Source organism: Acomys russatus, chromosome 1 (genome assembly GCF_903995435.1).
Source record: "Acomys russatus chromosome 1, mAcoRus1.1, whole genome shotgun sequence".
Taxonomy (NCBI): Eukaryota; Metazoa; Chordata; class Mammalia; order Rodentia; family Muridae; genus Acomys; species Acomys russatus.
Window position 1 is genome coordinate 6,653,505 of NC_067137.1, and position 68,198 is coordinate 6,721,702.

At 45.2% G+C, this 68,198-nt stretch overlaps 1 protein-coding gene across 2 annotated transcripts; it reads right to left on the minus strand.

Moving 5' to 3' along the window:
• Positions 1-21,004: 21,004 nt before the first annotated feature.
• Positions 21,005-53,387, minus strand: Socs5 (suppressor of cytokine signaling 5). Of its 2 annotated transcripts, none has more exons than XM_051159166.1 (2): positions 53,257-53,387; positions 21,005-23,181 (listed from the first exon to the last, which is right to left on the minus strand). In XM_051159166.1, exon 2 carries the CDS (start codon positions 23,167-23,169, stop codon positions 21,559-21,561), a length of 1,611 nt encoding a protein of 536 aa, XP_051015123.1. In that variant the 5' UTR covers positions 23,170-23,181; positions 53,257-53,387; the 3' UTR covers positions 21,005-21,558. The 2 variants fall into 2 exon arrangements, with proteins under 2 accessions (XP_051015123.1, XP_051015041.1); XM_051159084.1 differs by lacking the exon at positions 53,257-53,387 and adding an exon at positions 52,670-52,841.
• Positions 53,388-68,198: the final 14,811 nt, after the last annotated feature.

Below are 68,198 nucleotides of genomic sequence, written 5' to 3' on the forward strand. Positions count from 1 at the left end.
TCTTTTTGTTCCCACTGATTGGCCGGAACTTCCTGTTTTAACTCATTGCAAGCACATGTTAACATTTTCAATGAGGACACACTTCCCTTGGAGTCCATTTTCTTGGTTGTATCTGTGTCGTATCCTAGACAACACGGACATTAAATTTTAGTAATTTTACATTCTGATGGATTATATCATTTCCTCCTGAAAGGTGTTGTATTCTTTCTCCCTCCCTCTTTAGTTCTTTTCCTCTCAGGACTGGGGGTTTAACCCAAGGCTTTACACATGTCAAGTAGGGATTCTACAACTGAGCTAGATTACAAGTTCCTCTTCTCTTTCATAAAAAACAAACAAACAAACAAACAAACAACAACGACACCTCCACCTCCCCTTTCCTGCCTTTAGAGCAGGCAAATATTTTTGTTGAATTCAAGCTACAAGCTTTTTAAAAATTATTTTTATTAATTTATTCATATTACATCTAAATTGTTATCCCATCCCTTGTATCCTTCCATTCCTCCCTCCCTCCCATTTTCCCCTTACTCCCCTCCCCTATGACTGTGATTGAGGGGAGCTCCTCCCCCTGTAAATGCTCATAGGGTGTCAAGTCTCTTCTTGGTCAGGCTACAAGCTTTTGTCCAGCACTTATAATCTCAATTCAGATCACTTGTTCTAGCTGGGCTACTTTGAGTCCAATTTAGGAGTCAAGAGCGAGGGGAAGGTAGAATTTGAGCATCTCCTTCTAGCGAGTGGTTACAAATCTAACTGTAGTCCTGTGAACAGCCTCTGACAGGCGCCACCCCCCCACCCCCCTGGACGATGGTCAAGCCTTCCGCACAAGGCAACTGCATAGGTGAAGGAAACTCTCACAGCCTCGTACGCTTCCTGACACTAGGGACTGGCTGACCTTCCCAGCACAGAGCTGATTCCCAGAAATGAGCTAAAGTGACCCCATTTTATCTTCAGGAATGGGACTTAACCAAGGCAGGCTCTGAGCAGATGGTTGCCACGCGCCATGACAGGAAGGCTGGATCTGTTTCTTCCTCCGTTATGACTTTTCCCAGTCACCCAAAATTGACTGGAGTGGTTAGAAAACCAGGGCTTAGCACCGCCTGGCCAAGGGCTCTGCTCATTAACACAACCACTTCAGCGTTTCCTTATTAGATCCTGGGAAATGTGGTTGGCAGATGGGATTACCCATTGTTGGGATTGATGTGACCAGCAGAAAAGACAGGAAGAAGAAGAAGAAGAAGAAGAAGAAGAAGAAGAAGAAGAAGAAGAGGAGGAGGAGGAGGAGGAGGAGGAGGAGGAGGGGGGGGGGGAGAGGGAGGGGGGAGGAGGAGCAAGAAAGGCTGGGGAGGGGCCAGGGAAGCCCATTACTCAATGTTCTACGTTCAACACCTATTGAAGCTGCTATGTGCTAGGCACACAGTGAGGACACTGATGACTCCAAGGTATATAAGACACGGCTCCTGCTTTTTAGGTATTCACAGTGAAGGGTCTAGTATGAACATGTTACCCGGTTATAAGGCAAAAAGGAAAAGTTACAGGTATAAAAGTTGGAGGCGCGTATAGAATACTGAGAAACTCAAAGCAGGTGGCGAGTTGGCAGAGAAAGCAACAGGAAGTGGAAACAAACAACAAACAAAAGACCCCAAAACAGCCCAGAGGGCACAGACGTGGTGATTGTATAGCAGGCTGAGCGGCCCTAGGAGGAGGGTGGCAGCGGGTACACAGGCAGGAGCTGAGGCAACGGGCACGTGGGGCAGGCATGGAGAGACTGTGGCACCTCAGAGTTCGTGGAGAGCATGGCCTGAGGTGTCGGGGCTGTGCAGGAGTCTGTGGAACTGGGACTGACAGAGGAGGTGGGCTGAATGGAATGCAGGCCTAGCTAGCCTGGGCAGCAGGGCAGAGGAAAGGGACGTGTGGAAAAAAACTGAAGGTAGCCTCCAAGTGGAGACTTCGAGCCAGGCCAGGGGCTGGCTAACCATCTGGCACATAAAAGGAACACTTTCTTCTCCTGATGAGTGAGTTGTAGAGGCCGTCCTGTTTAAATTAACCATTAATCGGTTGTTCAAAACCCTAAACACACTATGTGCTGCACACAGAGGGGCCTGGGGAGCTGAAGAGGAAGGGTCCTTCTCATCCGGCTCCTTATTGGTGGGGCGCCTTTCAGAATGGCCTTGAAGCCCAGAGGAAGCTGGCAGGGTACTCAGCGCATGCGCACAAGAGAGGCTGGGCGGTCACGAGATGGTGCCTGAGCAGAGAAGGTTAAACCAGGAATTATTAAGAAAGTAGAAAGCAGTACTTTTAGAAACCCTAGCTTTCGAGTTACAAGTGGGCCATTCCTCATCAATGAGGGCAAAACAAAAATCCCGGGAGCAGGTATCTGAAGCTGAGTTTCCCCGACAGCAATCATCCGAGAGCCTGCTACTGAAGTTTAGCACCTACAGTGATCCGTAGCTTGGAGTCCACGTGCTTATGTCTTGCCATGCATCTCACAGTGAGCAAAAGTTACGTTGGGATTAGTTGAAAAATAGTTTTGGCACCATAAAACTCCTTTAGAAACAAAGATTTTCACTAGAAGAAAAGCGCGGGGTTTAGAATAAGCAAGCCAATAGATTGAAAACACAATTTCCAAATAACCAACCAAAAGTGCACTACTGAATGGAAGGGAACAATTCAGAGATATCACACCACACACACACACACACACACACACACACACACACACACGTGAAAAATACATGAACTTTATCAGCTCTGGAGAACTACGGATAAGAGAATATCATATTATAGTTAGTGCCTTAATCACTCTTCTGCTGCTGTGAAGAGACACCATGACCACGGCAACTCTTGTAAAGGAAAACGCTTCATTGGGGCTGGCTGACAGTTCAGAGGTTTAGTCCGTTATCGTCATGGCGGGAAGCATGGCGGCGTGCAGGCAGACATGGCGCTGGGGAAGGAGCTGAGAGCTCTTCATCCGATCTGCAGGCAGCAGGAAGAGAGAGACCTTGCTTAGGCATTTGAAACCTCAAAGTCAACCCCGCCCCACTTCCTCCATCAAGGCCACACCCACTCCAACAAGGCCACGCCTCCTAATCCCTGTCAAGTGGCATCATTCCCTAATAACCAAGCATCCAAAACTATGAGTCTATTGGGCGGGGGTGGGGGGCGTGGGGGTGGGGGACACACGACACGGGGGAGGGGGACGGGATGGGGCAGGGGATGGTGAATGTCATTCCTATTCAAGCCACCACAGGGGGATTCTCTGGCTACTTACACAGAATTTGGGATGCGAAATATTAGGGCTTGACACTAGTGAAAGGAAGAGAAAGAGAGTAGGCAGGAGAGGAGATGAATTGCAACCAAACTACAGGCTGCTCTGGCCCTGCAGAAGCCTGTGAAAACCGTGGGCATCCCGCCTCTTGCCTCTGCTACAGGATGCAAGCTACCCTGGCACAAACAACATGGCCTTGAGCAAGGCAGCCCTCTGAAGCCAAGGGGGAAAGCTGTATTGGAGGTATGTACAGAATACCGAAAGAACCCACAGCAAGTGGGGAGGGAGTAACGGCTGCGGAGGCAGATAGCTGGGCATATACAGCGAGGAAGCACTTTGCAGCCAGACCAGCCCTCGAAGGGGCTGACAGCTGAAAGGGCTGACAGCTGGATGTGCTGGCTGCTGACTGGGCTTTCTGCAGGCCAGGTGAGAAGCAAGAAGGCTTTGGGAAGGGGACCTAGATGGCACACCCCACATTTACTCAGTGTACCTCACCATCTTAATTTGACCCCCTCTTTCAGGCAAGCATAATTAATTCCGGAGTTTCTCACCTCTACGTTCTACTTCTGTTTCTCTTGGCTCGGGTTTTTTTTTTTTTTTTTTTTTTTTTTTTTTCCCGTTCTTCTTGCACTTAGCAAAGGGCTAGAGCCTTCCACGATCCGGCCTCAGCAGCCTCGAGTCCTTCAGCCCTGTCCAAACCACTGTCCCCTGTGGGAGCCCTGCACACCCCGGCTCATTCTTCAAGTGTTGATAAAGTTTCATCACGACAAAGTGAAAATCAGAAAAACAGCCCCGCCCCCAGTCCCCTTATGTTCTCCCACGGCTCACACACAAGCACTGATTTCATCTGAGGCTGTGCTCTAAACGTCTACAGACTCTTGTCTCGTGCAGTAAGCCTTTGGCTGAAGGGCAGAGAGATGCTTTTGCTATACTCTCTGAGGCGTCCGGGCACATGACATGCACTCATGGATTTTGGTACCGAATCAAACACAGTTTCTTTTAGAAGGAATGTTCCAAATGCAATTAAATTACAACCATATATAAATGAACACTCCTCGCTCCTGTGGTTTCCTCTTTGAAGGAAAACAAGCGACCATGAAGCGATCTGGGGGAGCCACATATGGAAATTCGACTTCATTCATCTGCGAAACAGGAAGAATGGCTTATTTCTAGCTTCCAGAGTCCCACTGCAAAGGTGGTACAGGACTTAAAGGGCCCGAGAGAGAATCCATGGCTTGCGAACTGTTAACCCTCAGAGTCACCAAGTCTCTGACGCCACTCAAAGGCTCAGTGAGCTCGGCAATCTAATTTTAGGTTTGACAAGATGCATCAAATAAAGAAAATATGATATCCTCCCCCCCCTTGGCATAATTCATGTAATTGAAACTCATTTGAAACGGATGGTTCCTTAGACATGTGATTCATCAAGGGGAGCCCGGGGCTCCTCGGGGGGTCTGGGAGGTTAAAGCTATTTTATAATAACACAGAGACTCTTTTCACCTTCGTTCTCTCATGAGCACAGAATGGAGTTTTCCAGAGGCTATGTGGACCATGATGACATCATCACAGTGACAGATAATGGAATATGGGCTTTGTGGTTCCTTGGGTTTCCTGCAATATTTTTTAAAAAATGATTTATTGCTCTTTTTAAAATTACATATAGATGTGTGTGTTTGTGTGGGGGTATGGCCTTGTGTTTAGGTGCCTGTGAGGTTAGAAGAGGGCATTGCATGCTCTGGAGCTGGAGTGGGAGGCTGGTGTGAGCCATCCCACATGGGTGCTGAGAACTGAACTCCAGAAGAGCATACAAACTCAATTAGTGAACCGTGTCTCCAGCCCCAATCCTACATTTTTTTCAAGGTGGTGCAGTTTTAGAGGTAACAGTCTGTTTCTGGTATTTTGAATATATTCTTAGTGCCTTTAAGTTTTACGTACTATAATTTCAGTACTCTGTGATTGTTCCGAATTTGTTTGGAATTTATTTGCAAGCTCAGCAACAATAGTAAACACATACTTTGTTATTACTTTTTAAGATGTTTTGAAGTTAAAAAATTAAACAACTATAAAATTATCTAAACTTACCTCTTTAAGAGTTTATTTTTTTATCAAGTAACAAGGAAAAATAGCCAGGTGGGTGGGGAGCACGCCTTTAATTCTAGCACATGGGAAACAGAGGCAGGTGGGTTTCTGAGTTCAAGGCCAGCCTGGTCCACAGACTGAGTTCCACAACAGCCAGGGCCACACAGAGACACCCTGTCTCAAACAAAACAAAACAAAACAAACAAATAAAAAAAAACCAACCAACCAACAACAACAGCAAAAAGAAAAGAAAAAGAAAAAAAAGAAAGACAGAAAACAACAACAAAAAGTATTGCATGTTTGTATTTGGAAGGATGGCTCATTGGCCATAGCCACAAGACATGGCTCATTTTCTCAAGTCACACTATAGCATCTCTGCTTAAGGCGATGAAGACAAAGAAACTGCAATAACAAAACCCCTGACTTGTGGGAGAGGGGTTCCTGTCAGGGAGAAAACAATCTTCTGCTCATCCTTAAGACCCCTAAGAATTCACCACAGCATGTCCTATAAAAAAAAAAAGAAAGAAACAAAACAAAAACGGTATCAATGCAATTCTGAAACTGATCAGAGTTTGAAGAAATACCCCTAATGTAGAGATGATGAGCTCTTTAAAAACTGACGATGGCTTCAGGTTTTCAAACTGGACATGGAAAAGAGCTTACATGGTGTTATCATATGTACCGGTCTGGCCGAGCTGGCGTTGGCGTGTGCTGGCTGCATGAAAACTAGGAAGAAAGAGCCCTGCCAACCCCCTAAGGGGTGATAACTTCTACACAGTTTCAGATTTCAGATAAACATAGAGACTAAGTTCGTATGTCATTTGCAGATTTGTTCCTGTATCTTAAAAAAATAGGGTAATGGGGGCTGGAGAGATGGCTCAGCAGTTGAGTAGCCGTTAGGAACAGTGTGGTCTTCCAGAGGACCACGTTCGATCCCAGCACCCATGCCAGGATTCAACGCCAACACACACACACACACACACACACACACACACACACACACACACACACTTTTTTTTAAAAGGAAATATATTTTTTTAATCATAAATTGGCTGGACGTGGTAGCACAAACCTTTAATTCTAGCATTTGAAAGGCAGAGGCCAGCCTGGCTTACATAGTGCATTCCAGGACAACTAAGACTACAGAAAGAAACCCTGTCCAAACAAACAAACAAACAAAACAAAAACAAAAAACAATAAAAAGATCAATCTATGGATTTGCTGTTTTGTTCGTATTTGTCCTTACTGGTCTCAATCACCGAAGATATTTTTGTACACAAAATAGCCTAAGCAGTGAATAATGATTTCAAATGTTGTGGTTTATTATGACACAACTGTGCTGAACCTGACGCTGATAGTGCTAAAGCAACAATGGGCACACTTGTGTGCTGCTGCTTCTCAGAAGAAGAGACGCTCCCAGGCCCCCCTCAGATTGCCCTGTGTAGGGATGGGTCAGCATGTCACACTGCATGCTATTCTTGCCAGAGACCCATGATTGGTTCCCAGCACCCAAGTCAGGTGCTCACAAACACCTGTAACTTCAGCTTCTAGGGATCTGCTGCCCTCTTCTGGCCTCTGAGGGTGCTTTCACACACATGTGAACACATACACACACACACGCGCGCGCGCGCGCGCGATAAAAATAAGTTTTTTTAAAAAAAGAAAGTGCTACCTGGGTGTGGTGGTGCACGCCTTTAATCCCAGCACTCAGGAGGCAGAGGCAGGTGGATTGCTGTGAGTTCAAGGCCAGCCTGGTCTATAAAGAAAGTCCAGGACAGCCAAGGCTAACACAGAGAGAGACCCTGTCTGGAAAAAAAAGTGCTTGATAATACAATAAAACTTTATGTCATTAAATTTAACTCTTTGTTTTGTTTTGCTTTTTGCTTTTTAGATAAAGGGCTTCTCTGTGTAGCCTTGGCTGTCCTGGGCTCACTCTGTATGCCAGTCTGGCCTAAAACTCACCTGCCTCTGCTTCCCGAGTGCTGGGATTACAGGCCTGCGTCACCATGTCTGGCTAAATTTAACTCTTAAACACATATCATTTTATTATTTTAGGACAATGTAAGCACTTATATGTTTATCATATTTTCATACTTGAGTGTCTTTGGTTTTTTGTTTTGTTTTTGTTTTAGTATTTATTTATTCGAGCAAGCATCTTACTATGTAGTCCTAACTACCCTGGAACTCTGTGCAGACAGGCTGTCCTCCAACTCATAGAAACCCACCTGCCTCCTGAGTACTGGGATTAAGTACATGACACTATACTCAACCTCATCTTAACGTGTGGGGACTTCACACAAAACATCCATTGACCCTGACTTACAATGGTAACTCCAAGAAACACTTGTGAGGTTGTGCAAGTTGCAAGCTGAACTGACTGAATAGAGCAGCATTTTTACCTGCAGGAATTAGCGTAGAGCTATGGCTATTTACTGAGTATCTGGAATGTTTTTTTCTTAATAATGACAATGGTAGCATTGGTTGCTAATGCTAAAATTTTGTTTAAAAAAAATTTTTTTTTGAAAACCTTCCTCCAAAATAATGAGTGTCCCGATATTTAAGATCAGTGGTGCTGCTGTCAAATGTAGCTTTTTATATCGTCTGCCAAAAATGAGTGCAAATTAGGAATTATTAACTCAGTGAACCAGTGGCTTCAAAGTGATAGATGTATGATTATAGAAAAAATGTATTCAAAGTGCACGACAGACCCCAAGGCACATCACTGGCTTCTGTTGTCACGTGTTCTAATAGGTCCTTAAGAGTCTTCAGACCTGACTTCGCACCAACCCTTCAGAAACAACTGTTTGTCAACTCTATTCTAGTACCAACAGAGCCTATCCATAACTATTTGGAAAAGTCTATTAAAATACTCCTCTCCTTTTCCAACTACATATCTATGTGGAGCCAAGTTTTCTTCATATTTTTTAAGCAAGGCAAAATACTGGAGCAGATTGAACACAGAGACAGATAAGAATTTCCAGCTGTCTTCTATTAAGGCAGATGCCAGGGAGCTGGGCAGAGAGGAAACAGCATTGCTCTTCTCACTGCCTTTAGAGGTTTTTCCCTCCCCCAAACATTACCCGTGTTATGTTTATTCTTTTGAGAAGAATTAGTAAGTATATTTTCTGTTTCACATTTTAATTTCTAATATAGTAAAAGTTGGTAGATAAAGCTTCAAATCTGGGGAGTAAACCATCATATTGTAGACTATCATGGGGTTGTTAGACTAATGTATTTAAGACATGCTGTTCTGGATCGCTGAGAGCCCGTGGGTGTTGGGAAATGGGCTCAGGAGCCCTGAATATGAGCATCACCTAAAGGAGGAAGGAATTCTACTGAATTTCAGGAAGATACAAGAGGAAACAGACGCAGGAGAAAAGGTCACATAGCCGTAACCTTTGACTCCTCCAGGGGCAACAGGAGAGGACCAAGAAGAGGACTGGCCGAGCCTAGACCGTGTCCTTCCTTAGAGAAATTGCTTAATTGGACCCAGCAATTGTCTGGTAAGAATGGAGAGGAACTTCTCTGAGATGTAGGGTTAGGAGGTCCCAAGGTAACCAAATATTTAGAACATCTAACCAAAAATTTCAGACTGTGTGTTTGGAGCCATCATATTTTATCCTTTTATCCCAAAGCAGAATAAATAACCACAGGATTAAGAACTATCTGAGATTTTATACCTTAAAGAACTAAAACCAGCCAAAAAACAGAGCAGTATTAAAAATTTTTTTTAAAAGGGTTGCTGTCACCCACTTTTTTCCTTAAGCTTTCTGCTTTATTGTGTATTCTGGTTTTAATGAAAATGTCCTCATAGGCCCATAGAGAGGAGCACGTTTTAGTGGGCGTAGCCTTGCTGGAGTAGGTGTGGCTTGGAGGAAGTGTGTCACTGGAGGTGGGCTTTGAGGTTTCAACTGTTCAAGCCAGGCGCAATGTCACTCTCTCTTCCTGCTGCCTGCTGATCAGGACACAGAACTCTCTGCTCCTCTCCAGCACCATGTCTGTCTGCATGCTTCCCATCAGCATGCATTGTTACTGTCGCAGCAGGACTGCACGCGTTGTTGTTACTGTCCTGGCTGTCCTAGAAGGACTGCATGTGTTGTTGTCACTGTCCCAGCTGTCCTAGAAGAACTGCATGTGTTGTTGTCACTGTCCCAGCTGTCCTAGAAGGACTGCATGCATTGTTGTCACTGTCCCAGCTGTCCTAGAAGGACTCCACACGGTGTTGTTACTGTCCCCGCTGTCCTAGAAAGACTGCATGCATTGTTGTCCCTGTCCCAGCTGTCCTAGAAGGACTGCATGCATTGTTGTCACTGTCCCCGCTGTCCTAGAAGGACTGCATGCATTGTTGTCACTGTCCCAGCTGTCCTAGAAGGACTGCATGCATTGTTGTCACTGTTCCCGCTGTCCTAGAAGGACTGCATGCATTGTTGTCACTGTCCCAGCTGTCCTAGAAGAACTGCATGCATTGTTGTCACTGTTCCCGCTGTCCTAGAAGGACTGCATGCGTTGTTGTCACTGTCCCAGCTGTCCTAGAAGGACTGCATGCATTGTTGTCACTGTCCCAGATGTCTTAGAAGGACTGCATGCATTGTTGTCACTGTCCCAGCTGTCCTAGGAGGACTGCGTGCATTGTTGTCACTGTCCCAGCTGTCCTAGAAGGACTGCATGGCAGGAACATGAGTTTACAGCCCTACTTCCATTCATTTTACTTGATGGAAAACTAAGACAGTCTATGAGCATTAAACTCAATTGGCAGATAGAATTATCGTGTGCTCTATTTATTCTACATGCCCCCTAGTAAATTTCTAAGCAAGAACTTTTATGGATTTTCCCCACAAAGCTCTGAGATAATGTTTCAACATTCTGACTATGTCCTTCTCTAAAACTCCATGTTAAACGAACAGTCCACAGAACTCCGGGCTCAATTTACCTTTTAGTGAAGCCTCTTGTAAAAAAGGGAACCTGGACTCCTGATTGGGAGCCCTGGGTCCCCATGTTGGATTTCCACCGATGGACATCTGTAGCTGGGCACAGGATCACAGAAAAGAGTGACACACACCAGGCACTGTGGTGTGCGCTTCTCCAACATTATTTGGTTTCCTGTGACCACACCCCAACTTTAAGTAAGTGAGAAATCAGGCCTGTCAGGGGTAGGAACTGCCTGGTGAACAGAGGCTGGGCTCGGGTACAGCCCATTCAGTCTGACAAGAATCACACAGCTGCGCAATAATGTTGATATCATTGGAAGAACACAGTGCTTTCCCACCACAGTAACTAAGGAGTATGGGTTAGATCTTTGGTAGAGGCCTGGGTTCGAGTTCCAGCACCACAAATTTCCAAGAGTAGATTGCTCTGACATACCAGCTGATATTTAATCATACAATGTCCTTGTTTGCTTCGTGCCAGAGAATTCTAGAGGTCAATACTGGTGCTCTGCCTTTCCTCATCTGACACAACTTCCAAATGTGGTCCTGTGAGGTGAGTGTCAGCCAATTAATGACAGGAAGAAACAAAGGGAGGGGAAATCTGTGACTAAGACCATACAAGTGGCAAGCCCCAACCTAAATCCCATTCTCTAATCACTACCACATTCCACCCTCCGAGGATCTCATAAATACATGGGTCGCTGCTGGCTTAAAGGCACTGGTTTTCATTAGAAATTAAACGGCATTCCGTCCCACGTGACTTTAGACCTGACTTCCAGTTATAGCTGTCTTACATGTGTGGGGCCACTCTTCGGGGTTCACTATTGTGACCCCCTTATCCTTGAATTTCCTCATTCTCCACGAAGCCCTGATTTTCCTTATTTCCTGTGTCGTTTTCAAAGCTACCTGGTTGGGCAACTCTCTGCCCACCCTGCAAGAGAGCACAGTGCCCACCGCTACCCACTAACCCGCCTCGCTCAGCGAGGAAGTGTCATTTGCACCTGTCCAGTAGAGGAACTATTGAGACTGCAACCACAAGCGACTTAGAACCATGCCCTTCTTTGAGAATTCTCTGTTTCCCAAACACCACTCTCTCATGTTCCACTGATTCTTAGTTCTATGTTATTAGTAAGAAGAAATTACTTCCGTTTTCTGTATTTGTTAAACCACACTCACAGGTGTACAGACACCTGGTTTTTGTGTATTGGGATTCATAAGAAGTTACTCACAGAACTTTGGAAAAATGACATGCATTCTTTAAAAAAAAAATCTCCTAACTTATGAAAGAGGAGGACTGTACGGGTACAATGTATGCAAATAAGGCTGGGGAAGCCATAGGCAAAGGTGGAAAACAGCGGAGCGTGGGCCATTTGCTGGAACAGCCCACAAGACTCCACACTTTGGATAGTCAGGCAGAAAACACCCGTGTTCTTCCAGTGAAGCCAACACATAAGCAATTTCCAAAACTCTACACATCACATCTGTGATGGCTGGTATTAGCTGTCAGACAGGATCCAGCTGTCTGCAAGGTGGGCCTCGGGCGTTGCGCTTGAGGGTGGTCATGACTGTATGGGAGGCCTATCTTAACTGTGGGTGGGAACATGGGCTGGATGGGAACCCTGGGCTGCAGGGAACAGAGAAAGTGAGCGAGCATCATGGTCACCGCATCCCTCTGGCTGTAGGCCTACGCCACCGCTTCCATGACTTCCCTGCCACAGCCGTGGTCAGACACTGGACCGTGAGTTCAAACAACCCTGTCCTTCCTAAGTTGTGTTTGCCAGGCCATTCTGTCATGGGGACAGGAAAGGAAACTAAGGATGGTTTTGAGGGGAGCTCTCACTCTTTTTTAAAATATGTTTTATTAATTTATTCATATTACATCTCAATGGTTATCCTTGTATCCTCCCATCCTTCCCCTCCCTCCCATTTCCCCCTTACTCCCCTCCCCTATGACTGTGCCTGAGGGGGACTTCCTCCCCCTGTATATGCTCATAGGGTATCAGGTCTCTTCTTGGTAACCTGCTATCCTTCCTCTGAGTGCCACCAGGCCTCTCCATCCAGGGGACGTGGTCAAATATGGGGCACTAGAGTACGTGTGAAAGTCAGTCCCCACTCTTCACTTAACTGTGGAGAATGTCCTGTCCATTGGCTAGATCTGGGTAGGGGTTTGAAGTTTACTGCCCATATTGTCCTTGGCTGGTGCCATAGTTTGAGCAGGACCCCTGGGCCCAGATCTGCCCATCATAATGTTCTTCTTGTAGGTTTCTAGGACCCTCTGGATCCTTCTATTTCCCCATTCTCCCATGCTTCTCTCACCTAGAGTCCCAATAGGATGTCTTCCCCTCTGTCCCACTTTCCTGGTAAGTGAAGACTTTCATGGGACATGCCCCTTGGGCTAGTATGCAGATATAAGTGAGTATATACCATTTGCCTCTTTCTGCTTCTGAGTTAACTAACTCATTATGATCATTTCTAGTTCAATCCATTTGCCCACAAATTTTGGGAATTCCTTGTTTTTAATAGCTGAGTATTCCATAGTGTAAATATACTCAAGACCCAGATATTCCACTCCTTGGAATATACCCAGAAGATGCTCCAGCACACAACAAGAAAATTTGCTCAATCATGTTCATAATAGTCAGAACATGGAAACAGGCTAAGTGTCCCTCAGTAGACGAATGGATAAAGGGAGCTCTCACTTTTAACTATAAAACCCAGTTGGGATTTTACTACCCATGGCAGTCTAGGCCATTTCCCAGGGGAGGGCTTCCTGCAGGAAGCACTTTTAGAGTTCTGTCTTTGCTTAACAGAGGTCACTTGTGCAGAGTGGAAGACTCACACATCCTGACACACGCATCACTTTCACCCAAGGCGTGCACAGTGTCAGGTGGCCACAGTGGCTAGGCCTGTAACCCCAGCACTCGGGAAGCAGATGCCAGAAGGCTGAGTTCTAGGTCTAACTAGATGCTGCCCCTAAGCAAAGAAGCAAACATATAGGTGTAGTTTATGTTTGAGATGAGTGAACAGCAAGCAAACAGTCCGTGATGTAAATGGATGAGGAGAAAGAAAGCAATCTGCTTCTAATGCTTTTCTGGGGAAGGAAGAGCAGCAAGTGCTGCCCAAAAGGAACCATGATCTATGGGTGAAAAAATGACAGGCACTGTGTGTGTGAGTACTGTACCCAGACTCGTTCCCCAGAGAACGGAGACTCCAGATGGAGCATCCGATGGCTGACTATCAGGAGAGTTGAAGAAAATGAAAGGCACGCAGACAGCTAGAGATGGCACCCACACTCCAAAGGCGCAGGCTCTACAGCCTCATGCTGTAGCCAAACGGACGTGGCATGACCCGGACAGCATTCTGGGATGGATCACCAGCAGTTGAGGCCATGGACTGGGAAAGCTGGAATCTTCAGGAACCAGCCCGGGGCACTAGGAAGTTATGTCAAATTAACCTGCCTTCATTGCAGAGGTAAAGAAACAAAACGGAAAAACAAAAATCCTAAATGGGAAAGTTATGGAAACATATAAACAATCTACACTTTAAAAACGGATAGGTAAAAAAGTTTCGAAAGTAGTTTTTAAAACATCTGTTGAAAGGGGAAGCCATGACAATCTTCACTCATATTCTCCATGGTGTGACTTGGGAGTGTCCCTGCCAACTTCTCCAACTTTATCTGACACCTCTCTCCAACTTACCGATGTCCTGTCACCACAGTCGCCTTCCAAGTGGGACAGCCCTCCAGTGTCTTCTGTCCCTGCTGCCCACTCCTGAAACTCTCATCTCCCCACACGTTGTCACAGCAAGGTAGAGCCTTTCCACCCCTCTTCACTCCTCAGAGAGCTGATCGTGCCCACTGGCTTTCCCTTATTCACTCTTTGCTGCCTTCGTTTGCTTCATAGTTATTTATTATAAAAACTTGTCCGCAGCTTGCTTGTTTGGGCTTTGGAGTAGTGGCTTTCTCCCCTGAGAAGCAAGACCATGTCTATCTTGTTTGCTATTTTTAGTCCTCAGTGTCATCTTGGAATACAATAGAAGAGGATAAAGGGAAGAAATAGTAAATTTGAAGGAAAAATTAGAATCTTGAAAGTATAACTAATAATGGGTTGGCATCTGGCCTGGACTCAGGTTTGAAGCCCGGCTCTGGCATTCCCTGGTGACCTTGGGCAGGTAAACCAGGTATGAAGGAGGAGGACAGGATGAGACACCCGCAAGGGGCCATCCATGGTACATAAGATCTGCCTCTGTGTCAGGTTCTGTGTGGTCCGCTGCGCCAGGAAACTGTTCAAGCAGCTCCCTGCTTGGCTTATCCTCACACACTGCCCAGCCTCCAACAGAATTAGCTATTGACCAAACATAGGCCCTCAGATTGATTTATTTTTATTACCAACAAATGATATTCTGCAACTACGATTTTTCAAGAGATTGAGAAGTTTAGGATAGCCAAATTCTAGAAAGTAATTCTAGCTCTTGTATCAGGAAAGAAGTTGCTAAAAGCCAAGATAGTGTTTTAATGGCACAGCTTGTGAATTCTCGACACTGGAATTACTAAGCCAAATGTTTTGTTATTCTATTGGTGTCATTAAAATTCAACACTGTCTCAATTACACTTAAGGGCACAGAATATTTGTAAGATAATAAAACTTTAAAAGTCTTACAATTCAGCTGTTTTTAAAATGACTTAGTTTTTAAAAACTAATAGCAGAAATAAAATAATTTATCCTGTCAAAAGGAGAATCAGGATAAAAGGTAGGTAGGTTTAAGTGCATAAAGGCACCCATTTTACAAAGGGGGAAATACAAAACCATTCAATGCATGACAAATTTACATTGTCAAATGACAAAAACAGCTTGCCTGGTAAATACTCAGTGGCCATCAAGCAGGGCTTCCTGCACCAGGCCTACCTACAGCTCCCAGGAACTCTGCTCCAGGAACCCTGCCTACACAGCCTCCTGCCGCAGGTGGGGGCTCTGGCACACCCGTGCCATCCGGAAGTTCCTGCACGACCTCACAGGGGAAAAGGACACCCCTACGCCCCAAGACCTAGTCCTTTCCTGACCATCATAAAAGCCTCTGCTGAAAGAAGAGCAGCAATTGGCACAAAAAGGAGAGATACTCAACCAACAAACCGCTCTAGATGTGAAAATCCAAGTTCAGAAACAAAAACATGAGAAAACCAAGACTCCGAAAGTGACTAATCCCCCAATAATGGCATCGTCTTGACTCCACTCAAGGCACTTTTGGTTTCCTTGTCACAATGTCCGGTTCGTGCCCCTCGGTTCTCACAGTTATCCGTTTGCCCCAGTGTTCTCTCAGTGAGGCAACATTCCTCATCTTCTCACAGCTCATTTCAAGGGCCCCTCCATAGCCAAGCATCACAATAATTGAATGGTTTGCCCATGACCTAACAGTGACATAACAAACAAACAAACAACCCAAGAAGCAAAACAGACTTGAAGCTGGAGACACAGCTTGGTGGTTAAGAACACTGGCTGCTCTTCCAGAAAACTTGAGTTCAACCTCCAGCACCCACATGGTGGCTCACGACTAACTGTAATGCCAGTCCCAGGAGGATCTAACGCTCTTTTCTGGCTTCCAAAAGTACTCAGGTACACATATGGTACACATGGTACAGAGACATACATGCAGAAAAAAATACTCATTTATGCACAGTAAAAGCAACAGAAAACAAAATTTATAAAAACCTCAATCCAAAGACTCAGGTTACAGTGATTACCCCTAAAAAATATCAAACAGGAGGTTCTGTATTAAAACAGGTCTTCAGAACCTGTCAGGTATCTCCTCCTCTTCCAAGACAAGGTCTCACTATGTGGCTCTGGCCAGTCTCAATTCTAGTTGAGGGGACCAGGCTGGCCTCGAACTCAGAGATCGCTTGCCTCTGCCTCCTGGGTGCTGGGACTAGAAGGCATGCCTGGCGTGTCTAGAATAACAGAAGCATGTATTTATACTGTAAAATTTCTACTAAAATAGATCCATAAGGAAACCTGACACGGAAGAGTTAAAATTCAATGCAAGGTTTGACTGCAGTATCCTAAACTTTTTGAAAAGCCAGGCCTCTATTGAAGGTATACGGTTTTAAAGGGGGAAAAAGCCCAACAAACTGATACCTTCTATCCAGAAACTAAGAAGTGTCAGACAAACACTTCACCCCATGGAAAGTCCCTCTGCACCCTGCCCTATGATGCTGGGGACCACCTCCCCAATGTTTCCTCTAAGTCCTTGAACTATATCCAACTACGCAACTGTGAACCTGTCTCTACCGGGATCACAGGAATCTCAAAATTGTACACATCCAAGGCAAGATTTGATTCACTGCCCAACTTGTTTTTTTAAATCTTGGCTAACGGTGTCACCATCCTTGTCCCTTTCAGAAGCCTGAGTCATCTTTTTCACACAGCCTGTTGGCCAACTTGTTTGTTGTATTGTAGTAGTCGGCCTGGAACTCAGCAAAATGCACCTGCCTCCTCTTCCCAAGTGCTGGGACGACAGGCATGTACCACCACACCCTGCATTTCTGCACATTTTATCACCAAATTCTGTCAGTTTTGCTGACACATCCTGACCTTGACCTCTAGCCATGACCACCAAGCCTGCCAAGGCTTCCAGTCTCACCTCATAGCAAGTCGCCCTCATCCAGCTCTAGCAGGTCTCCATCCACCAAAGGAATGGAAAGGCCTCAATGCCACTCAAGCCCCCCCCCCCCCCCCCCCGCAATGGCTCCCTACATCACGGCTTCCCACCACTTGGGAGAAAATCTAAATTCCTTACTATAGGTATACATGCCTAAATGATTAAGATCTTGGAATGTCAGCATCCTTGGTTTCCTCGGCACTTTATGGGTGCTCTCTCTCTCAGCATATGAACTTACTCGTTTTGGTTTGAGGACCTAAGCTTTATTTTCCCTTCATCTAGAATGGATTTGCTTTTTGTTTTTTCCTTTCTGACAGGGCTGTCTCAGAACTCACTCTGGATACCAGGTTGGCCTTAAACTCAGAGATCTACCCGCCTCTGCCTCCCAAGAGCTGGGATTAAAGGTGTGTGCTCACCACCCAGTCTGTCCGCTTTTTGGTGCTGTTATTTTCATGGTTTTACTCCAAATTTCAGCTTCTGTGTAGAAGTCAGCACACTCACACCTTTAGCAACCTAACAGTTCGTGTATACTGATGTGGGGACACAATTCTTTTATTGACGTTTTTGTCGTGGGCCTCTTTAAAGGCTGAGCCACCTCTCGGGTCCCATTTTCCTGTTCTTGTTTTTTCTTTTTCCTAGACAGTTTCTCTGTGCAGCTTTGGCTGTCCTAGACTTGCTTTGTAGACTAGGCTGGCCTCGAACTCACAGAGCTCTACTTGCCTCTGCCTCCCTGTTGGCGTTTCTCCCATCACTCATGGTTATCATGCCCCGTGGGTCCCACACAATCAGCACTCTCCTCACCAAATTTTGCCTCCATTTGCTTGGCAACTGAGATCGTGTACTCTTCCATCTCAGCCGTTTTACGCCAGAAGGGAGGCATTTTGTCTTGTACTCTCGGCCCATCACTGTGACTGGCGAACGAGACGTCAGTGAACACTAATGAATGAGTGACTGAGGTATTCAGTTAGGATTCCCAGGCGTAGGAACAACTGCCTCACCCTTGCAAACCCTGTCAGGGCAAGCTCTCCACCCTGCTGCAACCCCATCAACTGCCTCCCCAAAAACCTCACTCAGGATTCCTTGGGACATATTATCCTATGTTCCATGGCAGGTGTTGCAAGAAAATAGGAGAAAACCCAAGCCTCTTACATTGGCAACTTCCCTGTCCCTCTTTCCATCCCCGTTTTATGTGACACAAAGGAAGGAGGCTGTGTGACAGACGGATCTCACGTGAGCACTGAGCGATGGAGCTGCCTCTGGGCCCAGGGCTTTGACTCATTCAGGCTTGACTTCTTACAAAAAGCAATTTTTTTTTTGCTATTTGCTATGAAAATAAGATTTAGGGCCAGCTGTAATAAAGAAAACCATCAGGCTAGTCACAGAGCCAGGAAGCAAAGAACCTTTGGGATGAGAATGAAAAGCAACCAGATAAAAATGTTAAAAAAGTTCATCAGCTTTGGATTTTGTAAAAATGAAGCCTGAAACCCAAGCCTCAGATTTTATGCTTCCAACCACTATAAATCTTCTAAGAATGTCCAAGGATGTAAGAATGTACATTGGCTTATAGAGAATGGTGATTAGGGCTCAAATAGTTTAAGAATATAAATTAAAATTTGACATTATAATTGCATTTAAAGTACTATTTGTTTTTTGTTTTTTGTTTCTTTTTACTGCTTCAAGCAAGATAATAAAATACTGATGAACTCTGTGAAGTGATTGTATTCTAGATAAGACAACAGCGCCAGGCCACACTTTAGGGGGCAGATTTAAAAAAAAATCTAAATGGTACGATACTCCTTAGTATCTACGGAATAAATGATCTTAACATGGATGGCAGTACCACTATTTAAAATATTACCACTTTAAGTGTATAAAATGCATATATGTATAAGTGTACATTGTAGTATATATGAATATGTACACTGTATATATGGACAAAGTGAGGGACGGGGGGGGGGGAGGAGAGGGAAGGAACAAGGGTGGGAAAGGAAGAAAAAGTGAACAAAAGAATGAGAAAAGACAGAGACTAAAGCACCCCTTAGTGTAATTACGTACTGTAACTTCGGAAGTGTTTCTTGGTGTGGGATAAAATGTGCCACCCCCAAAACACAGAAACACAAATGTAGCCAAAAGACTACAGTGGAATTCAGAAAAACACACAGTGAAGAAAGACGTCGGTGCACTTTCATGCTGGTGACTTTTCTTTTTTCTTTTTCTTTTTTAAATGTAAGCTACTAATATTTTAACAAAATTTGAACCCCAAAGTTGCATATTTATATTTTACACAAACTGAAACATACGTGCCTTTTAGCACGGTGTACACATGCTTACATAAACCCAATAGTTACACTTAGAACAATTTGCATGTAACACAGGAAAAGTTCTGAAATACATAAAAGCATTAATATTTTCTATAAAACTATAGTGAGAACATCCATTTGCTATAAGCGTATAAAAACACCAAGTGCTCTCTGGGCGTTTGGTTCTCTTCCCAGCATCACTTGCTCACACAGTCCTCCTCCAGTGCTCAGTGTGGCCTTGTTTTCCTCAAAGGTTTATTTTCCACGTACATTATAAGCTCAAGAAAACAGACCCAACAATTATGCAATATAATTACATCGTAACACCTCAATTGCACATTATGCTTTGAAAGTAGGCTTGAGTGAAGTTTTCAAACACTTTGGTATATGTTCCTCAGGGACGTCTACTACAAGTAACAGAAAAAAATCTAAGCTCCTTCAAGCCCCACTTTGCATTACAATGAGCAAGTCTTTGGTTAAAGGTCCACATTTTGGGCATTTATCATCAATTAAAATGGTCCCCGAACCACTAAGTGGTACTGATGTGTCCTGGCTCACAGACCTGGTGTAGCCTGTTTCTGATGCAGCGGGTTTGCTCCTGCTTTCATCTACTACCTTACCGCCAGTTTCAGGATTTCACTACCCAGTAGAGAGCTCACAGGGTTCTTCTCATTTCTGAGTTTCTGTCAGCAACTGCACACTACTCTTCAGTGACTCAGACACCGTTCCCTGGAGCAGGTCTAAGTTAGAAGCCAGAGAGCACTCCACTCAGATTTAGCTTATTCTGACAGGTCTGTATTAGACTGTAGGTGACGCTGCATTAACTACAGTAAGTTGTCAGGTAATGCTTTTTTAAAAACCCCAAACCATTCATTCCACATACAAGAGAAATTGTGGCAAATGTATAAAAACAGCAGATATACAAGGAGAACACAAACATACTTTATTAGCACGAAAAAGCAGCCAGAACAAGGCACAGCAAGCAGGAACACACGTTAGCAGTCAAAGGGTTAGTGTTGCATACAAATATGGCATCTCTTTTCGGTAGCCCTGGCCATAGCCAGAGGGATATAAAACCACTCCTGAAGCAGCTGGCATGGAAACCGAGGAGCGCTCGCTCGGCAGCGGGTACAGAGCACAGGGACAGACACACGAACGGACTTGGCTACTGTAGTGCAAATGTCTAGGACAGAACTGAGAACGCAGTCCAGCACGAAGCAACACCACCAAAGCTCGACAACACGCCCGAAGCGGCCACTCAAGTGTATGACAGACTATTCTAAGTGACAGAGCGGGGCCGAGTAAAGTTATTTACAGGCATCGTGGTTGTACAGTGCCTTTAAATCTGCAATTTAGACTTCAGGTTTTCTGTTAAGAATTAACTGCACTAAAACTGTATAATATAAATTGTACTTAAGTAATTCAGCCATGAGCTTACAACAAGGAGATAAATACTGCCGTCCAATCATTGCTTATAGCTTAACAAGATTCACCATCAGCAAGCAGTGGGCTTCCTGCTACCTGATGTGCCTGGGCATTGTCTACTCTCACCTCCCTCCGGGCTCACAAACTCAAGGGCACCGGGAAAGAGTCCAACTTGAATGAAACAATGTGCAGACTGCATGTGTCAACTTAGGAAAAACTCCACCTGAAACTGTGTGCCTGTGAAGTCACAGTGCACATCACAAGGGAATACTGGGCGCTTTTAAACAAACCTCCACCTCTCTCCTTTAAGTCTGAAGTTGAAAAAAACCATCTTAGGAAACTTGGTTCACTCTGAGGAGAAAAGGAGACTGACTACAAACCACACCGACACTGCACAATGCCCTGTGGCAAAAAAAAAAAAAAATTACATTTTTTTCCTTCTAAAAGAGAGGCAGTCTTGTATTTACTTACTTACTTGTTTTGGACTTTCAAAGCTTGATTTATAGTAACTATAAACATCACCACTTTGGATGGGTATAGAAAAATTCTTAGAAAAAATAATTTCAAACGTTAGTCACACTGTTGAAATCCCCATCCAACATTAATAATCTATTCTTCAGTAAGAAATAAAATTCTTCATAGCGAATGCCCTGGAGTTGCCTCGCTCAGTTGGCACAGCCATTTAAAACCAAACTGCTCACTAACTGGCTGTTTTGCAGCCCTACTCAACACCTGCAAATCGTCACGTGGTTTCTAGGCACCTTTGTCTGAGTAACAGCAGATCCCATTGGACAGAGACTAACAAGCAAGCTCACGTTCTGGGTGCAGAATCCTAGCAGCTGACCCTGGGCTCCTACGGGTGCCCTGTCTGATGCAAATGAGAGCAGACCTAGCATATGCCCTTTGGGGACAGCGGTTACTTTGCCTTGACTGGTTCTCGTTCTAACCAGCGAACCCTAACTTTTTGTTTATAGTGATACTCTTTTAAAAAATCCTGTAACATGGAGGGCAGAGGGAGCCCGTCAATCCCATCGTATGTAGTGCACCTGCAGATCACCGCGCGGCAGATATACTGCAGGCTGAAAGGGAAAGTCCTATTCAGTGATATCGTAAGCAATGGTTCAAAAAACATGCAGGAGCTGGGGTCTTTATAGTGCTCGAGAAGCCCAGTCACGGTGGAGGAGTGGAACACGCACGGGTCATGGGCGTCGAAGCTGAAGTTGTGGTTCCACTGCTCGATTCGGGCGTGCAGGGATCTGTTGTAGCGGCGGAAGCTCACCGAGAAGAGGTAGTCCTCCTGCGCAGAGTCCCTGAGCAAGAACGTGCCTTCCGGCTTCCCTTCCAGAAGCGCCTCGGCCTCGTATCGGTCCATCACGCCCCAGTAACAGGGATTGCCTGTGATCTGAAGGAGATCCGGCACAAGGCAGTGTATGTAATCAATCTGCGTGTGGACTTTCCAAGCTCCCTGTCGGCTAACGTGCGAGTGGCTGTCCCCGGACACCTGGCGCTGCTTCTGCCTCCGAGACTGCAGACAGAGGGTGGTTGAATCCTCTTCTGAGTCACAGTTCGTTTGTGGGGCTGTAGAACCGTCTCCACTTATTTCCGTCATCCCAGGGGCTAACTTTGGTCCCAGTTTATACAACGGATTGACCTGTGCGGTAGCTTCAAATGTGTGTATCTGTGCGTTGGGAGGGGGATCCACGCCTTCTTCGATACTAAGCCGTCGCCGCTCGCGAAGCCTATCTTCTTCATCTTCTGTAGACACTAGCGACGGATCAAATGTATCAAAAAATGTCGAGTGTGGGCTCACAGGGGCGGTATGCTGTTTAATCAAGTGCCACTTCTGTGCTAAATCCGAGCCGGCAGGAAAAGGGCATTTCTCTAGCATTAATTCAGAAAGATGTATTTTTCTTTTGTTGGAAAAGAGAGGCTTTGACTGCTTGCTGTAAGTTCTCATGGGGAAGCACAAACCCACAGTGTCCTGAAGCCTCTGCCTCAGAGAGCGGCTCCCGACTGCCCGGCCGGAAACACTGTCCATGTCGTGCACGGAGCTGACGCCATAGCGCCGCTCTCGCCTCTGCTGGCCGCTTCGAGTTCTACCAAACCTTTTCTCAGTATCCAAGGAGCTCTGGGTCTTTGTGGAACAGGAATGTTTCTTCTTCCCTCCCCACGGCGCGTGCCGAGAGTAGGAGTCTCTCCGTGCAAGCCTCGTCCCGGGGGTGGCACACGGGTCCCCGTCCTTCTCAATGCTTACTTCAACAACCTGAGGGATCTCCGCGGCACAGTTTTGGTTTCGCCTTGAGAAGGTCTTCGAGGGGCTCAGTCCCAGCTGTAAGGCAACATTTTCTCTTAACGGGCTGCTCTGCTGCTGGGGAGCGGACTCCCCCACACTGATGCTTTTCTCTTTGACAGACACACATCTGTTGGAATGCATGTCCACATCCTCACTGCGGCTTCCTCCTTCATGGCTGAAGAGATTCTGGCACCTGTACTTGAAGTTGTTCCACATTTTCCCCACTTTATCCATTGATTAAAAGAGCTAAAGAAAAACATGGAAAACAAAAACAGATTAACTGGAGAGGCCCGTGTAGCTGGAAAATGCAGTAACATTTCATTTCCTGCTGGGAAACTGAACTGGGTCAAGAACTAGCCTTAGGGTGACAAGTTGGGCAACAGTGAGGTCCTTCAGTGCCACTCAGGCCAAGCCTCTCTCTCCATTTCCTTTCAGAGAGAACTCAAGTTAACTGAAAGGAAGTACGCCATCTCGAGCTCTGCTTTCCTTTTTCCAGGAAATAACTGGATTTCATTATGACACCGAGTTGCAGCCCCTTATTTCTGGTAACTGAACTGTCTCTGCTTTTAAAGGGAAAATATAGACTTCAAGAGTTATAGTAACCGAGTTTGGTGAGATGCTGCCTACCTGGATGGTATGAGTTCAATCCTCCAGCCTCAAATGGTGAAAAGAATGGAGTCCTGTTATTTATCTTTGTGTGTGTGTGTGTGTGTGTGTGTGTGTGTGTGTGTGTAACAGGCATATCTCTGGTTAAAGCCTCATCTTTCTGTCCCCACTCCAAAATTACCCAATTTTATCCATGCTTCTGCAGCAGCAGTTTGAAGAGGAAGCTCTTGGCTTACAGGCAAGGGTGTCTGTAAGCTCCTCAGTGTTCATGTGGGAGCATGGTCTCGGTAGCAACTAGCAAAACAAAGGCACAAGCTGTGCCTGTGCTCTGTCATCTGCCTAGCCCCATCCCTCCAAAAACCCCAGTTAAGACAGTTCATGGTACTTCACAAACAGTATCGGACTGCACCAAGCACGAAACGGGAAGGCATGGCCAACACTCTGCCGTCGGGGGCATCTCACTTGCTTGTGTTTTCTAGTTAAGGGACTAGAGACCACTTACTCCTTAAGATCCACTAGGCATCCATTTCCCTGTCCATCTGCTGGAACAAAAGCTTCTGAGCAACACCGTGTTTGATCTGATGGCCAAAGCAGCATAGAAAATATGCATCTCTTTGAAAGGCATTTTCTGGGGACTTACTACTGGAAGTGTATGGGCAAGCCCACAGCAAAGTCAGGGTCTACCAGGTGGAATCCATGGCCCTCAGCACCGACTGCACTTCAGGTGCCCTGTTATCGCCCAATCCTCTTGTTAAATTAAGGTGTCAGATCTTCACTCACAAGTCTTGTTAGACAGACAATCCTGGCACGTTCTCGGTGACTCTGGTGTCACCGCTGTAGGTACTTTTCCAGCACCCTAGCCCTTTTCTACCCTAGGTCCTGTCTTCTTATTTAAGTACTTTAAACATTCTACACAAGTCTAAACTTCAGGTTCAAATTCTGATAGAAAGCTTGTTTGGTATGAAGTTTATTGTGTAGCCTAGGCTAGCCCTGAACCTAGGCTAGCCACAAGGCAATCCTGCCAAAGCCTTCTGAGCACTAGGATTACTGGCATAGGCCACTATACCCTGCTCTAAAAGGTTCTTTTTTTTTTTTTTTTTTTTTAAAGATTTATTATTTTTTATTATGTATACAGAGCTCTGCCTGCATGTATATCTGCAGGCCAGAGGAGGGTATCAGATCACATTATAGACAGTTATGAGCCACCATGTGGTTGCTGGAAATTGAACTCATGACCTCGGGAAGAACAGTCAGTGCTCTTAACCGCTGAGCCATGTCTCCAGCCCCTCTAAAAGGTTCTTAACTAAAAAAACCTTACCATTAGCCACACTTCTATACTTGCTGCCCATTCCCAGAGACTCAAGAAAATTAAAATCCTAACTAGCTGCTTCTGTTGCTATTTTTCTCAGCTGCATGATACCAAGTTTGCATTGCTAGTAATTGGCTGTCTTGTATTAGAGGTGACTTTGTAATAGGAGACTGACCGGCTTTGGGTCTTTCAGACCACAGTGTCCATGTGCATTTCCCCTGAACATCTTCTTCCCACAGAACAGTTAAAGCCCATTTTCCAGTTAAATTAGTATTGCTGTTTTCATGAATCTTGTCTAGAGGTAGGTCATTTTCCTTTCTTATGCCAACTTTCTCTCCTCTAGAATAACTGTCTCTTATTTGTGGGCTTCCTGAGCTTTCTACAGCCCATCAGCTCTCTGTGAAGCTGACAACACCAGCCAGCAGTGCGGCCCTGTGATTTTCCTTTATACAATCCCAGCAATTTATTTCTCTATCATGGAACTCTTGTTTTATTTTCTCTCAGAATAAAATCCTGGGTTACAAATGATTTACCCTGGCAAGCATGAGGACATCACCCCACTATTTTCTAGGCTCAGGTGTGGCTGGTGGAAACCAGCCCTACTGTCAATTTTCTTCTTCTGTGACCTGTGTTGATCTTCTGAAAATAAAACAACGCGCTCCTCTCCTTAGTGTGGAACCTTTGTGTTGACTGTGCTAAGCTTTTGATGTCCTCTGCCCTTCTCCTTCCCTTTTCAATAGAATATACTGAAATATATTTCCTTTTATGCTCTCTGACAGACTTGGCTTCAGTTTTCAACTTCTGTAGTAGAGGTGGGGTCAGCCTGAACAAATGTGGCCTGTGACCAGTAGGAACTTGATGTAAAAATGATTTAAATTTTTTCAAATTTGTGTGTGTGTGTGTCTATGGATGTCTGTGCATCACATGTATACCCAGTGCCCACGGAGGTCAAAAGATGGTGTTTGGTGCCCTGGACCTGGTGTGTGCAATGCTGTGGACCACCATGTGTGTGCTGGGAATCAACCCTGCTTCCCTGGAAGAGCAGTCAGGGTTAGAACTACTGAGCCAACTCTGCAGCCCCCAGAGCTTAAACTTTTTAAAGGGATTAAAAAAAACCCAAAACCCAACAGGTTGGATATAGGAGGGTATCTCTTTATTCTCAAGACTCAGGAGACAGAGGAGCTGTGTGAGTTCAAGGGCAGTCAGAGTCTACATCATGAGACCTTGTGGGGGCTGAAGTGCATAGAAAATGACCCCACAAACAACCTTTCACCGAAATTATATATAACATGTAAAACCCAATCAACCCACCAATCCCTCCTCTCCCTCTCCGTCTCTCTGTCCTCAGAAAGTTGACTGGCTTCTAGCTAGACTCCAGGGCAGGCACATAATGACGTACCATCCTCAATACAAAAAGAGTTGTCATACTCAAGAAATTCCAAAGTCGAACATTTTTCTGTGTTTCTAGATTTTTCTGCTCTCTGAAGGTATTTTCTATCAAGCAAAACTATACATAAAAAAGTGACTGTTACAAAACGGCCAAACCTAAAGCCACATATCTTACACGGCTGTTCATAAGCTCCATGAACAACCGGGACATGCAGAACACTCACCAGGGAGCACAAATGTTATTTGACAAAATATTTCCTGGAGAGACTCACAATACACACCTACTTACCCCAGACAGGACCCATGACAGAACAAGGCACAGACAGACCCCAAGTCCACTTGGTGAACCATGTGTATCATTGGGGTTACTTACAGGTGGAAGTGTTGCGGCTCTAAGGGAGAAGGCGTCCTGGCAGTAGGGAGCAAACCTCACAAGAGCTTTTTTGGGACAGGCTCAAGAGGATGGATGCCTCTGCTCAGGTAAGCTGCAGCCTGGGGTGGGACGGTGTGCGTGCTCGCTTACTTTTCCCAAGGTGGAGACTGGTGAGGTTTTGAGCTCAGGAATTTGTGCGTTTTCAAAACCTACAAATGAGCTTAGGCTTTTGGCCCTATAGGTGAGGGGTCACTTACAGCAGCTGAAATGACTCAAAGACAGCCACATCACCAAAGCCCAGCCCAGCACGGGGGACACCCTACAAAGCTGGGGACCTGGCACACTGCACAGCCTGCAGGCAGCTCAACAGGTTAGAGAGTGTTCTTTCCAGGTGTCTCTTCCAGGGAGCCGGTCTGATACCAGTCTTCTCTGGAGCGGGCTTGTCTCAGAGTCTTCTGGCAGCTGAAGTCACCTCATCTGAGGGGCTCTCACTTTTATTGCTTACTCTATAGGAAGGGTCTAGTGAATCTGATTGGTTTCAAGGACTCTCGGACACTATTCTGAGTTGTTTACTTTCTTGCTTCCTGCAAGATGGAATGTTTTAATCTTGGAGGAAACTGTGACACAAGGCTCTTCCTCCTGCTCTCACACTCTCTCTGCCTCCTCTTCTGCAATAATCTGCAGGGCCTTTGGAGGGGGTGACTACAGATGTCCACCTATGGCTAAGAAATAGGGCACTATGCCAGAAACAAAGTCTCGTCCTAGGAGCTTCACCAGTGGTTATGATTTGAGTTGATCTATAGGTGCACATCACACCCATCTAGAAAAACCACCCAAGTTACTTGCTCACTGGGACCCATGACCTCCCCAGCCATAGGTTTCTGTCTGGGCTTATGGGACCAGACATGAACTCTTTCTTTTGGGGTGGGCCTTAAATCCAACTCAAAGGCATTTGTCCTTAGTCACGACAGCCAAGTCACTATTGCACAAGCAGGCACATCACGCCTGGCATGTCGGCAGTTGAGCATGCCGGCCCATAGTCAAGCAGGGGTGTTGGTGATGGTTCTCCAGCAGCAGCAGCCGCCGCCTGCATGGCCCCTTCTGCCACATGAAAGGCAGCCAGCAGCAGGGTGGGGCTTCCAGTTTCAGTCCCAGCTTCATTTCCCCACGCCCTATAGTCCCAGCGTGCATGCGTGGTTCTTCAGCAATAGGGTCTCACCGCCTACTTCTAGCACACCCCCAGTGGCAGTAGCAATGGCCTTTATGGTCTGTGGGGCCTCAGGGGCTTCCCTGGCCAACAACTCATAGGTGCTAACCCACACCTGGCCCTAGGGTTTTTATTTGGTAACTTTATGGCTTCTGGGGGTGTCTTTTTTCTCCCACGTAGTAAGAATATGCTTCTCAGTTTCTTCCTCCTTTCGATGACCCCAGCCCCAGTAGGGTTGTGAGGGGAGCGTAAGTCCCAGTGCACCTGGCTATCTCGCTGATGGCTTTCCAAATCTAACACACTCAGTGGTTAGCATTACGTCATCTATATAACAAGCCTCTTCCAAAGGATGGGGGAGACAAGGCAGCACCCAGAGCCACCATCCTATACAAAGACAGCCATGGGGAAGCACTCGGAAAGCCTGTGCTCATCTGTTCTCTGCAGTGTCAGGTGATCCCAGACGTTCACAACTAGAAGGACAGGGAAGTCACAAGTAGGCAAGGTCTAAAGCAACATGGAAAAGGTCCATCCATCTGCAGCAACTGCATCCTTCACATATCAGGGTTGGGTACAAAGCATGGGCAGGCGGATGGACTTAGCTCCTGAAATCCTTCATCATTCTCTCTGAGCTGGTTTGCTTCCCTATCCTGGAGCTCTTCCCTGGGGCCTCCTTTGTTTCTCCAGACCTCATGAACTCAGTGGGCCCCACTTCATCTGCTCAGACCTACTGAGGGCCAAAGCGGAATGCGGTCTCGCTTCCCCGGCTGAATGTGTTGGCTCCTGGTCTGGCACTGCGGTGTAGCTTTTGCCTCCTCACCCACCACACCTGCCTGTGGAGGGGTTCCTGACCGGGAAAGCAGCTCCACTGCTAGCATAGCCTTCTGCTGGAGGGAGAGGGACCCTCCTCAGTCTGGGGGAGAAGTACCCAGCCCGGGACAGGCTGGCAGTCTTCACCAGTATTGTTCTATCACAGATGCCTTCTGTGAACAGCCCCCGCCCCCCAGCCTCCCCGAAGCCCTTTAGGACACAGTTTGGCTTCCTATCCGTTTTTCCCTTAGGAACTCCAGGTCGATACAAATCTTGCCACATTTGCCTTCGAGGAGCGCAGACAGACTTCTTACCTTCTCTGGGCTGTTCTCTCAATAGACAACACTCTTTACACAGTGGTCCAGGTTACTGAGCACGACACTGAAGGTCCACACAAGCCTCGCGGGCCTTGCTGCACCAACCAACCTTTTCCTTCCCTCCTCTGCAAACAGTTCTATGTGGCCCAGGAACTGGGGTTCAAACACAGATCCTCCTACTCCTATTTCCCCAAAGTGTCTGTCCCTCCTCTATGGTCCCCCACCCCCTGCTATTTGTGGGGACCTCAGATGGAGATAACCAAGTGTTCCCAGTGGCTTCCATAAGCCACTCCACCAGGGACCGACTGCCTCGCACACGCTGGAGAGGGAGGGGTAGTCACATCACTCAGCTTCCTGCCTCCACAGAGTCAGACTGGCCCGTCCCAACCACACCGCGTCCCACAGACTCACACCAGGCTGCGCCAGGCTCTGTCACTGCCTGTTAAAGTTCCGGTGCTGTTTCCTGATTACCCTGGGTTCCTGTACAGAAGCTGGTTAAGGTCCCCATGTGCACACTGGATCATAGACTTCCTTCTTTTGCTGCTGAAGGCTGGACTCGAGGCCCATCCTCTAAGCCTTCTACCACTTTTCTCATGCTCCCATTCATCTAACTGACTTTTCAGATCAGAGGGCGCTGCCCCATCTCCCTTTTCTGTTGCACTTGCTCCTCTGCACAAACACCTCAGCCTCGGCTGCATTCCTAACTCCACACAGCGGAGGCCAGGCAGCCTCTGCCTCCACTCTTGTGTGCTAATCTTAAAGACAGCAAGATTTTCTCTAAACCTTTAACTGTTTTCAGGGCAACTCCGTATTCACATGGTGACCCCGCTCATCAAGCAGGCAAGCCCCCATCCCACATAGATGACGACTACCACCCAGTCACCCATAAAGGCTCAGCTTTAGTTGCCTGTCTCACTGCCCATAGCAAGAACCACGTGACTGCTGTCATAGCACAAAGGCACACTAACACACAGCATACAGAAAAGGACAACTCTACCAGAATTTTCTCCTCAGATGCTCCCACCTCAGGCTTCTCAGCCTCAGTTGCATACCTTGCTGCACGTGGCCAGGATTACGCCTTCACTCTTTCACAATGCATCTCTGGTTCTGTCATGTCCCTATTCTAGCGGGTGTCAATTACGTTGTATGACAAAACTTTCCTTGGGGAGACCCAACACACGCCTACTCACCCCAGATACTACTACACTCAAAGTACAGATAGCACCAAAGTCCATCGTGGTGAACCATGAATTCTACTGTGGTTACTTAAAGAGCAGAAATGACTCAAATACAGCTGCATCACCAAAGCCCAGGCCGGCATGGCGACAGCTCACAAACCTGGGGACCTAGAGCACACAGCAGGGCCTGCAGACAGCTCCATGTGGAGAGTCTCTCTAACGTGGCTGGTCTGCTCTCACAGTCTCCTTTGAAGCTTGACTCCACTCATTTATCTAAGGGGATTCTCAGCTCTTATTGCTTACTTTGGCAGGGAGGGGCCTAGTGAGTCTGGTCGGTTTCAGGGGCTTCCTAAAGCCCTTTCAAGTTGTTTACCTTCCTGGTTAAGGAGCTTCCTGCAGATCGGAACATTACAATCTGGAAAAAACCTACACAACTGCAAAGCAGCTTCTAGCCTGGAACCCCTGGGCTGGTTCCGTTGCTGGGAAGATGCCTGTCAGTGTTCTTAATCCAGAGACTTTGCAGACTGCAACATGACAAAAGACAAAAGTTTGTATTTTTATGACAAAAAGAAATATTTTTTTTCTTTTCTTACAGACTGCCTTTGAGAAAGACAGTGGTGGCTGCTTTTGTTTTTGTTTTTTCCAGATAGGGTTTCTCTATGTAGCCTTGGATGTCTGGACTTGCTTTGTAGACCAGGCTGGCCTTGAACTCACAGCTATCTGGCTGCCTCTGCCTGAGTGCTGGGATTACAAGTATGAGCCATGGTTCCTGGCTTGGTTTTGTTTTTTAATGTGGAAATGCTACTGGGAGGTGGGGCTGTAACAGTGGTAAATTTTAAAATGTTGATAGTGATTAATAGTTGAGGCAAAAATCAAGAACACATTCCAAATAGCTTAATGTCACATTTGAGTTTCTGTTGCTTAATTTCTGGAAATGTATTTAGTTTAAAGCAGAAATCTTTTGGATTTACACTACAATTCTTTTACTTTGTGGTTTTATACTAAGTCAAAAAGTGCTAAAAGAAGGTATTAAATGTCAAGTGTATCAACTTCTAGAATGAAAGTGCATATCTATACACTCTTTCACATTTCTATACAGGCTTAGCTATATCAAAACAATTTTCTAAAGAGTTACTACTTTCCTCAAGGAGCTATAATTTGAAATTGGTTTCATAATGCTTTTGTAAGTTAAATGGCATTTGTTGAAAACTTGTATTTAACAGAATAAGCAATAAGTCAGGATTAAGTAAAATGAGGTCAAATTCCATTACTACAAAAATTTACATTAAAAAAGCATGAATAGTACAGCCAAAGCCTCTCTGTATACCAAATAGTATCTATTATACATTTTCTACAAAACAAACTAGTTCAAATAGTTTCCAGGAGCTCATTACAATGGAGCAACCCCAGGTTTTATGAGAACTACATTCAGTAGTAAGTTTTAAGACATTGCATGCCACAGTGGGTAGAAAGACAACTACAGCCCAGCTCAACCCCTCCCACTGCTCAGTCGGCCAGACCCAGCGCAGTAAACCCTACACATGAAGCACTTCAGACATAAGAAAAACTGCGACCTGCGGGCTGATTAAAGTATTTCTGCCAAGTCAGTCTAGGAGATGGTTCTTCAGGCATTTTAGTGTTTGGAAAATGATAATACAATATTAATACTACCATTAAAGCTGACCCACAATCCTAGGGATGCATGGCTATCGTATTTATAAATACTTCAGAAGAATCTGAGAACTACTTCAAACATTTGTCATCACCTCCACACTGTGTTGTGATCTGGTCTGTGTTTTCAGTTAGATGGCCATTTATCGCCTCCACTGTTGTCCAACATTAGCTGAAATAAATGCAACAGATCTACGGAAAACAACTGCTGCGTAAGCTTAAATGACCTATGACTCGGCTTCCCAAGTGACACTACTACAATGCACACAATGTATCAATAGATGGACTGCTGTGCACTCGAACCTGTGGGGCCCTCCTCACTTAGGCTACTTATGCTGAGCTGGTTATGAGCACGTCCCACACCTGCTCATGCCACTTATGCTAAATTATAGGTTTTAATTAATGCTGATTAGCATAATGGAACTTGGGAGGCCTGGAAGCCTAAGTTGAATGACTTTGGAATACTCAATGAAAATAATTCAATGAATTGAAAACCGTGTAGCAAAGATCTATAAAGATTCTAAATTTAGAATGTATCAAGAGAGTCTACTTAAAAACTTCATACTGGCTTTTAGGTGGTATAATCTGGATAGAGTTCTGTAAGATAGAAAGTAGGGACCTGCAAACAGATGACTTCATCTCAACACAGGAGCTGGTCCTTAATCAAAGGCTGACAACAGTGTAATTAATTTGTTAAAATAAGAACGAGATTTTAATGTGTGACTCATTTTACTAAACTCTACAGACAATTGGTCCAGACTGTGCCAGATAAGAGCCTTTCCTATGCACTGGGCTACAGTGATGGCAAGCTAAGGCAGTGCTGTCAGGGATCACAGGGAGGCAGCCTGTCTTTGGAGCTGTGAACAGGGATCTCTGGGAAGTGATACTCAGAATTTGGGCATGAAAAATGAAAAGGAATGAATTAGGAAAGAGAGAAGAACATGTAATGTCTTGACACAGCATGAACAATGGCTGGAGTAGGTGCGGCCAAGGGCACTGAGAGGAAGTGGCAGGAGTAGGCTGTGTAGTCACGCTAAGAGAACGCAGGACGGTGCTGGTGCAGCACTGAAGACACATGCAGAGGGCCAAATGAGACAGGAATCAACAAGGCAGTGCTGGCCCACACCTGTAATCCCAGCACTCAAGAGGCAGAGGCAGGCACTGTGAGTTCAAGGCCAGCCTGGTCTGCAGAGCTGGTTCCAGGACAGTCAGGGCCACATAGAGAAACCCTGTCTTGGGGGCGGGGGCGGGAGGAGATCTCAATTAATGACAGCAGAGACGGAGATGAGATGTTTAGAAGTCAAATCTACAAGGCTGATGGCTGAGAATCCAGAACGCAGTGGAAGGCGTCAAGACAACCTGGGCATGTTTCAAGCTTGGGCAAATGGGTGAAAAAAGATGCTTTTCAGAGAAACGACACGAGGCAAAATAATGTCAGCGAGTTAGTGTTTGGAGGAAGATAGTAAATTTAACTCTTGAAACACTGTAACTGGGGTTATCACAGGAACTTGCATGCAAGTGAACTCACTGTTCCACGCACATATCCATACAACAGAATACTATGTATTATAGGAGTGAAACCATTTCTGTCGATACACAAAGATATCAAAACCAGATTATGCCTAACAGAATAATACACACATTATGAATAAACTTATCTTTCACACAACCCCCGAAACATACTGTTTAAACACACATACATAATTGTAGTCTAGGAAAATGGTGAACTGCGGGTCCAGTGAGAGCCTGTCTCAAAGAAAAACGTGGATAACAAGAAGAAAACACCCGACGCTGACGTCTGGCCTCCACACTTGAGGATTATTCTACCTACCTAGTGTATGCTCTAACACTGAAGCGTGACAAAGGCAGCACTTAAAGGCAACTCCTGGCCTACTCTCCTGTAAGTGTAACGAGGCCACACTCTGAGGAAATGATCAGAGTGAACTGTTTCTCACAACTTACTATGGATGCTCTGGTTTCATTTTCTTTTTTCCTGGCAATGCTGGGGAGGGATACTGGCCCCGGCCTCGTGCACAGTAGGAAGCATTCTTCAGTGAGATACTTCCCAACCCTGAATGCTCTGGTTTCTCTATCTACTATGAGATCCTTGGAGAAAGCCAACAAGAAACCTCTAGCATGCTGCTACCTCTGTATCTGACCATCGGCATGAAGTTCACCGACACTAGGAATGTGTCTGCTAGCACGTGCCCGGGATAAAGAATGACACGTAGGAAGTTCTTCTATTTCCCTATGCAGGTGAAGGGAAATAACAGTTAAAAAAAATAAATAAATAAAAGAAAGAAAGACATTAAGAGTCACAGTGTTACACAGACTTCATAATAATATCTCTCAGTTACAGAAAGACAATTTAAGGTCTATCTTTTTCTAATTTAAAAAATAAGTAACTTTTCCTTTCTTAAATGTTATCTCCTAACTCATAACTCGCAGTGTCATGTGGTAAGAAGCTCCAGCCCACCTCAAATCCTATTCTTCGGCCAAACCAGCACTTTGCTTCTTGATTCAGGCAAAAGAATAAAAAAGGAAAGGCTGGAAATGGTTAAACACATGGTGGCTGCGTTCTAGCTTCACCAAGTCATGCCTCAGACTAAGCGTGCCTCTTGGTGTGAGGAGGGTAACACCTGCATCCCAAGCTGGTGTGAAGACTAGAGGTCATACACACAAAGCCTTGGGCTCCCAGAAGACACACGGAGCAGATGCTTTGGCTACCCCATGGTCCTGCCTCGGATCTTCAGGGTTGACGCTTCTCCTTTGATTCTTCTGGGCCACACCTCAGACGCCAGTGTCTTCCTATGTATAATCGCTGCCAGACTGAAATTTCTATTCAGTCATTCAAGCTACTATAGCGCTTCCTAAGAAAGAATGTCCCTCAGCAGCTGAAGGTCCAGCTCATTACACCATAAGCTGTGGATGTACAGTCTTGACAAGGCCCGGCGACATGATCCGCACTCCCTGTCCTGTGCGTCACAATCCCTTGTTAGTCTGTAAGCCACACTGCGGTGGGCATCCAGAGGGCATACACGCCCAACAAGCGATGTTTCACTCTTGATGGGAAAGCATCTTGTGCAATATACTAACAAACACACCCGTCACTGACATGTTTATCAGGCAGGCTCTAGGCTCTAATACACATGCTTTAGATTTAGCTGCACCCCGTGTCATATTCAGGCAGCATTCATTAGCTGTGTGACATGGCTCAACCTTGCTATCCAAAAATAGGAACAATTACCACCTCTCTTTTGAGGATAACATGATATAAGGCAAGTACAGCTTGGGGATCTAAAGTGGTGGCTTCTGAGGCACAACCAATGCAAGAGGAGATGGGTGCGCTAATAATAGAAGCACAAGGCTCCTATCAGATGGGGAGATCATTGGTCAGTTACTCCTGGCTTTGTCTTCCATATGCAGAGAGGTAGAGCAGCAGATCTGTGTGACCCAGGAGTGCCTTCAGCACTGTCCTAAGGTCCTACATCCTAGGGCATAAGACACCCAGGGCCCACACATCTCTCTTCACACCAGAAGGCAGTTAAGCAACAAACCAGCTAAACAACAAAATAACTTTTCGCTGAAGAACTTCGTGGTCATCTTAGTTCAGAAAAATGTCTAAAGGGGAACTGTGAGCTCATCGGGGCCTTCCTAATAACCTACAAAGAAGCCTGTGCGCCAGTGTACGCCAGACTGTCTCCTTCCCTCAGAAGCCAGCAACCTAAGTGCCAAGAACCACCACAAAAGACGCATCTAAGTGCTTTGGAGAACCACTCCATTTCACTCTTATCTAAAGTTGCTTAGGATACACTTGCCACTCACTCACTTACATACTTACGGACAACACCTTTTCAGCCCAAAGTTTAGTTCTGAAAAGAAGTAACTAGCTTCAAATAGACAGCTTGCAGTAAATCAGAGAAAGAAAGCACTCAGAGTAGTTCCTTCCTTCCTGGTAATCTAGCTGATCTCCCAATGGGAGGCAAAAAAAAAAAAAAAAAAAAAAAAAAAAAAAAAAAAAAAAAGGTAAATAGCTTCAAACTAGTCTGTTCGTCACACATCTGATTGGGAAAGGGACTGGGAAGGATAAAAGCAAATCAGATCGTTCAGATTCATTCACTAATAATAACAAAGTACAGGTATAAATTCTAAGTAAGACACCGTACTTTGTTTTATATGTCAACATGCAACAATTTTATTTTGAAACACGACAATCAAAAAACTTAAGATTGTTAACAGAATTGAAATAAAACCTGACCCATCACATGCTGAGAAGCAACTAAAAACATTTTCTCAAGCAGGCCTTGCTACGTAGCTGAGGACGGCCCTGAAATCTCCGAGGGCCACCAGCCTCTGCCTCTAAGCCCTGGGATTAAAACTGTGCACCATCATGTCAGCTCTCGATCACTTTTGATGACTAATGTTTGAAAAAATATATATATGTTTCTTTCTTTTAGCTCTTTATTGTGTAATGTGTGTAAATGTGCGTGCTAATAGTTGTTCACACTTGTCTCTGACAAATCTTTGTCTTGTTTCTCTCTAGTTTTGCTCTGTAGTTTCTGGACTCAAGCTCAGAAAGTTACTTTCTGACAGGTGCAAAAGTGGAATATTTGCCTGCCAGAATTCTGATATTTTATAAATATGTAAAGGAATAATGAAGCAAACAGAAATTACCTATTATGCCACCCCCACAAAAACAAATGTTTGGATGAAGCAGCCAGTATTTGTGTAAGTAATCCTCTAAATCCATTAACATAGGATATTTCTCCATTTCTGTTAAATAACATCTCACACTCTAATTTAAAAAACAAGTCAGACTTCCCAGTTAAATGCTTGGCTCTAAGGGAGATGAAATATTCCCTAAGTGTTACTCCCCAGCCACTTGTGAGAAACCACAGAGAAACATAGATCAGTTCCTAAAATTCCAGTTATCTGGAGAGGGTTAGCTCAAAGGCTGTCTAGCTATTCAAATGTCCGCTGCTTCTATGAGAGGCCAGACAGGAAGATGAAAACTAGAACTAGGCAGCAGTAATCACACATATGCAGGCAAAACATTCACACACATAAAGAATTAAAAAGGGAAATCAAAATGCATCATGTTTCTCATTTTAAAAAATTTCTACTATCAACAGAAAGCCTAAACTGCAAATTCTTAGTTTAAATTCCTCTTCCTCTCTCCCACTGTTTCTTAAATATTTTGAACTTTTGGCCAATTATAGTAAATATTCAAATACTGGTTTGTCAATCACCTCCAACATCTTTTCTGGATGGAAAAAATGAAAAGAAAAAGAAAAAGCTAAGAGACAAATGTTCTCAAAAAACTGAGTAGTACAGCAGGCGCATCTCTTGAGTTCATGGCCAGCCCGGTCTACAGAGCGAGTTCCAGCACAGGACAGCCCGGGCTGCACAGAGAACAGAAAAGTGGTAACAAGCTGGGCGTGGCACTTCACGCCCGCACTTCCAGCAGTCAAGAGACCAAGGCACTGTTCAACCAAACTGCATGGTAAGACTTTGCTTTAAAACACTAAAATTTCAAATTTATAGTAAATGCCAGTGAAGGGGACCAAAACGGATGATAAAGAAAGCAAAGAAAATGGCAGTCAGAAAACAAGAAGCTGGGGGCATTGGCTGATGCCGTGATCTCAGCTTTCCAGAGGCTGAGGACCAGGGAGGTGGAATTTAAAGTTTGAAGTCAGCATGGATAAAGAGTGAGGCTGAAGGGACTCTAGCCAGCCCGGCACGGCTACTGAGTTGCAACTCACAGTCCTGTCTACCTGCCCAACAGGAAGGCCTCCTTGGGACTCCTCACACTGCTGCATGTGTATGAGGTCCCAATGGATGGTTGCTTGGAGGCTTGACCAGGCTCTTCAGTACGAGAAACCAAATGCTCTTTTGTACTATGTGTTACTAGAAAGAGGCCCCAAACCAGAATTTTCTAGGCAGGAGGCAAGCCACTGACAATCAAATTTCCAATAACTACCATCAATAATCTTCCATCTGAAAGGAAAGGAGTGAAGTTAACGCAATTTTCTTATCTACCAGATAAAAACTATTCTCTTTAGTGCCAGAGAAATTTCTACAAACGCAAAACCACTAAGCTGCAGCTGCCACTTTCCTTCTCAGCATCATGGTAAACACTGTACTTCATCCCAGCACTCAGGAGGCAGGCAGATCGCTGTGAGTTCGCGGCCAGCCTGGTCTACAAAGCAAGTCCAGAACAGCCAAGGCTACACAGGGAAACCCTGTCTAAAAAAATCAAAACCAAAACCCAAGAAAAACCCACTGTACTTCAAATGAACAAGAGCACACAGGTGTGTCCTGTACCACAGCGACATAACTGACGGTGCTCCTGAGACAGGATCTGTCTCGTGAAATGCAGCGCTGTGCTCCCCCACCCATCCACTACCTTTCAGATGGGACCCTGGGTAGCTGTCAGTGTGACTTCAACTTTATCTTTGTTTATACTTCAGACGTTGTTTTTGGGAGATTTCATAGAAACTTCTAGAAAGGTCTTACTGCTTTTAAGATGGTTTTATCTCCACCATTCTTTTCTTCACTGTAGTTTAAGTATTTATGGAAAGTATCCTAAGGAGGTGGTTTATGTTTGGTGATACCAAAAATTTAAAACAAAGATTCTTGATAAATACTAATAGAGTTATTTCTTAAAGTAGAGCAACCTATGCAGAGCCCTGTTATAGTTCTTTATTCCACCCTAGAAAATATTAACAAAAAACCAAGCAGTACTAGCAGTTTGTAACATAGACAGCTGCCAGCAACATCTGTAATAAAAGGTCAAACCAGAACAGCTTTAAGTTTCAGACCTAAAGCTTCTAAGTAGAAGAAAACAATCTTCTTTATCAAATGAACAATTTCATATACGACTACAACGTCCCTTGATTATACCCATGTCCCAGCTCCCTACCTCCCCTCCCCTAGACACCTAACACCCTTCCGACTGTCAGAAAACAACAACCTTAATTTCTGAATAGCAGCCAAGTGCAAAGCACTCCGTCCCTTTATGTGAACTGCTTTACTTAGTCCTCAAACAATTTTATAAGCTGCCTAATGATACAGGCCTGTAGTCCTAACTAATGGGAAGCTGAGGGAGGAGGCTCACAAGTGCAAGGCCTGCTTGGGCAATAAATAGCGTGAGTTCAAGCCCAGCCAAGGCAACTAAGTGAAATCAAATCCTGTCTGAAAGTAAGTAAAACAAGGGCCGGGAACAGCTCTGTGGTGAAGTATTTTGCACCTTGGATGTCATGAGACAGGTTCAACCCCAGTACCACAGAAACGTAACAATCTGCACAGTAGCTGCTAACTATCAGTGTTGATAGAAGATTCCAAACAACTTGGCTACAACTACACAGCCCTTTACAAAGTCCACCAATACACAGAAATGAACCACTGGCCCCAACCTCAAGGACAAGAACGAGCTGTGATTGCTGGCAGACACAGCTGATAGAGGCGAAGGCTAGACCAACATGCTTTGACACTGCCTCTTCCTAATACAGTGTAAAACTAGGGAGTCTTCTGTACGAGGCTTCTCTAAATTTGTGTAAACTAAAAGCCTATTTGCCCAGGCACAGTGAGTTTCTGGGTCTGCAACTGCTAAAGAAAACACATTCTAAAGCATTCACAGTAAAGCCATTTTGATTGAGTGGCTGAATGGGGCCACCTTGGGGTCTGTTTATTTGTCCATCAACTATGTTCTTTATCTTTCAATATTAACATTCTGTAGATTTCTAAGATGTTCTATACACAGCAAATACACAGATCTGAGTCACTAAGTGACTTTCTGAGGAATTTCCAGGTCCACATGCTTAAGATGCTAGGGACAGACACTGAAAGTTTTCATCTCATGAGACACTAAAGAGTGAACTGCAGCTCAGTGGGAAGGGCTTGCTGGCCCAGCATGTGCAAAAGCCCCAGGCAGAAAACAAAACAAAGAAAGGAAAAGGAAAACTGAAGCCGACTCTAGCAGGATGAATGAAAACTCAAGGTCAGCCTGGGCTACGGTAACTAACAAAAGGAAAAAATGAGCCCAGCTATATGCAGTTCCATTCGCTGTCAGTACTGGAGTAACTGTGACTGGCTAGACGTCCTGCAGGACAGGTGGGCTCTCCAGATAGCCCCAATTTTTGACGGCTCACGCTAGGATTTTCTGACTTCATGATGCTGGTCTGTTTTGGGTTAGCAGCATGCAGTGATAGTCTCCTTGTGTTAAAAGTGAAGGCAAAAGGCTTGGATTACTAAATTATGAGTTCTACAGGTATCTTCCTGCTAGGAACAAGTAGAAGCCGAGGTGACAGATCAAAACACTTTTTGAGACTAGAAAACAGGCGATATGGAAACACGATCCTTGAAAGGAGGAAATGAGTTGGGTGGGCCTAGGATTGCCTGGAATCTCAATTTAAGAGGGAACCCGACAGTCAGCAGTCTATGTGAACTGAGGGCCAAGGCTCAAGGGTCCGTGGCACCTGGGGTACAATTTGCAGGACAGATCATAAACAGGGACTGTTAGCACACTGCCCCAGTCTGCCTAGCACCATTACCTGTCTGCTGCTGGGTGTGGCCCTGGCCAGAATTACAGAGGCCAAACCCATCTCGCCTCCCTCAGCTCCTCTCTTACCTCTGGTTCCTTTCTTCCTCTCTTAGGGCCCCCTCTCTCTGTCGCCCTGGGGTGCCCCATGCTTCTATACAATAAATCTTATACCATGTAGTGTGACGCATATTTCATATTTAACAGAGACTCTGAGAAGTGTTGAGAAATAGGGATGTGAAAGTAAAAATCTTACAAGCCTCTTGAAAATAATACTTCCACAGAAAAGTATACAATACTGCTCACGAAATCAGATCTAAATAAGCAGAGATATATACTCTACATTGCTATAGAGGACACAGAAAATTAACATAAAAGAAAATACTAATAAAATGAAAGACACCAGCAAAGCCTAGGCTGTTTTGAGCAAATGTTTCACAAAGGAAAATATGCAAACGATCTACAAGCACATGACAGAATACTCAGTTATCACCAGTTGCCAGGAAAGAGAAGTTCAAACCACAATGAGCTACCCCAAGGAGGCAAGCAGAACAGTGGAGGGGGTAAAGCAAAGACTCTCAGTGTATGAGAGAGGATGTCAGTCAGTTTATGACCCCTTAACAACATACCCGGTAAAACACTTCAGGCTTTCTTAAGAGGCGGTGGTTCTCAACCTATGAACCGATCTCTTTGGGGGTAGAATGACCCTTTCACAGGCGTCACCTAAGACCACTGGAAAATACAGATGGTTATATTATGATTCATAACAGTAGCAAAGTTAGTTATGAAGCAGTAGCAAAGATAATTTTATAGCTGGGGGGTCACCACAACATGAGGAAGTGTGTTACAGGGTTGCAGCGTTAGGAAGGTTGAGAAACACTGCCTTAAGGGACACAATTACTTTAGGTCATGGTTTCGTAGGTTTCACCCCACCAGGGCCAGGAGGATGTGGTGAAGCAGGCAGACAGCTATAACAACAGAAGTCAAGCAGCAGAGAAGAAACTGCCTGCACTAGGTGGTTCCCCCACCCTCCTCTTCCAGCACTCAGAGCCTAGGGCATAGTGCTGCCCACACTCAGGGCGGGATGGCGCTTAAGCAGCTCATTTCAGAGATGAGCTTTTTAGTCTCTTGGGCCTTTCTTGATCCATTAAGCTGAGAAGTTAAATCCACCTCAGAAACTATTTCCAGCAATTCCACATCTAGGTATTCCCAAAGAGAAGGGAGAACCCTGCTGCAGGAGGACACATACAATGTTCACCGCAGCTTTATTCATGACAGTGGAAAGCTGAGAACAACCCTTTCCACAACAAATCATACAAGGTAAGACTAGCTTGCGGCTTAAAAACAGAAAAACCTATCATCACGTCTAACACAGAAGAACCTCAAGCATCACATCGATCGAAAGCCCAACATAAAGGAACACATCCTGCAGTACCCTTCTACTAAAATTCTACAACAGGCAGAATTTCTTTTTTCCGTGTGTGTGTGTGTGTGTGTGTGTGTGTGTGTGTGTGTGTGTGTATGTGTGTGTGCATGTGTGACCATCTGTGTGTGCATATCATGGGTGAATTCACGTCAGACATATTCAACAGGTGTCCTCCACTGCTCTTCACTTGGCTTTTTGAGTAGAGTCTCTTGTTGAACCTTTTCATCTGGACTGGCTGGTCTTCCAGCCTATGGGACACATCTGTGTGTGAGGTTACAGACACACGCAGTCACACCTGGCTTCTTACATGGACGCCAGGGGTCCAAATTCTGGTCCTCATACTTGGACGGTAAGATCTTTACGTCAAGCTGTCCCCCACAGCTTCCAACACTGTCCTATACAGGCGAGGGCAATCAGAACATTGGCTGCAGGTATGGAAAAAGGAGACCTCAGGAAGTGCAGGAGCACAAGGAAATGTTTTTGGATTGATGGAAATTGTGAATTATATGGGTATAAAAATTATGAAAAGAGTATGGGACTGGAGGTTGGGCATGGTGGCTACGGTATGTGTGGATCAAAGTTTAAAGCTAGCCTCAGATACATGAGGCAGTTAAAAAAACAAAAGCAAACAAAAAATTAAAAAGCATACTTGGCCTGTTTGTATTTTACTGCATGTATGATACTTCTGATTCTTTTGTTGTTGTTGTTAATTAAAATGACGACCAAAAGCTGTAATTCTGTCTTTTTCCTGTCTGTCCACCCTTTAGAATGTTCCTTTTTTCCCTCCAAACTCTGCCCTGAAGACCATGTGCATGACAATCACCTGGCCCTCTTCTGACTTACTAAACCAGAATTTTGAGACCCACAAAGCTCTCAGGCCCAGGAAGTTTTAAGAATGGCTGCTACAGAGACACACAGTAACAAAATGAAGGCAGGGAGCCAGACTGCACACAGATAGCCAGCCCTGTCTAGACTACAAGAGGTATCGCACAGTACACACAGCTGCCATTAAGAGCAGAACTGCTCTTGGTTATTATCTCGGTTCAGGTTGGATGATCTACTAAACTGCTCCTGGGAGTCCCAACTCCAGATTGTAGTTTCCAGCCATCTCCCTAGTCTAACCTCTCACTGACCCTGATTCTAACTGCTCCAGTTTGGACTGTGAATGTCCTCCAAAGGTGCAGGATCTGAAGGCCTGATCTCCCGGTGGCACTGTTAGGAGGTGGCAGGACCTTAAGAGGTGAGTGCAGGGAAAGGTCCTTAGGTCATCAAAGGTGTACCCTCAAAGACGATTATGGGCTTCTGGTCTCTTTCTGCTTCCTAGTCAATAGATGGTGATTTTATTCACTCCCACTATGATGCATTACATCACTACAAGCTCAAAGCAATGAGGCCATCAAGCAGACTAGAACTTCCAGAGCTATGAGCCAAAGAAACCTTTCCTCTTTATAACTGAATAATTTATGTACTGTGCTGCAGTGAGAGAAAACTGTCTTCAACCAGTGAACCGCTCTGGTCCCACTGCTCTCCTCCCTAATGCTCTTCTTCCTTGGCGTGTCTCCCGCCTTCTTACCAATGTCATTCCTTTCGCTCCACAATCTTGTCTACTTTCTTTAGAGCTGAGCCTAAATTCACCTTTTTCACGAAACTCAAATCACCCACCAGGTTCTTCCCACACTCCTCTCCGGCCTGAAGACCTTGCTGCTAACAGATGTCCTTATTTTACTGAGACTGAATATCTCAATCTTATTGATTCATCAACTCCTTCCCCTAGTTTAGTGGGTCTCAGCCCCTCTAGGGGTTACACAGCAGATAACACCTATCAGATACTTGCTTTACAAATCATAACAGCAGCAAAATTACAGCATGATGATGATGATGATGGCGGCGGCTGGGATTACAACAACATGAGGAATTGTTAAAGAGTCCAGCAGTAGGAAGGCTGAGAACCACAGGCCTAGTTAGAAGGAACCCTCCATCGAGGGAGAACTGCAAGGTTACAGCACTCTTCATATTCCTCAAGGCCTCAAGCACTAACAACCTGGAGGGTCAGGGAGGGAGAAGCAAAGCTGCTGGCCCAGGGACACTCTGGACTAGATTTGAGAAAAGCCTCCAAGGTTCCATGTCTGGTCAGAGTACCCAACAGCTCAAAAGAATCAAAGATGCTAAAAGCAAGCAGATTCACAGGCAGAGGGGGACACCTTTAGTCCTCAGCAGTTGGAAGGCAGACGCAGGGGAATGTCTGTGAGCTTGAGGCCAGGCTGGTCTATACAGTGAGTTCCTGGATAGCCAGGGATACAGAGAGTGGGAGTTTTGGATGACAGTAACAGGTAAATATTTGAAAATGTTTACACTTTTGAACTCAAGTGCTAGGCATTTCCATGACTTCTTGTTCTGAATGTATTATCATTTAGAAACTATGGTTATTATTTGCTATAGTTTATGACTTTCAACAATAAACTATATGCATTCCCAATTGTATCTGTAAACAGGACCAAGTGTTAATTGACATCCTGGCCGTGTCATGGCTTATTTATCTGTGGACATGCAAAACCCAACATTCCCCTCTCTGGAGTTGAGACCTGTACCACTTCCAGCACGAATCCAGGTCTAGAGACTGGACTTCCGACAGGTTACTTCCATTCTACCACAGACGCCTTGGTCCATACCACCAGACGACGTCTTTCCTACACAAAGGCAGTCTTAATGACATCCTTGTTGAGATCTCCTAGTGAAGGTCAGACAGGTCGCCCCACTCTTGTCATACGCAGTCATTAGTGAGTGAGGTCCCCACTCTCCTTCTCTCCAGAACCGTCTATGTCAAACAGTCCTACTTCCCAGTACACATAGCAAACGCACATCTAACTCCACTACAGCGCCCAACACGTCTTCGTTTGTTCCCACTCTACCTTGGGAACATCATTTTTCTTTTATACGCATTTAGAAAACTCAAATTTAACCCATCTCCTTAAACACACTATGCCCTTTCATTTTTAATAATACAGAATAAATAGTAACCTAGCCTGGGTTATTTTATTTTTACGAGCTCCCTTATACTATTTAAAGCCATTAGCTAACCCCGTGCAGACATAATGAGCGAAGAAACAATCAGACAGTACAGCCAACTCTCAATTAGCTATTTTCACAAGCATACTGCAGTATCTGCAGACTAAAAAGAAAAGTGGAAAAAAGACTCCTTAACTCTATGCTGTGTTTCTTCCTTACAGCTCTCTTACAACTGTTAGCTTACAGATTGGAGACTTTCTGTCTCTTCCGGACTCTGATCGTTAAGCTTCCCGTCCCCATGCGTTATTTTCTACTTTTGTTTCTCCCGTCACCTAAGGCTTTGCTCCCCTCTGGCCGTCACAAGAGCATCAGGGCTTTTTTATCCAGGACTCTCATGCGCATGGCATTGAAAGTTTACAGCTATTCTCATATGCCCTTACTGGTCACTGTTACCGCACTTCCACATGTAACAGTATAAACGTGCACAGATTAAGGCCATGTCCAGGGAGAGCTGCTCCTGTGTGCTCTGGCGTGTTCTCTAGCGTGGAGACCATTCTGAAGCCCAGTGATGCACATCTCAGGCTGCCATCCCTCTGCCTCCGCCTCCACCTGCTCCGCCCAAGCCTTCCTTCAGTCCAGCACAACCCCGCCTGCCCCCCGCAACACCACCGTCAAGTCTGTCCCTCACTACTCAGCACTCCAGCGATCCAGAGACAGTACTCCTATCTCTGTGCCTTTCCTACTAAATGACATTTTCCTTGTGAATGGCCATTCATGATTCAGGGTTTCATAAAGCAACCCAAGAAATATTTTACAGGTGACCAAAACTTACCTTCCAATTTCAAAGGGCAAAACTACATAGCAAACATTCCTAGTTTTTCTTGAAAAGGATTTTTTCCTTTTTAAAATGCATTTTTAATTTTTAAAATATTTCTGTGTTTTGCCCGCATGTGTGTGTCCCTTGTGCCAGAGGAAGGCATCAGATTTTCTAGGACTGGAGTTATAAATGGTTATGAGCTATCCCATGTGTGCAGGAAATTGAACCTCGGTGTTGCCAGTAAGCTTAACCAGGGGCCATCTCTCCAGCCCCTTTTTCTTTCTGCTCAAATTTCGCTATGGTTATATAGCAGGGACTACAGTCACATTTGTAAAGATCTTGCCTCAGCCTCTGAATGCTGGGATTACAGGCCTAGTTCACCATGCTCTTAAAAATCCCAAAGTAGGGATACTGAGGCAGGGATATCCCTTGAGTTCAAGGTTAGAGTTGGGGCAACATGAAGCTCTACACACACACACACACACACACACACACACACACACACACACACACACACACACACAGACAAAGAGAGACAGAATAATTTAAACACTGTCTACAAATCCTCTCAAAGTATTTATATATGCTCCTTAGGCAAGGAGTTAAAAGTACCTCATAAGTCCTAAATTAAACTATTAAGAGATGTTTTTAAAATCCTAAGATATGTGCAGGATTAATGATCAAAAGACTTGAGCCTTGATCCCAAATCCACCACATAATAGCTGTCTTGAGAAAGTCACTTAATGTCCTTGAGTCAATTCATCTGCATTAACTGGATAATGTCACCTACCTTTCAGAACTGTTAGCAAATGACGCGAAAGAACAGCTGTAAAATTACAGCTAGAAAGTGGTAACCTTTCGATAACTGCTGTTATGTGCAATACCACTTTTGTTTTGAGAACCATGCCCAACAACCCTCAATATATTCTTGGACTTTCTGATCCAACAGCAGCTATAATAAATGCCTTCAAGAAAGCCACCTATGTAACTGTGCATCCCCTTCCTGGGTCCCAAGTCAGGTCCTATACATAGAATTTGGGAGTATCTTCATCCCCATGTATTCTCTCTGTGCTACATGGCCACTCAACTCAACAAGGGATGTTCCCAGAGCTCCTCCCTGCTGGCCTGACTTAAATACCTGTACAGCACATGGCATCAGCTACAAACTTGGCGACTTTCATTGCCAGTCTTTTAAATTTCTTAAAAATGTAAAATGAAACCAACCTTTCTGCTGATCTAAATGAAGGGTAAGTTAGGCTGCACTCTCATGTAAACAGCCTCGATTTAATGTTTAGAGATCTTTTAGGTCTCAAACAACCAGAGGGGTCAGGTCCCAGGACCCCCATACAGAAAGTGGAGATGCTCAAGTCCCCTATACAAAACGGCATAGTATCTGCATAGAACCTATACACATTCTCCTGTCTACTTATATGAGGCAGGGTCTCTCTCACAGGCCTCAGGCTAGCTTTGACCTTCACATGCCTGAGGATGACCTTGAACTTGTCATCCTCTTACTGCTGCCAGATCTATAGACTTACTGCCACGCCCTGTTTATGCAGTGCTGGGGATCCACCACTTTGTATGCATGCTGAGCCAAGTACTCCACAGTAACTGAGCTACATTCCCAGCCACTCTATGATACTGAAAAGGTAAAAAGTTACCTGAATAGCTGTTGCACTGTATTGTTAGAGAGAAAATGACAGAGCAGTCCACACAGACTCATTACAGGGTATACTTTTTCCCATAATATTTTCAATGCAAGGTTGAATCCACAGATGAAGGACCTGTGGCTTAAAAGGGCAAACCACACACACAAGACAGAATGTGGCAGGAAAGGGCCAGTGATTGATGTTTACATAGTATCCTACGGTATAGAAACAAAGGGGCTTGGGGAGGCACTGGCAACAAGCCCTGTGTGACTGCAGCCCAGCAAGGTACATGTACAATTAAGGACAGGCTGTGTCATTAGGCAGATAAAGACTCCAAGGTACTAAGGCGCTGCCCTCTATGCTAGGTGACACAACAGCCTGTGGCCATCTGTCTGAGTGAGGTGTAGTGCTCTCGCCTCTCTTCCCTTGATCGGCTCTTTCCTAGAGCCTCCTTTACGGAGATAAGGGAGGCTCACCAAGGCTTGCATCACTGTTTACTAGTGTAGATTTCTTTTACAGATGACACTTTCTTCTACAAAAAGACAGTTCTTTAAAACTATTCCAGTGTCGACAGTTTTTCTAAATATGCCAAAAGAAGTATATTTTAGGGTGGCATATTTTGGTTCCCCACAGCATTAAAACGCACATTTGAATGTGGGGAAATGGAACACTGTCATTGTGGTCTCTTTCCAATCGTTTATTCAAATTGTTCACCTACACATCAAGGCAGGCGACTAACTCCACTTAAAGTACCCGAGTAAAATGTCCTCAGTATTAGTGTGAGTCCACAGTCTAGCCTAATTACCCTTCCAAGGTTACCTCTGCTCTAACCAGATCCAAAGGCCTTTTCTCTCCTGAAGAATAAAAGAACTGGCCAATGCACGCAGAGAATTTATGTTTATATGGTCCCTTGTGTCTCTGACAACTGTACTGAAGCTAAGAAAGCACTATGTGTGGTCTACTCAGGCCATGTGCCCCAAATGACAGGCCATTCTCAGTGTCACACAATTTTTTCTCTTTGCTAACAAGGCACGCCCCCATCTCATAGAGGAAACACTGACCTAATGCCTATTATATTTCAGTGATAATATTTTTGAAGCCTTCTAATGTCATATTTAACTAAGTAATATGCTCATATAAGTAGAATATGTATATATGTAATAGACCCAAAGAAAACCTGTTTTTTTCTACAGAATCCCAGTAGGCTATGATTCCAACAAGTATCCTATGAACTGTGATAACATTGTTATCTTTATAACATTCAAAAGATTAGAAGTTGATCACTTCCCAAACATGAAAATTCTATAAAAGTGAAGGGCAAATATAACCCTAGAAACTTTTGATGGCCGCAGGAGAGTCCCAGGGACCTTCAGTGGTCCTGGCCCTGCTAACAATGGCTACTAACTCTCAGCACCCAAAGCATCTGCTAAACCACACAGCGTAAAACTAGCTGGACCTGAGTTACAGCAAATTAGAAGAATTTACGGTTAAACACTGGAGTTACACAAACTGCTAAAACCTAGCAAGTTAATGAGTAAAGCTGTAAGAAATAATTCAATAGATAAGGTCAGTGAGATGGCTCAGCAGTTAATAGTGCTTGTGGTGCCAAGCCTGACAACTTGAGTTCAACTCCCACAACCTACACAATAGGAGAGAAGTGACCCCTACAAGGTGCCCTCTATTCAATGCACATGCTCGCACACACACATACACACACAAACACACACACACATACATACACATATACAGTAAATAAGAAAAATGTTGATGAGAAATTCACTTACTGAAAATAGGATTCAATGATTTGTTTTCACATGGTTCCATTAGCAGAAAGTTGCTGCAGTCAATAACAGACCTCATAAACTCTTAATTTCCCTATCTATCTCACTTAGAAAGATCTAGAACTCTGTATCTTCTCCATAATACCTGCAAAAAAGCATTTGCACTTTCTCATTCTAGAATAATGAAACTGGGACTAGGGTTTCTTGGAGACACTGAAGAAAGGGAATTTTCCTCCAGACCCAATGTTTGGTATGGAGTCTGTTTTTTAAAAATGGCAATAGACACATGAGCAAGAAGAATGGGGTGTAAATTTATAACTTGCATGCGTGGGTGCCACACAAAAGATGAGGCTCAAAAGAAGGCCAGAGCCGAGAGGGTACCTCACCAGCGGAGCGCTTGCCTTGCCAGGCGCTCTGGATTCCACAGGAGCACTGGGGACTGGAGGTCAGGATGGGAGCTTACAATTTTCAACGACAGAAAGGAACAGAGCTTGAGAAACTGGGGTGAGGGTAACAGGTTATGGGAGGGTGAATGGAGGAAACGCACTTCAGAGCAAAGACTGTTGTCTCATACCGACAAGACATCTCAAGTAAGAGCCCCCAAAGACCATGTGACATCTCAGGGTATGTGACACCCTGTGGTAACCTGGGGAAAGGTGGACGGCTTCATTCATTCTCTTCAAGACTCAGATATGGCAGACACAGGAGCCTTAAGAAAGCTGTGTGACTATTTATTCACTAATAGGCTTCCTTTTCAGAGACACATTTCTCCCACTTACAAGGACAGCTTTTCAGAGACACCCTCTATGTGCCCTTCGGAAGGGCCACCTGGAAACACGCCAAAGGAGCACACTTTGGGTTAGGGCTATTTAAGTATCCCCCACCATTCAGAGAAACGTATACATTAACTAACTCGATATGCAGATCCACATAAAGTCTAAGGTAAGCCAAGGCAGGACGGCAAGGCATGCCATTTCCACTCACTGTCCTTAAAGGAAATAATTATTTGATTTGTGTATTTATCTAGGATTTTTTTTTTGATAGCCTGAAAAAATATAGTAACAGCAAAGGGAAAAAGAACATAATTAAGCCTAATGAAACACAGAAAATACAGCCTGATATTCACTGTGCCTTTCTATGTGCTAGGCACAGCTAATCATCAGCGACATGCCAAAAGGCAGGTAGGTACTGCCTTCCTTTCTTTCTTTCCATCTGTCCATCTGTCTTTCTTTCGAGACAGGATTTTACTATGTAGCCCTGGCTGGCCTTGAACTAGGCATGTGCAGCCCTTGGCTGGCCCTTAACTAGCGCCTACCCCGCTCTACCTCCCAAATGTTTTGATTATTGATTACTGGCGCACCACACCCAACCGGGGCAGCTTCATGGTAAGTGGCTGAAATACAACTCTTGTCTCTGTTACAACTGTGGTATAAATCGTATTTCATAATTATGTGATTCTACTTCCTTTTAAAGGGATTGCGATCCACTTCAACATAAGAAAAGCCCCACAATGAGAAAATAATCTTCACACAATTCAGTTAAAAATACAAAAAACCCTTTTGAATTCTAAAAGCCTCAATTAATTTTAGCACAGAAACAGAACACTAGCTTAATCTAAAATGCTCATCTAATATTTTAATCTAGATGACAGTATTGTCTCTTTGCAATGAGAGAAAACCATTAGCATTTCCACTAATAACGCAGCACATTGTTTTTTAACTTTTAAATAAAAGCTTATGCAGTTCTGCATCATTTCATGGATAAAGCATTCAAAGTTCTCCAACATTACAAAGGAACAGTTACAGTTGGCACTAGAAAGCTTAGAAACAAACAGCATGGCTGTGAGAAAGCAGAAAAATAACCCAACAGCACTCCAGTCTGGCCCCACCACTCCTGGCTCCGAGAGCAACTAGCAATTTAGTCCCTCCAAAAGCTTGGGGCCTTGATTCCTAATCTACGGCACAATCGTCTCCACCTTCTACTATTCCAGCTCTGAAAGAAATGACTCATCCGCATCTTTTCTCCAAGCCTCTCATCCTCATTTTGTGTAAGTTATCACCATTACTTCACAGGCAGTAAACTGTTTTGCTTTAGGCCCACAACAGTAGGGAACGAGGTGAAAAGGAAAGCCCCCCCAACCGCTCACCGCCTGTGGCCATAGCCCATTCTCAAGGTGAATGCTGTAGAAGCCATTATAATGTCAAAAGGTGTTAGGTTTCAATATTTTAAGCTGCTGTTTCGTATGCCAGTGCATTCTCACTAAGGACAAATAGTAAAATTCAAGGACAATAAGGAGAAAAATATATAATTACCCACTACTTAGTCAAGAACTCAGAAGACCAATTGAAAACATTAGCACCCCTTTTTTCAGAAATATTTTAATTAGCCAGCAAGGTATGCTCCAGATTTTTCCCCCTAAATTTTAAGTACTCCCTAACCCAATGAGTTTCGCTTTGTAAGCCGGAGAGAACTCAACAAATGTATGAAACTAGTAAGAGAGCTGTGACTTTGAAAAGATATTCACGACTAGCTCTGCAATTCTTAACTTAGTCTATTCTGTGGCCATGGAAAAGGTGACATCCCTGCAGGACAGCCACGAAGGTGAACTCTGGACAACAGCCATTGCCCATGCTGGGTGTCGCGCTTCCGCGGCTAAGCCAATCTCGGAAAAGGACTATGAATATGAGACTATTAAGATTAAAATACACATTTGACTACAATTCTCAACTGTTAGCACACTCGAGCTCATTTTACACTGCTTCCTGCCACCAACACCTTTCTCAATCAATACTTAGAGACCATTTTTAAACTTCTATACAACACGTAGTTCAATTTACACGGCCTTGTAAAGAAATGGTTAAAGGCAAGCATGGCTTACTAGTCTTCTGGGATAAATGTCAGTAAATAGTTAATAGTACCGTCCAGCCTCATGTTAACTTTGAAAGAGGCAAGCCTCCGGTGTAGATGGAGAAGCTGCTACAAGAATTTCAAGGTGCAGCTTGAAGAATGTCCAGGAAAACTGGTAACTGCCAAAACCCATCAAATATATACATACAATATAAAATAAAGGTCCGCTGACCAAGTCCAACAGAGAGCCACCTTTTGCTTGGAACGCCAAAATAAAATGTCAAAACCTCGCGACTGCTCCCCCCAAACCTTCAAAGTTGAGAACCAAACCAAGATGTACTTACGCTGTTTCTTTGCATCCTCCTGTCAATGAAACTCCCTCCCCATAAAGTCACTACGCTTCAGCTGCTCGGACGCCCAAACCCCAGGACCAAAGAACCATGTATTGAGAGCCCAAAGACAGAGAACAGGGTCTTCCTTGCAGCCGCCTCCGCATCCTGTGCTTGCCACCCCAGGTTAAACCCCCGGAGATGCTACAGTCTTTCTCCGCATCCACGCTCCCCGGCTCCTTCCTTTATTTCTCCGTACATCTTTTACGGTCGACCTTGAAGACCCTCAGGTCAGAGCTCTGGGGCTTCAGGTAAACCGGCTGATCCCCCTCTACCCTTGCTGTGGGTGCCCGACGACCTCCCCCACCCAGTCCCGACGCACCACGACCCCGATGACGAATGCCCTCCTATCAGCCCCAGACGACCCCTTCTTCCCCTTAGGTGCCCTGACTCCAACCGAAAAGCAATTCCACCGAAACGTACCGAGAGCCTACTGCGCGCAAGCTCCCACTACGCGCGGTAGCGTGCCCAGGGGCTCGATGCCCCGGCTTGTCTTCCTCTTCCCGGGCGATCCATCCCGGCCCAAGGGCCGTGCCGCCTGCGCCGAGGTGCGGAGGCGCCCGCCCGAGGAGGACTGCGCCCGGCGCGGGGACCCGGACAAGGAGAGGCGGCCGCTTGCGGGCGCTGGGCGGCCGCTTGCGGGCGCTGGGCGGCCGCGGGGACACTCGGCGGCCGGGGCACGCGGGGCGGCCTCATCCAGGGCACCTGCGGCCAGGCAGGACAAGCCAGGGCAGCGCAGCAGGCAGCGACAGGGCGAGTCCGCCCGCTCCTTTGCTCGCCCGCGCGTCCCGTCCTCCGCTCCTGGGCCAGCCGGCACAGCCTCGCTTCCTCCGGACGGAGCCCGGGGACCCCAGCTCGGCCGGATGCCCCCGCCAGCCCCCACCCCTTCCCGGCCGCCTCCCCCTCGTCACCCTCTCCCCTCCCCCCGCCCCCCAACCCCCCACCGGAATGGAAAATACCTCCCGGGGCGGGGGGCGGGCGGGGCCACGCCTCCCTGAAGGGCAGCCTACCGTGACCAATGGCAGGCGGGGCTCTGAAGGGGCGGGATTCCCGGTGGCCAATCCAGAGGCGGGTAGGTGAAGGCCCGAGGAGGGAGGCTGGGAGCTCGGGAGGGGAGGCCGGCGACTCCGGGAGGTCCGGCCGCCGCGCTGGTGCGTGATGTGCGCGGCTGCCATTTTGGAGTCGGGCAGCTGCGACAGCGCCCGGGCTCGGCCGAAAAAAGGGAGGAGCCAGTCAGGTGGGAGAGAGGCTGTCACGTGGGCGCGGTGGGCGGGGCAAAGCCGGCGAGGGCTCTCGGGGAGGGGGCGAGGATGGCGAGTCTAGGAGGCTGGAGAGGGTCACGTGGCCGCGGGGAGGGCCAGCGGTGGGCGCAAGGGTGGAAGGTCAACCTGAGGTGTGGGTGCGGAGTAGCTTTGTTCGTTTGGTCTCCGTTAGGGCGACTGAGAGGAAAACGCTGAATGGAGGTTGCGAGTGCCGAGTAGGAAAATGTGAATGAGTCTCCCTAGTTCCCTTCTGCACCGAGCCATCCAAGTCACTGGATTCCAGTGTTCTCGGGAAACCGGGCACCTCATTGAATTCAACTCTTCCCATCCAGGCAGCTCCGCTGCCACCAGGATGACTCATGCACGAGGGGAGGGGTGTTGTAGCTCCCTCTTTTTGCCTGCATTTTATATGGCTCGCCCCCGCCATTGAAATGACTGCAAGGACAGAGAACTGTATCTGGGGGGGATTGTGGTGCCCGCGAGACTTCCTCAGCTGGCTTTTTAGAAACTTGGTCACCATTCATAAACTAACCGACCACTAACTCTTAGACAGACAGACCTACGTATGTACATACATACATACAACATACGGTCGCTTTCCAAGGCTCAAACAAAAAAGACTTGCTTTCTGAATCAAATACAGTCTGTTCTCGCTGCGAATCTACTGAAAGGGGTCCTCCTCCTTTCAGTGACATCTATATAATACAAGTCCAAGGGTCACTTTTTTGTTCTGTTTGTTTGCAACAGTCTCACTGTATAGCCCAGGATGGCTTGGAACTCACTGTGTGGCCTAAACTGGCCTCTAGTTAGTGGTCCTACTTCAGCTTGCTGAATATTGGGAATATTGACCACGTTTAGTCTTTTACTGTCTTGCAGTGGAGCCTGTAGACTACATTTTTCTTGAAGGCTATTCCGAGACTCTTTTCGAGCCCCACCCTACCTTCTTAACATGGTACACAGCAGCTTTTAGACTCTTGTCTGGTGGCGTTATATACCCACATCAGAACGCATACTTTGTGAAGTTCCCGAAGCCTGCCCTTCCTCTTTCCCTCCTGTGGTTTGGTAGTGCCACGGTAACTCACTCCCAGAGCCCCTTGAACCGGAGAGTAATCCTCCATCCACCTTCTCACGGCTCCTAGTTTAGATCTCCATAGACCCGTGAGTTACTCTTGGTCCCTAGCATGAAGGTGGTAGAACCTTAAAAAGACAAGAGAGGTTAGTAGGAAGCTTTAGGTCATGGGGCTTGGGGGGTACCTCATAGTGGGTTGTGAAACCGTCACCCCTCTGTTTCATTTCCTGTCCGTGGGGTGAGTGGTTTTGTTCTGCACTCCTGCCCTCTTCTAGTTCACTTCAACTGTCAACCTGCCTGACACACCCAGGTGTGATCTCAAGGGGAAATCGCAAATGGAGGAGTGCCTTGATCAGATTGGCTTATGGATGTGTTGTCAGTGTTTTCTGATTGCTCATTGGTGGAGGAGGGCCCAACCACTGATCGCAGTGCATTCCCTGGGCAGTGGCCTAGACTGTAGAAGGTGACTAGTTTGCACGTGAGCCTAGGAGCAAGGCAGTAAGTAAGTAGCTTGCATCTGCGCTTTCGGGTTTGATTCTTCTTCCTCGTTGGGTTCCTGGCCCAGCCTCCCTCGTGATGAGGTGTACACTGTAAGGGTAAATAAACCCTTTCCTCCCCGCCTTGCTTTTGGTCATCACGTTTCTCACAGCGACGGAAAACAAACAGGATCACGCCCCAGTGCGCTTGCCCTCCATCCCATGAGAGGCCCATAAAGAATAAGCTTAACCAGGTCAGGACTGGAACCTCCAGAACTGAGCCAGAATAAACCTGTTCCCGTCGCAGGTTGATGATTGCAGTGACATAACCCTAAGCGAACCACTCCCACTTTTCACGGGGCGTTACGTTGACCGTATTTACTAAATGCCCTCTTTCCATTGCTGACATCACTTCCTCATTTGTGCCATTTAACCACGAGGCCAACGTTTATTGAGCATTTTAGTATTAGCTCAAGATTTTATGATCAACAAAACTGACAAGGTTGCCGAATGGAGGAAGACAAACAGTGTAAGAGTAAATTAGTAACCAGGTAAGCCAGGGCTAATATGCGTTACCAAAACTAAAACAAGGAGGCCTGACAGAACCTCTGGTTGCTGAGCTTCACTGCAGTGGCCCTGCCTCCTGCTCGCGTCTCCTGTTATCTTCAGAGGGGACTGCTTTGGCTCTTTCACCTGGTCTCGGTGTCATTCTCTTCCATCTGCTGGCAGTTTTCTATTGCTGCTGCCTAAATAAAAGCCCTCCACACAGATGATTAGCTATTCACACCTCAGGTCAGAAATCCTATGGACACGAGGGTTTGGGGTGGGGGGGGGTTGTTTTTGTTTGTTTGTTTTGCTTGTTTGTTTGTTTTGGTGGTGGTGGTTTTTGTTCTTCCTTTTTTGGAAACGGAGTCTTCTTCCCCTGAGGCCCGGAACTCATAATGGTCCTCCTGTCTCATCCCCTGGAGTGCTGAGGTTACAGGTGTGAGCCACCGTGTCCAGCAGGAATAACATTACGCATCGTTGCGCCTGTACAGTGCCTGCTCAGAGCAGTTGAGTGAATTGGTGGTCCCCTGATGCTTGCACTGGGCTACCACAAAAGCAGCCCCAGCTCAAATCAGAAGGCAGGGCCAGTGACCTCACCTAAGGGAGTGTGGTAGCAGTGATGTTTGGAAGTGGGAGACAGGATTATGAATGATAGCGCCTGGTTCGGTCCCTTCTAGGCCTGGCATTCCATGAGGTTGCACTCCATGTGTGACAGCATTTGCTTCATAAATACCCTTCACTCGGCAGTGCCAAGTACATGCGGCCAATTTAAAAGTACTCTTTGTTTCACAAGATGAGCCTCAAACCCAAAGAACTCTGGGTGAGTTGCCAGGAGAGGCCCTGCAGGAGGCTGCAGTCGCCACTTCCCTCTGTATTTCCAGGCCCTTGGGTATTGCACCCCAACAGGGAACAAGCTGTTGCCAGTTCCGCCATAGTCTTTGTAATTAAATCCAAGCCTGGCAGAGGGCAGTACGTAATTATGAAGTATTATTATGGTTTTTATCATTATTAGGCACCCAGCTGCCCAGCCCAGGAAACCACAGTAGTAAAACACTGAGACCCAAGCTCCTCTCCCAGCTGGCGTGACTAAATACCAGGTGTACCAGCACAGAGTTTTGCAGCTCCACCTTCATCAAGATGAGACCTTCTGTCCCCTGCTTTTGGCAAGATACAATTTTAAATGAATGGAAAAAGGAAATGCAAAGAAAGACCTTTGCCACCGCCTCTGAATCAAATTCATTTTTTCCCCATCTCCTGAGAACAATTTCTTCTCATCTGCATATTTATGGCACGAATCTCTTCCAACTTTAGCCTTGACCTGCACACTTCATCCTGAGCATCGTTCTACAGTGTCTCCTGAGAACGTACGGAGTTAGTGAGGGTGCTTGCAAGGAACACAAAGAATGCTCAGAAAGTACAGGCGTGTGTTTAGTGGACTGCTATTCAGTGCCAGGCTTGGCATTTCCACGTATGGTAGCTGACTCAGTGTACAGCCCCCTACCGGGTAGATTTCATTATCCCTACGTCCTTCAAGGTGACAAAGACTTAGTAAGGGACAGAACTGAGGTCGCAAAACAAACACAAAGAGTTGGTGATTACTCAAAGTGACTTCTTGTTCATACTGGCAGCTGAATGGAAGGATCCGATTTCACCTCTTTCTATCAACTTAAAAGTGGTTTCCTGTACAAAGTAGATTTTAAGCTGAGCACTGAAAGGACAGTTCGGAAGTGATGTTGAGGGAAGCATGCCAAACGAGGACGCCGAACTGGCCGTAAGCCTAAAATCAATCAATAAGAAAAGATCTTTGTTGTTACTCAGAGATGAGTCATGGTATATTCTTCAAGTGCCTCCAGTGTCTCAGCTGCTCCAAATGAGAAAGGCAATCCTGTGGTCCTGGGTTGGGAGGCTTGGGCTCAGGAAGGGTGGGCCAAGGATGAAGGCAGGATGAGTAGGGATTGCAGAATCCCCCAATGGCTAGTGAGCCCACACATCCAGCCTCGGCTTCGGAAGCAACTGGAACTATGGCAGACCGCTGCAAAACATGTCTGTGCACAGCTGTTTCCTAAGGTTCTGTCTGTCTGTTTGTTTTTCAAGACAAGGTTTCTTTGTGTAGCCTTGGCTGTCCTACACTCACTTTTGTAGAGCAGGCTGGCCTTGAATTCAAAGAAATCCGCCTGCCTCTGCCTCCCTGAGTGCTGGGATTAAAGGCGTGCGCCACTGTGCCCAGCTTCCTGGCGTTTTTTTCCTAAGTCAATTTCCTAAGAAAGTGTTTTTTCCTAGCAATTTTAAAATAATTTATTTAGTACTTGCTATATTTCATAAGGAATTCAACTTCTGATGTCGTTAGTCCTTTTTACGGGGATTTAAGATTCAATAAAATACTAACTAGTATTTTAAATATACTAACTAGTTTGTTCTGTTTTGAGATGCATACATTCCTTTGTAACTACCATCATTATCAAGAAATCGAGCATTTCACCACTTTTAGAAAAGGCTCTCATGCCCATTTGCAGCAGTAACTTTAATACAGCCTCATATGTTTATATATATATATATATATATATATATATATATATATATATATATATATATATATATGTTTTTTGGATCAAACCCAGAGCCTTGCGTATCCAAGGCGTGTACCCTAGATGCTATTTAAATGGCTCCAAAATCTAGATCTTCATTCAGCTTCTATCTTGCTTTCACATTCCATATTTTCCTTTTCATACCAGCTTCAGCTATCTTCCCAGTAGTTACAATCAGGTACACTTACCAAACCAAACCAAACTAATGGCAAATGCTTTAACTTAACTACAACAAAACTCCTCTCCTGCTGCCATTTCCCTCCCAGATTAGTTTGCCCTAACAAATCATATTCTCCCTTCCCTCTCCCTCTCCCCTCCCCTTCCCCCCTCAATAGGTGAATCTAGTGCGTGCAAACATTCTGACTAGGTTCTTCCCATTTCTCCTGTCCTCGCTCAGTTATCTCATTTGCACAAATGCACGGCGCTCCTAACTCCTTTCTTCATGCTCCAATTCACCCACCAATCTGCCACTGTCATTTTCTTTCGAGAACCCAAATCTGTCTATTTCAATCTTCTGTTTTCATGGGCTGCCCAACTGCCTGTAAAATAGCGCTGAATATTGTTTTTACAGTATTGCCCCTTCTGGGAAATCTCCCCCTTTGGACATTCCCATGTATGTATGTATGTATGTATGTATGTATGTATGTGGCCTTCTTCTTCTTCCTCTTCTCCTCCTCCTCCTTAGTTTGTCATTACATTACCTAATTGTGCCTCCTTAACCTGAAAACGGTTCATTTTCCACAGCCCCATTTAAAATACTTTCCTTTGGTGAAGCCTTCGCACACCCCTGCCCTGGAGACAGTCCCCTCTAACATGTGCCCTTTCCCAGAATGCTTCGCCTACGTTTATCATGCTGCTGGTGAAAGAGAACAGGGTAGCTGCATCAGAAGACCTCAGAGGGAAATCTTGGTGCTCACTGCTGTGGTCTCCAGTGCAAGTCGTAAAACATCTCAACCCTTGGCTCGTTCACGTGGAGAGTGGCCATTGAGACAGCTGTGGCTAGAGAGCTGTGTCTTCTGGTGGATTTTGAGAAGCTCAAGTAAAAACCCAACATCTGGACATCTTTCTGTCCCTTTCCCCAAACTTGGTGCTGGTGTTGGCTTGTTCTGTGGCCTGGCTTATGGCAGAATTTACTCCTTTACTTTTTTTAGAGGCCCATTTCCCCAATGAGTTTACCACAGTTAACTCTCTTCACCTGTTTTCTGTGCTGATTCCTCAAAAGCTAAAGATGATAGTTTTTGGCCTTTTCATAATTATTTATTGGTTTTATAATTAGTCACATAATGTTCTCAGGACAAACAAAATAAGTATTTGTGATTTGTTTTAGAAACTTTTAGTAAAAGGCAAAAGACTTATACAGAGGTTAAGAGCACTGCTTGCTCTTCCAGAGGTTCTGAGTTCAATTCCCAGCAACCACATGGTGGCTCACAACCATCTGTAAATGAGATCTGGCTCTGCAGGCATGCACACAGGGAGAACACTGAATATATAATAAATAAATCTTTAAAAAAAGAAACCTTTAGTTACTCATGAACTTTTCAAAGCCATTATCTGCTAGCCCTATTCTAGGCACTTGAACATACAAAAGGAACAAGAAAATCCCTAATACTTACATCATAGGTATGAATGGGGCAGCAAACACAAACCATGAATGATTCTAACCTGCGTAGTTAAAAGTGCTACAGATAGCTTAGAACACAATGCAACTGGAGTGGCCAGGGTAATCTTCCCCGAGGAAACGGTGATGAGTCAGAAGAAAGCATACAAAATACAGGTGCGAGAGCATTCCAGGCCAAACAAAGACACTAACAAACCCCAAGGCAGGAGCAGAAACTTGAAGAACACAAGGAAAAAACCAAAGTATTGGTAGGACTACAGAGAAATATATGGGGCCAGGTCCTATGAAGGATTGAGGGTCAGTGTGAGGAGTTTACGTGTAAATGTAATCATAATCCACTGAAGCATCTTGAGCAGGAATATGATATCACAGGACTTACATGACAGGACTCAAGAGTTCGTTTCCTACGTAACTTGTAAGTGTTCATATGGAGTGTATTCTCGGGGCAGTGGGGCAAAGGGTCAAGAAGCAGACCAGTTGCTTTGGTCCAGGCTACAGATGATGGAAATTAGGGTGGCAGAGATAAAGATGGCATGGAAGAGATGATGTGAACAGTTTTACAGATGGATTTACTGATGGAAAGGGAAAGCCATCAAATATAAGTAATTTGGTGTGTGAACGTTTCTGTTTGTTGAGTACCAACTCCGTGGCAGGCTCTGAGATCATAAAACTTCATGTCCTGAAGAGATTGACAGTGGAAAAGAAGGCATCATAGTCTGGTCACTGTTACAGTTGTTTTTATAAAACTGTGTTTCTTTCTCTTAGCTTACTTCTTAACCCAGCTATCACACAAATAACTGAGACACTTTTATATTTGTTTATAAGGCTTTACAGCACGATCTTGGGCACTTTAAGTCTGTTCTTAACCCTCTGTGTGATCTGGCTCCATCTTTGCCAAAAAATCCCCAAGTTACCTGCTTTTTAGTTCTTTCTTTGCTCCAGATGAATCTTCTTCATCTCTCCTGCACCTCTGCCGGTGGCTAAGTCTCCTTGCTGAGTCCTCTACTCCTCTTCTCACTCATCCTCCCCTACCTGGCAGGAAGTCCAGCCCTATTCTCTCCCCTGCTCAGCGGTTGGCCATAAGTTGCTTTGTTGGCTTATTAGGGGACAGTTGGGGAGCAGAGTTTAAACAACATTGAGACAGGAGATTCTCAGAACAAGGCTTGCAAACAGATACAGGAGATACAGAAATCAGTATTTGAATTACACATTAACCGTATGCCAGCATGTCATGGCTGTGGAATGTTCAAGCACAAGTTGTGCATAGGTTGCTGGTAGCATTAGGAAGGACCCCTGGCATAGTGCATCATCGACGTGGCCAAGAGTGCGTCTTCTGGATAATATAGATATCAGATACTCAGCCTTTATACCTATATGCAGCAAGCAGGCCACACTTTAGGGAAAAGGTTGTATTCACTTATTTGGTTTTTTGTCTTTATTTTTGGGGGGCGATTTTCTTGGGAACAGTTTCTCACTGTGTGGTCCAAGCTGCCTTGAACTCGTAACCCTTCCTCGGGCTCCTAAGCACTGTGATTAGTAGTCAGTACGTGATCATTGGAAATAGCGTGTTCCACAATCTCCACTTGATTGGTTGACTTTAAAAAAGAGGGAAGAGGGTTATAGAGAGAATCTCCAGAGACCGAAGATGGTGGAAAGAGCAGACTGTGCAGCTGTGGAGAGGGAGAGCCAGTGCGGCATAGACATCTCACGCCGCTGTGGCTCGAATCTTACCGCCAACAATACACCTTGGATCATTGATTTGGGATTCTTTTAATTAATAGAAACTATAACTTTTATGAAATTACTTTACACCCCCTGAATGATTTATCTCACACTTTTTAAAGTGTAGATTTATGATTGATCAACCAATATTTTCATGTGCTAGGAATTGAAACAAAAAGGTAAAGTGTGTGTCTTTCCCAGCCACCCCTCTCACTCAGCTCTCATTCCCTCTAATGTGCAGAGATAAGTATTTCAGTTTGTGTAGTTCCCATGTTTCTTCAACTACTAACACTTCTTGTGTGTATTTTCTCCTCTCTTCATACATGAGAAGTGGCAGGTTGCATCCCCTTATCTACACACTGCTTTTCCTTCTAGAATTGTAACTAGGAGATTTCTCTATCAGTTCGGACAGAGCTTCCTCATACTTTTCAACAGCTGTATAGTATACAGGATGTGCCATGGTTTATTTAACCATTCCCCATTGATGAACACTTGGGTAGTGTCCAGGTTTTTCTGTTTATTACAAGCACTTCTGCAATAAATAACCTGGCATGTATATAAGCAAGAATAGTCTCCAGATACATTCCCAGAAGTCTACTAGGCTGTAATAAACTTTAATAAAAGAAAAAAGTCTGAAAGAATGTTCTAAGGTGGTGTGATGCTATTACCAAATTAGAACCTCAGCTTTCCAAGGATTAACTTTGACGGTCCATTAAGAGTACTTCCTCATTCTTGGCCTGTAAATGATATCTTTGTATTTTTTTCCCCAATAAGGAAATTTAAAAACATTTAAGCTACCTTTCCTGTAACAAACAATAGTTGGAATGATGCTTTCAACAAAGAAAACGAACCTGAGTGAATACGAGGTCTGAGTGTGCCTTGATGAAGGACTTGTTAGCTTTAGAGTGTCTACAGTCTCTTGAAATGAAGTGCCGCATAAGGATGCTAGGCTTGGAACTGACATCTTGTAAAACGAATCCTAACCCTGACGGTGTTAGTGCCACCCTTGCCCGGGGCACATAGCCTTGGGTGTTTTTTTTATTGCTAGTGCTTCACATTCCCTCATAGCCGAGACTATCTTTTCCTGATGAAATGTCACACGTCAATACTCACCGCTGGCTTCCTCCACCTGCCAAGGCTTGGATGCTAACTTCAGGCTATATTCAGAATCCCTTCTTACATGAACAATAATATTTGATGAAGTTGTTTGTCTTCCTGGTCTCCAAGTGTCTGTAGAGAGCATCATCCTACCACTGCCCTTGTTTTATCTGGGGGACCGTGGCCCTTTATTCTCAGCCTTGAGACCAGTGATGTCCCAACCCCAGCCCCCATCTCCTTGCAGCAAGACTGAAGCACATGGCCTAAAAGACACATTATATACTATTCCCTCTGCTACGGTGGGCAATTCTAGGCATTCTAAAATGAGTACCCATTACAGTTGGGTAATTTGGACACATGCATGGAAAGCCAGCCTAAGAATGGAACTCATATCAAAGATGCCTAATTAAACATGCTTAAAAATAGAACCAATACTAAAGATGGCAAATTTCAAAGTGCATAAAGAGGATCGGGTAGGTCCAGGTATATTGACCTTCGATCAAGCTTCATTGGAACCAGATACTCTCCAGTATTCATATTTGGTCGTACTGGCTACTTTTCTGTTGCTGCAATAAAGCACCATGACCAAGGCAGTTTATAGACAGAAGAGTTTATTTGGGATTACAGTTCCAGAGGGTTAGAGTCCACCATGATGGGACAGCATGGAAAACAGCAGCAGGCACAGGATGCTGAGAGCTAAAATCCTTTACTGCAAGCATGGAGCAGAGAGAGCAAACTGGAAACCAAGTGAAGTTTTTAATCTTAAAGTCCACTGCCAATGACGTACTACAGTGGGCCAACAAATTTACTCTCATTTTACTCTCTCTCTCTCTCTCTCTCTCTCTCTCTCTCTCTCTCTCTCTGTGTGTGTGTGTGTGTGTGTGTGTGTGTGTGTGTGTGTGTGTGTGAGAGAGAGAGAGAGAGAGAGAGAGAGAGAGAGAGAGAGAGAGAGCAGATGTCTACCCCTCCCTTGTTTTGTTGTTGTTGAGATAGGGCCTCTCACCTGACTCTTAGCTCACTGACTGGCTAGACTGACTGAACAACAGGCCCTGGGATCTGCTCGTCTCTGCCCCCAGCACTGGGATTACTCAGGTGTGTCACTATGCCCAGCTTTTAGGTGGGCAGTGGGGACCCAAATCAGCCTCACATTTCTGTGGCAGGTGCTTCGCTGACTGAGGCACCTTCTCAGCCCCAAGTTTACCCATAGGACTAGGCTGCCTTGGCTAGCGCACTTTTCTCTTTGACAATCAAATCGTGTTTAGTTAATCCAACATTTTCAAACAATTAGATAAACCAAACTCATGTTGTTGCCATCATTTGACTAATGATTCCCCCCACTTAATTCCCAGAATCCTCTATTCTTGGTCAGAGTAATGCTTCCATTGGGCCATGCCAAGGACTGACCCCAAACCAGAGTTCTCTTTCTCTTCCCCTGGCTCTACATCCAGCTCAGTGGTAAAGCTAAACAGCAAAGGGAAGATACACTAACCCGAGAGAATTACACCTGTTGACTCGAGGCGTCAGCTCTAGTTCACCCACAGGAGTGAAGGAGACTGTTCGCCTCCACTCCTGGCTCAAGCCAATGGCCATCTGGGCTGATTCAAAGTCCCCATGGGAAGATTACTTGGAGGTTACAGGTTTGTTTCAGTGGCAGAGAACTGTGCAACATGGAACCAAATTGAGCCTGTCTTATTAGGCCATTTGTACTAGAAAAGTTAGCATGTGCACTGGGCGGAGTGAGGGCTGGTTAATAGTATTCTTCTTTTCCTGATTGTATGTATGTATGTATCTATGCATGCATGCATGTGCACATAAATGTAGGAGTCCATGGATGCCAGAAGAGGGCATTGTATCCCCAGAACTAGGGTCACAGGCAGTTGCGAGTTTGGTGCTGGGAACCAAGCTCAGGTCCTCTGCAAGAGCATCAAGTGCTCTTAATCACTAAGTCATCTCTCTAGACTCGTAATAGTCTTTTTTTTTTTTTTTTGACCCATAATAGTCTTAATACCAAAAAGTTAGTCTAAATTAGGTAGTGTTAAAAGTTTACTTTTGGAATTTACTCTTAATATTTTTCAATCCATAAGATAATGTTGTTTGAAATATATGGAGTGTCTAAAACACAAGTTAAAATATCTTCTATAATTAAAATTATTTAGATGTATTTCATTTAATTCCACATAGATGAATGTTTTGCTTGCATGTGTGCATGTGTATATGTGTACCATGTGTGTGCCTGGTGCTCATGGAAATCAGAAGAAGATATCAGATCCCCTGGAACTGGAGTCATGGGTGGTTGCAAACCACCATGTGGGTGCTGGGCATCCGGCTGCAGTCCTCTACAAGAGCAGCAAGGGCTCTTAATCACTGAGCCACCTCCGCATCCTCTCTTCTGCAAAGTTTTTGAGGCAATGTCTCAAGAAATACATAGCTCAGTCTGACTTGGAACTCTGTATATAGCCTAGCTGGTTCTGTTATAGCCTTCCTAGTGTTAAGATTACAGGTATGTGCCACCAAACCTGAGTTTTTGCCTCTATTAGAGTGAATTTTTCAAAGTAAAACATGTATACTTTCTATTTGAAAATTTGCTGGGCATATTGGTGCATGCCTTTATTTGCAGCACTTGGGAGGCAGAAGCAGGCAGATCTCTGCAAGTTCAAGGCCAGTCTTGTCTACATAGTGAGTTCCAGGACAGCCATAGCTAGATGGTGAGACCCTGTTTTGAATAAAGCAAGCAAGCAAGCCTGAAAGGAAGGAAGGAGGCAAGGAAGGAAGGAAGGAGGGGAGGAAGGGAAAGGAATGAGTGAATTTATTTCTAACTAGAGTCCTATTCTGTAATGACCAGTCTTAGGACAAAATTATTCTCTAGAAAATGATCTTTAAAATGTAGGGTCAGGCCGGGCAGTGGTGGTGCACGCCTTTAATCCCAGCACTCAGGAGCCAGAGGCAGGTGGATCTCTGTGAGTTCGAGGCCAGCCTGGTCTACAAAGCAAGTCCAGGACGGTCAAGGCTACACAGAGGAAAAAAAAAAACAAAACAAAAAACTGTAGGCTCAGAACACTAATTGGATCATTTCAAACCTACTGTACTACTAATCTAATGGATAGGCTCTGGTATGAAATATCTTTTGTTTCATTGTTTCCACTTCAAAAAAATTCAACATATGAAATGCTTAACTTGTTCTACATTGTTTTTGTGAATACATGATACACAAAAGAGTGACAAATGGCAGCTATATTTAAAAATTAAAAAAAAAAACACCTAATGCTTACACTTGTGCAACCAGGGGGTTGGTTGGCTCTGGAAAAGGGATGCTCTATACAGGCAGAACACCTGAGCAGGACAGAGCTGCCAACGCGGGCAGGCCATTGACATGGCTCATTGGTCTGACCTGGCCTTCTGCAAGAAAATTCACTGAGCTCAGTTCAGGTCCCCTCGGGTTTTAGAGAGTCTACGGCCACCCAGATGGATCACATAGCTTCCTGAGCTCTTCTGAGTTTGTCATGTTTCTCTAGACTGGTACTCAAAGTTAAAGGCTGAAATTCTTTTACTTAGGTCTGCAAAACACCCTAACAACTGTAATTAATTTTATAACATTAAATTCATTGGCCATGTGCTTTGCGGGGAATAAACATGTGTTCTGCAAAAGGGCTTGGCTATACAGAACTTCAATGCTTCAAATGATGTAATTTTCTATAATATTTCATGTGCCATTTTTAGTTCAGTGTTTGGATAATAGGAGACTTCGAAGAAAAAGCTAAAGAGAGGCTGATTTGCCTGGTAGTACTTCTGTTCTTTTGTTCTTTTAGAATCTAAAATTAGCCAACATCTGCCGTGTCAACAAGGACTCCATATGGCATTCAAGTTCGTCCTTTTCCTAAATAATGCATCGGAGGCGATGTAATCGGCAGTGACGGCTGGAATACCGTGTGCTGTGTAGCACTTCAGAGCCGAAAAATGGTTTAACAAATGTCAGGAGGCAAGGGGTCCGGTCTTTTACGCCCACTGACCAAATGAGAGAACAGAAGTCCACAGTGCCAAAGAGGCATGACCAGTGTCACCAACCTGGAAAGGAACCGTGTCAGAATAAAGGCAAAGCCGCCTGATTGCTCAGAAGTGTCCTCTCTACTGCTTTACCAGGGTCAAGATATCAACATCCCATGCTGAGGTAGAACATTTTCACAAGAGTAGACCCCACAGATAACTGCCAGAAAAAAAATTGAAAAGGAAAACTCTTTACCAGAAACTAAATAACAAGCAAGCACGATTAGACCTCATCTGACCAATTGAAATTAGTAAATCAAGTCCATGGACGTTTTGTCTAGTTACTCCTCCAATCTTCTCTTTCACCTTTAAAACAGAGGCTTTCACCAAAATGCGTGTTTCCCTGGGGAGCTGTCCCTCTTCCATCTGTAGTAGTCATACCTAGGAAATGCAGGATCTTTGCTGTAAGAACGTCTGCAAATGAAGACTCTCCCGTTTTCTCAGCAAGTCTGGCCTGTGTACCTGAGGTCTGAAACACTTGGTTTCCATTCACACATCTGCAGCACATTTGCACCCTAACAATCTTGAGGTTGGAACATAGGCAAAGACTTAGAGGGGCCCTTGTGTTTAAAGCATGAATAATGTTATTCCCAGTCTTACTTTATAGAAATTTCTGCCTATGTCATGTAGCTAGTTCTATATTAAAATGCAGCAGGATTCATTCCCTTCTATTTCTTGGACGTTTGAGGTTTTACAAGGTTTGACTCCTGGCATTCTACAAGTAGGACAGTGTGTCTGCAGCATCTGAAAGGTGCTGGCATCCTTCAACATTGACAGGCGGATATATTTCCAACAGGTGTAAACACAGGACAGCATTGGCAAAGAAGTCACCAGCAAGAATTTTAATCGGGATTTGGCCCAGCCATGGCTGGTTCTGTGGCTGCCTCACAATGTGCAACTTTAGGAAATATCTTCCACCAAGTGGAAAGTTGGCAAGAAGCAGCATTCGATATTATTGACAGCAGAGCCACCCGAGCTTACTTAAAGCTTAGAGAGAGAACCTTTTCCATTAGTTGTTTGGATGTACTCAAGGAGCCGCAAACAGAAAAGCAGTGTTTAATCCTGACACTGTCCAAACATTGTTGAGACTTTAATAGGCTACCCACTTTCTGTCAGAGATTTGTGGAAGAAAACTAAACATCATTGAAAATGTCGCCTGACCTAAACAGAAAGTCCTCTCCATACCTGGCCATGGGAGCTATAGAAAGGGACACTAGAGAAAGAAATGGAGGTGGGCTGGCGTGGAGAACGCCACAGAGGTAGCAGGAAATGAGGGGAGGTGGAAAGCGGAAGTAGGAAAGCCTTGAGAAAGGAGCTTGCAGCGGAGAAGGCAATGGACGGTGTGAGGAAGGGGCCATGGGAGACAAAGGCTGTGGCCGCGCCAGCAGCAGCCAGTGGAGACGAGGCAGAAGCAACTACACAGGGAACGAAGGTACCCAAGGCACTGCCGCGACCCACCCTCTGGCCGTCTTCACTCCTTCCACTGGATCTCAGTTGGCGTTTTGTGTTTGGTTCCAGTTTGGGTTCCATCACGG

What these genes read in the sequence shown, in the direction of transcription:
- Socs5 (XM_051159166.1), bottom strand. Translation starts at nt 23,169, where the DNA reads ATGGATAAAGTGGGGAAAATGTGGAACAACTTCAAGTACAGGTGCCAG.